The sequence below is a fragment of the Cololabis saira genome, chromosome 20, assembly GCF_033807715.1.
Source record: "Cololabis saira isolate AMF1-May2022 chromosome 20, fColSai1.1, whole genome shotgun sequence".
NCBI classification, from domain to species: domain Eukaryota; kingdom Metazoa; phylum Chordata; class Actinopteri; order Beloniformes; family Belonidae; genus Cololabis; species Cololabis saira.
The window spans coordinates 559,176-629,000 of NC_084606.1; the positions used below are offsets into that span (position 1 = coordinate 559,176).

The following is a 69,825-nucleotide window of genomic DNA, read 5'->3' on the forward strand; positions in this document are numbered from 1 at the left end:
GCTGCATTGGCTCCCCGTGCGCTTCAGGATCGATTTTAAGGTTCTTTTACTAGTTTTTAAGTGTCTTAATGGTCTTGGGCCTTCTTATTTGTCTGCACTACTTTTACCCTATCGACCCTCGCGGACCCTGAGGTCCTCCGGTGCCTTTTAACCATACCAAAAGTTAGAACCAGGACACACGGGGAGGCGGCATTCAGTTTTTATGGTCCCCGTTTGTGGAACAGCCTCCTGGAGAACCTCAGGGCCGCAGAGACTGTTGATGTTTTTAAAAAGAGGCTCAAGACCCATCTCTTTAATCAGGCTTTTAACTGACTCATTTAACTCTTTTACATTTCTTATGCTCACCCTTATTTTTATTGAATCTTACTGCTCTGTTTTATATTTAGTTTATCCTTTCTTATCGTATTTTATTTTTGTTTAATCTCAATGTTTTATCTAAATATTTCAGTTGTTATTTATGGTCTATTTTATACATTTTACTGTTTTATTATTTTAGTTTTTAATGTCTTACTTTCTAGACATACTTTTAGGATTTTATGTTTGTTTGTTTTATGTTTTTTATAAACTCCTTTAGTGTATTTTATCCTGCTTTCTTGTAGCTTTTATCTCCAGTGTTTCCTCATGGGGAGCCTCCATGCTGGGAGTGACTCTGGCCTGCAGGGGGGGTCGTCCTGGGGGTGGTTCTGGCCTGGATGGTTGTGGAGCTCTGCACCACGGCTTCACCGCTGTGGTGTGGACTCCTCTTTCCGTCCGGGCCGGGATGGTCTCTGTGGGCCCCCCCCCCTTGTAGCTGCGGGCTATGAGACCTCCTGGCGTGGACAGCTCCCTGTTACCGTTTCGTCACCTGGATCCTCTGTGCCTAGCCATGTCTACACCATGTGTCTGCGTGCGTGTCTGTGTGTGTAATTTAGGAATTTAGGTGAATTGCAGTGTGCTTTTGTCTGCGGGGAGGGGGGGGGGCATTAATAAGTTGTATGTTTATTTGTTTTTTCTTGTTTTTTTTTTTCTGTTAAGCACTTTGTGTTTCATTATTTGTAGGAAAAGTGCTATATAAATAAAGTTTGATTTGATTTGATTTGATATATATTTATTAGGCTCAGAAATACTTCTACTTTTTTATTTAAAAAAAAATGTTTGTGTGTATATATATATATATATATATATATATATATATATATATATATATATATATATATATATATATATATATATATATATATATATTCATTCATTCATTCATTATCTTACCCGCTTTATCCCTTGCGGGGTCACGGGGGTCTGCTGGAGCCTATCCCAGCTCATTTTAGGTGAAAGGCAGGGGTTACACCCTGGACAGGTCACCAGTCCATCGCAGGGCCACAAATAGACACACAAACCATGCTCACAATCACACTCACGCTCACACCTACGGGCAATTTAGAATCATCAATTAACCTAATATGCATGTTTTTGGACTGTTTCTCCGGGTACTCCGGCTTCCTCCCACAGTCCAAAAACATGCATATATATATATATATATAATATATACCGTATATATATATATATATATATATATATATATATATATATATATATATATATATATATATATATATATATATATAAATATATATATATATATATATATATATATATATATATATATATATATATATATATATATATATATATATATATATATATATATATATATATATATATATATTTATTTTATTATTACGCTCAAAACGAAATTATTACGCTCAGAAACGCCTACTGATCTGCATTTTGCCCAAATGATTTGGGATGTAACGCATAACTGAGCAAATCTGTAGGGGGGGCCGTGGCCAGGTGCAGCAGCAGAACTAAACGCTGCAGCAGCTCAGGTGAGCGGGGACGGGGTGCAGTGGTGCGCTACGGCCAGCAGAGGGAGACAGAGCTACAGGACGGTGTCTGCTTTAACCCAGAGGTGCAGTGACGCGCTGCGGCCAGCAGAGGGAGCCAGAGCCACAGGACGGTATTTGCTTTAACAAGAGGTGCAGGATATCCACAGTAGGTTGCAAAAGTATTCCCCCCCCTTGAACTTTGTGACCTTTTGCCACATTTCAGGCTTCAAACATAAAGATATAAAACTGTAATTTTTTGTGAAGAATCAACAACAAGTGGGACACAATCATGACGTGGAACAAAATGTATTGGAAATTTCAAACTTTTTTAACAAATAAAAAACTGAAAAAGTGGGCGTGCAAAATTATTCAGCCCCCTTACTTTCAGTGCAGCAAACTCTCTCCAGAAGTTCAGTGAGGATCTCTGAATGATCCAGTGTTGACCTAAATGACTAAAGATGATAAATGGAATCCACCAGTGTGTAATCACGTCTCCGTATAAATGCACCTGCACTGTGATCGTCTCAGAGGTCCGTCTGATGAACTCCCATAACTAATAGAGTCTCATAGTAACCAATCACGTGCAATAAAAAAAATAAAAAATAAAAAAATAAAAATCATCTAGCACCTTCCTTGATAACCATGTCTGCCTCCCTCTGCTGCACTTTTCACTTTGTATTTCTTTGTATAATTTGTATAATCTTTTTGTATTTTTTTGTATAATTGTCTTGTAAAATTGTAACTAGGTTATTTTCATTTTTATCTTTATTTTATTTTTTTATTTTTATACAGAACTGTCCCTTTTCTTTTCTTTTCTTTCTCTACCTCAAACTGCTGCACCTTAAATGTTTATTCTGTTTATTCTGTATCATAGAAATTCCACATTTGTTTTATTGTTTATTTTACTACCAAAGAGCGAAATTACCGGAGTCAAATTCCTTGTTGGAAAATGTTCGAACCTGGCCAATAAAGCTGATTCTGATTCTGATTCTGATTCTGATTAAAGCGCAGAGAGAATCATGAAGAACAAGGAACACACCAGGCAGGTCCGAGATACTGTTGTGGAGAAGTTTAAAGCTGGATTTGGATACAAAAAGATTTCCCAAGCTTTCAACATCCCAAGTATCAGACCAATGCAAATCTACCAAGACCTGGCCGTCCCTCTACACTTTCAGCTCATACAAGGAGAAGACTGATCAGAGATGCAGCCAAGAGGCCCATGATCACTCTGGATGAACCGCAGAGGTCAGGGGTCAGAGGTCAGAGGTCAGGGGTCACCTACAGCTGAGGCTGGCCATACCACAACAATCAGTCCTATACTGCACAATTTTGGCCTTTAGGAAAGAGTGGCAAGAAGAAAGCCATTTCTTAAAGATATCCATACACATTGTCATTTAAAGTTTGCCACAAGCCACCTGGGAGACACATCAAACATGTGGAAGAAAGTGCTCTGGTCAGATCAGACCAAAATCAAACTTTTTGGCAACAATGCAAGACTTTATGTTTGGCGTAAAAGCAACACAGCTCATCCCCCTCAACACACCATCCCCACTGTCAAACATGGTGGGGGCAGTATCATGGTTTGGCCCTGCTTTTCTTCAGCAGGGACAGGGAAGATGGTTAACATTGATGGGAAGATGGATGGAGCCAAATACAGGAGCATTCTGGAAGAAAACCTGATGGAGTCTGCAAAAGACCTGAGACTGGGACGGAGATTTGTCTTCCAACAAGACAATGATCCAAAACATAAAGCAAAATCTACAATGGAATGGTTCACAAAAAACATATCCAGGTGTTAGAATGGCCAAGTCAAAGTCCAGACCTGAATCCAATCGAGAATTTGTGTAAAGAACTGAAAACTGCTGTTCACAAACGCTCTCCATCCAACCTCACTGAGCTCCAGCTGTTTTGCAAGGAGGAATGGGGAAAAATTTCAGTCTCTCGATGTGCAAAACTGATAGAGACAAACCCCAAGCGACTTACAGCTGTAATCGCAGCAAAAGGTGGCGCTACAAAGTATTAACTAAAGGGGGCTGAATAATTTTGCACAAATTTTTCAGTTTTTTATTTGTTAAAAAAGTTTGAAATATCCAATACATTTCGTTCCACTTCATGATTGTGTCCCACTTGTTGTTGATTCTTCACAAAAAATTACAGTTTTATATCTTTATGTTTGAAGCCTGAAATGTGGCAAAAGGTCACAAAGTTCAAGGGGGCCAAATACTTTCGCAAGGCACTGTAGACTAATACTATATAATGTATTAATAAATTCCTCGGTCATTCTCTCATTATTCGGATTTAGAAGATCAATATTGAAATTGCCACGGTTAAACATGATTTTATGTCTTGTTTTTGTTAAATGTTCCTCTATCCAGTCTTTAAATGTGTCTATATTAGACCCTGGTGTTCTGTATATACAACTCACAATGACATTTTTTTTTCCATAGGTATTTCTATTGTAAGACATTCAAGTACATTATCTACTGCAGATGATATTTCTTCTACCACCTTATAATTATAAAAAAGGAAACTCCACCTCCACATAGCTGATGTGTCTCTGAAAACATTTAAATCAGGAATCAAGCTTTTTTCACCCTAAATAAAACGTTAAATTGTCCATCAGTGATGAGGACAGAAGTCCAAAAACAAAACATCACTGGGGTTCATATCAGAGAGTTGGTTCCTCCCAGTCACCCTTACAGGTCTCACTGTCATTGTCTACGTTTGCACACAAGTCCCCCAGCACAACAACGGAGAATTTATAATTGCAAGTAATGACATCAATTTCAACTGTCATTTCTGTTTTACTCGGGAATCCATAATTAACTATGACCCAAATAACTTACACAATGTTTCAGTGACAAGATGCAATTCTAAAGAACGGCATGTATGGAAGAAAAAACTGTCATTAAACCCATTCAGAGTACATACCTGGCTTGAGGCACCTGGTCCTACGTGAAGGAATGCCGCAGCAACAAGGATATAACTTCAAACAGTATATAGACATATTAAAAAAGTTTTTCTAGCAGCTGATCAAACATGGAAGGTTCTGCTTTGACAAGGTCCAGTCGGTGTGTCCTTAAATAATGTGGTGGCTTTGAATAGTGACCGGTTCTCAAGTGTGTCCTAAATAACTTGCACAACATTTCAGAAATTCTCAACGGATGACATTCTTTCAGAACCAGAGACTGGTTTTCAGCAGCTGACCTCTAAACTCTGCACATGAACATTAAAGCAGCTGTTTTTGACCTTATATTCTGAAAAACATCACTGGGGTTCATATCAGAGAGTTGGTTCCTCCCAGTCACACCCTTACAGGCCTAACTGTCATTGTCCACGTCTGCACATAAGTCCCCCAGCACAACAACGGAGTCCCCAAAAGGGCCAGTGTCAAGCCACCATCCAAAGACTCCAAAAGGTGTCGGTACTCTAAGGTACTGTTTGGTTCCTAATCACCATGATAGTTACGACAATTTAAAAAAAGTAATGACATTAATCTCAACTGTCATTTCTGTTTTACTCGTTAAACCATAATTAACTATGACCCAAGTAACTTACACAATTTTCCAGTGTCAAGATGCAATTCTAAAGAACGGCATGTACAGAATTCAAAAGCTGTCATTAAACCCATTAACAGTACATACCTGGCTTGAGGCACCTCCATCAAGCAGCACGCCGCTCCCCGAGGAGTGGGCCCCGCTGCCGTCAGGGCCCCCAGTGCAGAGCGGGAGATGGTACAAACAGTCATCCATTCACACTCACAAAAAAAAAACGTAATACCTGAGAATGAGTCCGCCAGCTGCCACGTCCATCCGAGTACCCCCCCACTGGGGGACAGCCACCCCTCGAACCCGGCCCTGCCCCCCCCAGCGCAGGCAGCCACCCCCCCACCCAGGCAGAGGCCAGCCCCCCGATGCGGAAGGTCCAGGCCCACATCCCAGCCCATCCCGGAATGGTCCGGAGAACCGCTCAAGCCATGTGGATAAATCTTCACATACCTCCAGCCACAAAACCATAAAGCATGCATATAATTATCAGGGGTGTTCTATGTGCACTGCAAGTTGATTTTAGAGGGTGCAAAACCCATCTGGAACATCCTTTGCCCTGTATAATGTGTTATGTAAAGACACTTGTATTATATAAGTGTTATTTTTAGATTCTTGGTCATATTGAAAGTATTTAAACATATTTGTGACCAAGAAATTTGATTAGTATTAAGAGATAAGTTAGCCTCCCATATTGAGATCGGAAGAGAGACTGAGTTATCTATTTTGGACATTAACCTGTAGAGTTTTGATCGTAGTTTTGGGGTGTTTAGATCAAGTAATTATTTTACCTTAATAGGAAGTTGCAGATCCAGTTGGTTGAGTTTATATTTTTTACTTATTATGGACTTGAATTGTTGGCATTCTAAAATGGTGTTACTGCTAATTCCATATTAATTCCAGTCTGCGCAGACTGAGGTCCTTTGGAGGGAGGGACGGCCTCCTGAGGACCTTTTATGACTCTGTGGTGGCGTCGGCCATTTTTTATGGGGTGGTCTGCTGGAGCAGCAGCATCACAGCAGCAGAGAGGAAGAGACTGGACCAGTTGGAGAAGAAAGCCGGCTCTGTCCTGGGCTGCAGTCTGGACCGGGTGGAGGTGGTGGGGGAGAGGAGGATGGTGGCTAAGCTGTCCTCCATCATGGACAATGTCTCCCACCCCCTTCATGAGACTGTCAGAGCCCTGGAGAGATCCATCAGTGACCGGCTTTGTCACCCGCGATGCACCACCGAGAGGCATCGCCCCCCCCCCCCCCCCCCTGCATGTGTGTGCTAAGTGTACTGCTGCAAACAAAGTAAGTTTCCCCACTGAAGGAGAAAATAAAGGTTTATCTTATCTTATCTTATCTTATCTTATCTTATCTTATCTTATCTTATCTTATAGATTCTTTATTCCTTGGTCTCTCCACTGAGTGAATTTTACTGTCTTTTTATCCTTTTTTAGAACGTATGGGTAGTTCCAGATGAGTGTGCGATCAGGTGGATGAAGTGAGATTTGGGTTATTTTAAGGAAGTCCCCACCAGGCTGTCAGAGAAGAGCTAATATTAATCATTTTAAAGCCTTTATGATACTTGGTGTTTTGACCGATAAATGGTAAATCTGAGATTTCCAAATCATTGCAAAGCACTTGTTCTGAATCCAGCCATTGACTATCTAGTGAGAGATTTTTGCACCATTTAAAAATATACTGTAACAACTTATGAACTAATGTTAACTGGGCCCCCTGGATCTGGACCTCCAGCCACCATGTACTAATGCCTAGAAGGAAGGCTTCATGTCCAGGCTACAGACAGCCAACTTATGGCCTCGGTCTGTCTTGCTGCAGTAACATTTTTAAAACCCAGTAAGAGGCTCTAAGATTTCCTGGATAAAACCCCCGCCATTTTTCTGAGTAGTGGGAGCCCGGTATCCTGACCAGGGTGGACTCCGCTGACATGCGGATCCCAGGTACTCTGACCATTGTGGACTCTGGGTTTCCTGGTGCTAAGTTCAGATGTACGTACCCTTGAGCCTGAACATGATTGTTTTGGACAATCAGTGATGAGGACAGAAGTCCAAAAACAGAACATCACTGGGGTTCATATCAGAGAGTTGGTTCCTCCCAGTCACATCCGTACACGTCTCACTGTCATCGTCCACGTTTGCACATAACTCCCCCAGCTCAGTCAAGATACATACCTGGCCTGAGGCACCTGCTCCCACGTGTAGGAATGCAGAGGCAACACGGATACAACTTAAAACCGTATATAGACATATTAAAAAAGCCTTTGTAGCAGCTAATCAAACATGGAAGGTCCTGCTTTGACAAGGTCCAGTTGGTGTGTCCTTAAATAATGTGGTGGTTTTGAATAATTACCGGCTCTCAAGTGTGTCCTAAATAACTTTTCAGAAATTCTCAACGGATGACAGTCTTTCAGAACCAGAAACTGATTTTCAGCAGCTGACCTCTAAACTCTGCACATGAACATTAAAGTAGCTGTTTTCAACCTTATATTCTGAACAATAACACAAATAATTCAATAGAATTTCTTCCTAATCACGACATCAAGTCAAGCTATAAGACTCTTTGAATGAATGAATGAATGAATGAATGAATGAATGAATGAATGAATGATTGTTTATTTCGTTCAGCAGCAACATCATAAAAAAAGAACAAACATGAACAAAACAGAAAAAATAAATTAAACTATGGCTGAACGAAAAGGGTTTGGCAGAAGCATAGCTTTTAGGCGCCAAACCCTTGTTTACTATTCAAAATTTGACAAACAAACAAAACATATTCTAGTAATACAGTACTTTATAGTACTACAACAATGTATATTAACATATATATCCAGAACTTTACCAAAATTACAATGTATATTAACATGGGCTATATATCCAAAACTTTACCAAAATTACACAAGAATACACTACTATGATTGTAAACATAATTATATAAATATATCTGCACATGCATACCTTCTTGCATGCATACATACATACATGCATACATACATACACACCCTACAGATATACCCGAATACACACCCACATACATACCCATGCATGCACATGTAGCCATAAACACAAGGATTATGTACCCAAATAATCCAAACTACTATTAACTGAACGAGAAAAAAAAATTAAGTAATAAACTATAACATTTTATACTTTTCAAAAGTGCACCATTTAAACTTTTTTTTCAACTGGACAACACTTTTACTATCTTTTATTTCGTCTGGTAAACTATTCCACATTTTTACTCCATAGACTGAAATACACATTGTTTTTAGCGTGGTACGAGCACTTGGTTGTTTAAATTTCCCCTTCCCTCTGAGGTTATACTTTCCGTCCCTTTCCGCAAACATTTTTTGAAGATTTCCTGGAAGTACGTTATTCCTTGCTTTGTACATGATTTGAGCAATTTTGCAGTCAACGATATCTTTGAATTTCATTGACCTGGATTTAAGGAACAGTGGGTTGGTGTGTTCATAGTACTCTACTTGGTGGACTATTCTGATAGCTCGCTTTTGCATAAGATATAACATTTGAGTGTTGCTTTTGTATGTACAACCCCAGACTTCTGCACAATAAGACAGATATGGCAACACAAGAGTACAGTACAGTGTGTATAATGACTTGTAGTTAAGTATTTGTTTTGTCCTATATAAAATTCCTATTGTTCTTGCAAGTTTCGATCTAATACAACTAACATGAGGTTTCCAGCTCAAATTATGGTCAATGATAACCCCTAAGAATTTATTCTCATAAACTCTCTCCAAACTTATATTATCAATCCTTACTTCCGTGGATCCTTCCAGCTGTTTATCTGATTTACCAAATATCATAAATTTAGTTTTTTTGATGTTCAATGATAATTTGTTTGTATCAAACCATAATTTGAGCTTTTCCAGTTCTACTGAGATAACCTCCAGTAGCTGCTGAAGGTTTCTCCCAGTACAAAAGGCATTTGTGTCATCAGCAAAAACAATATAATCTAATATGTTAGAGACATTACAAATATCATTTATATAAAGAATGAATAATTTTGGACCTAAAACAGAGCCTTGCGGTACACCACATGTGATGTCCGCAAGTGAAGATTTGATGTTACCCATCTGAACATACTGTTGTCTCTTTTCAATATAGCTTTTTAACCATTTCAGCCCAACTCCCCTGATCCCATATCTCTCCATTTTCTGTAATAAAATATCATGATCTATTGTATCAAAAGCTTTCTTGAGATCTATGAACACACCAACTGCATACTCCCTATTGTCTATTGCATTTGTTAATTTTTCAACCAATTCCATCAAAGCCATTGATGTTGAATGGTTTGCTCTAAAACCATACTGGCTCTCCATAAGCAACATGTGTTTTTCGACGAAGCTGTCCAACCGAGCAACAAAGATTTTCTCTAATATTTTTGAGAATTGGGAAAGCAATGATACAGGTCTGTAATTGGTGAAGAGATTTTTTTCACCAGACTTGTAAAGTGGGATAACTTTGGCTAACTTCATTTTTGTGGGAAAGCAGCCCGTTTTGAGAGAAAGATTAAAGATATATGTTAAAGGGTCTGCAATAGTATATATAACTTGTTTAACTAGGGTCATGTCAATTCCATTCCAATCTAATGAAGTTTTGTTCTTGAAATTACTAACAATGTCCATAATTTCGTTACTATCTGTGTCTCTGAGAAAAATTGTTGCTGGGGTTCTTTCATTGAAAAACTGGTCAATGCCCCCCCCTTGTGGAGGTTTTATATCCCTTGCCAGGTCTTTGATTTGATTTGATTTATTTTATTTTTGTACATGTAAAAAAAGAAACAACAAAACAAAGAATTTCATCCATTAAAACTTGCTATCTTGATTTACATGTGCCAAAAAAGGAGTAGGAAGAAGTGTAAACTTATTTAGTCCTACCCTCATTCACTGATCATTTAACCTGTATTTATAAACATGCACACACTGTACTCACACTGCTTATTATTATTATTATTATTATTATTATTATTATTATTATTACTACTACTACTACTACTACTACTATTATTATTATTATTATTATTATTATTATTATTATTATTATTATTATTATTATTATTATATACTATATATTTCTGAACATAAATATACACAGATCTACCCATTCACCCAATAGGGTTATATTCAGGCCCCTAAAGGCCGTCAAACCCCTTCCTCTTTGTACCACGTGAAAATCGTGTTTTTATTTGTATTTGTATTTATTTGTTTTTAAACTGGTTAATGTTTGGACATTGTTTTAATTCTGAATCCATTCTGTTCCATAGTTTAACTCCACTAACTGATATAGAAAATCTTTTCATAGTTGTTCGTGTTCTACGAGTTTTAACATTTAGAGAACCCCTTAAATTGTACCTCCCCTCTCTGTCATAAAACATTTCCTGCAAGTGAGATGGTAATAAGTTGTTCCTAGCTTTATACATGAATTGTGCAGTTTGGAGTTCTACTATGTCAAAGAATTAGATTATTTTAGAATTGAAGAATAATGAATTGGTGTGTTCACGAAAACCAGCCTTATGAATGATCCTTATGACTCTTTTCTGCAGTATGAATAGTGGTTGCAGTGAACTTTTATACGTATTTCCCCAAACCTCTAAACAGTAACTTAGATAAGCTAAAACTATGGAACAGAACAGAATGCGGAGTGATTTATTATCCAGGAATTGCTTTGCTCTGGCCAGAACTGAGACGCCTCTAGATATTTTGTTGTGGATGTTTAATATGAGATTTCCAGCAAATCTTGACGTCTATAATTACCCCAAGAAATGTAGTTTGTCCCAAAGTTGCTGTAAATTCTCACGAGAATAAAATATGTCTGTGTCATCGGCAAATAGTATGAAATTCAGTATTTGTGATACTTTTTTTTTCTTTTTTCTTTTTTATTGAAAGACAAGATGCAAACAGCACAATCCACCGCCAGGGGGAGACATACACTCATCGGCGGAAAATCAGGACACAATGAAACAATGAACTACAAAAATACATTGGAAAGAGACATAAACTTAGGGTCTTGATGGCCTTTGATTGGTGGAGAGACTAATGGTTCTAATCATTGTTTGACCTCATTTTCAAAAATACAAAAGAGAGGCTTTTGATTAGTATACCGGGATTTATGTATAAACCATTTTGTCAAAAGTATAATAAGATTAATAATATAAACTTGTTTTTTTTTTTACAGATGGATAGTCAATGAAGCCAAACAATACATGTTCAAAACAAAGGGAGAAATGTGGATCAACACAAACACTAATCAAATTACAGATATGGACCATAATGTTGTAGTGAAAGGGCAACTCCAAAATAAATGAAAAACATCTTCATTGATCCTTCACAGAAACAACAGTGTCTTTTTTGAAGCGTTGAAGAAAAACTTTACATGGGTAAACTGTGTGAATTATTTTAAAAGATACTTCTTTCATTTTATTTGTAATTTAGTATTTTGCAGGTAATGACCAAATCTTTTTCCAATCAAGATAGTTAACAAGGTTATTCCAATAAGAAACCACATATGGAATTGATACGACATCCTTCTGAAACAATGCACGTAAAAGACGATTATTATTACGTCTTGAGGAGAAACGAATCTCACCAATTTCAAGTTTAGTCGGATCAAAAGACAAATTTAAATTTAAGTTCTGTCCTGTCGTACTTTTAAATAACATAACGACTCCAGTAGGGATTGCGTTTATAATTATATTAAATTCCTTAACGGGGACAATAATATTGAATTTAAAAAAAAATTCTTGATATGTCAAGAGTAAGCCATTGGAATTAAACAGTTGACCAACCAAAAGAATGTTATTAGAGAACCAATGAGGGTAAAAAATTGATTTGTTTCTGTATATAATGTCTTTATTGTTCCATAAGTCGTATCTTTGTGGAGAAAAATTATGTTTATAAATTAATGACCATGAGAGAAGCATCTGTTTATGAAAGTCAGATAATTTTGTGGGGAGTTTTTCGATGTTATAGTTACAAAATAAAAGGAAATTTAGGCCTCCCAATCTAGAAAAAGTAAGATTTGGTATAAAGTTCCAAATTGAAAGTGGGTTCTTTAAGAATTGTTTAAGCCAATAATTTTGAAATTGTTATTCAAAGTAGAAAAGTCTAAAAAGTTAAGGCCACCCTTATCATATGAGTTCATTATTACTGATTTTTTGATATAGTTCAATTTCAATTCAATTCAATTTTATTTATATAGCGTCTAATACAACAGAGTTGTCTCTAGACGCTTTACAGAGACCCATACCCAGAACATGAGTGACATGACATAGTGAGTTTTGTTCCTCCAAATAAAATTAAAAAGCAATTTGTCAATATTGTTTAAGGTCTTTTTGTTTCCATCCAGGGATAAAGCAGCATATGTGAGGCGGGATATTCCCTCAGCTTTAGTGAGTAGAATTCTACCTCTTAGTGTTAGGTCTCACTGCAAACACTGGTTCAGTTTTATTCGTGTATTGTCAATAATTAAATCAATGTTCCAGTTGCACCTGCAGCCTTTCCATCTTTGGTGATTGAAATTCCAAGGTAAGTAATACAGTCCTTTACAGGTATATTACATACGGCAGGGATGTCACAGTGTTTGAGAGCAAAAAGTTTTTTTATTTTTTTATATTCAAGCAAAGACCGGAGGCATTAGAGAAGGTTTTAATCAAATCAATGGACAAAGGAATCTGAGAAAGGTTTTTAAAAAATAATGTCGTATCATCAGCCAGCTGGCTGATGATAACTTCATTGTCTGCGATTGAGATTCCTTTTAGTGACTAAGCCTTATATAGTCAGTGAGTAGTTGGGTACAAAGCAAAAAAAGATACGGAGATAACGGACATCCCTGCCGAACCCCACGTTTAAGAAAGAAACGAGGAGAAGTACCGGTATGCAACTTGATTGAACAGTTTCCATTAGTGTACATTGTTCTGATAGCACTGCTAAAATATGACCCAAAACCAAACTTTTCCAGGGCGTGATAAATGAATCTATGTTCTATTGTGTCGAAGGCCTTGTAGAAATCTACAAAAAGAATAAAACTTTCATCAGGGAACAAATCTGAGTAGTCAATTAAATCCAGAACTAATCTAATATTGTTGGAGATATGTCTGTTTTTCATGAACCCAGATTGCGTTTCATCGATTATGAAATCTAAGGCCGTTTTTATTCTTTTGGCAAATGTCAATGCAAATATTTTGTAATCATTATTTAGTAAGCAGATTGGACGCCAATTGTCAATAAGAAGTACATCTTTCTTTGGTTTGGGGATTAAAGTTATGAGGCCCTGGGTTAGGGTGGGAGGAAGAGATTCATTATTGATACATTCTGAGAAGACACCAAGGAGGAAGGGTGCAAGCTGTTTAGAGAAAGCTTTATAGAATTCTGAGGTGATACCATCAGTACCTGGAGATTTATTAAGTTTAAGGTGTTCTATAGCTGAGATAATTTCCTGTAATGATATGGGCTTGTCACATAAAACTTTTAGATCAAGGTCAATTGATTTAGTTTCTGTAAGAGATCTCAAAAAACTACCTGCAGATTCTTCGTCATATTTCCATTCATATAATTTGGTATAAAAGTCTGAACAGTAATTTGCTATTTTCCGAGGGTCGTCTGTAATGACTCCATTGATATTTAGTTTTTGTATCGTGTTATGTTTAGCATTACGTTTTTCAAGCTGAAAAAAATCTGCAGTGTTCTGCTCCCCCTCCTCCATCCATCTTCTCCTACTTCTAACAAAGGCCCCATCAGCTTTCAATTTGTAAATATCATCCAGTTTATTTTGAAGAAGCATCAATTGTTGTAAATCATTTTCTGATAAGTTATCAGGAGCTTTTTGTGATATTGAAGTTATTTCTGAAATTATATTTTCTTCTTCAGCTTTTTTAGCTTTGGTTAACGAACTCCCAGACGTTCTCAAAAATTTGGACAATTCGAATTTAAAAAGTTCCCAATTACAGCTGAATTTTTTTTCTGATAAAGATTTAAGCCAAAAATTATTAATTAAAGATTCCCCCCAGTCCCCCCAGTCCCCCCAGTCCCCCCAGTCCCTCCAGTCCCTCCAGTCCCTCCAGTCCCTCCAGTCCCCCCAGTCCCTCCAGTCCCTCCAGTCCCTCCAGTCCCTCCAGTCCCCCCAGTCCCTCCAGTCCCTCCAGTCCCCCCAGTCCCTCCAGTCCCCCCAGTCCCTCCAGTCCCTCCAGTCCCCCCAGTCCTCCAGGGGCTGAGGGTCATCAGAGAAGTGGCAGCACCTGTGCTCGATGAGCCTTTAAAAAGCGCTGGCTGCTCACTTCTCCCCTTTCTCTCATCCCTGATGCAGCATTTTGTTTGTGGTTTGGGTTTGCTTTAGCTCTACACCTTACACACACATACACCCACATTGTTTCCCGCATAGATACATGTTGATGTCTATGTGGAAGCGTGATCTGACGGGTTTTTTTCTTCCACCAAAGCGTCGTACACATAGATCTTCCAGCTGGACTGGGATTTATAAAGAGAACATTGCGTGCAAGTGTGCGTGCACACGGTTTTATAAATCAGGATTTTTTTTGTGCTCCCGCCATTTTCAGCTTTTGGGTTTACGTGCACTTTTAGTCTGAATCCTACACACTCTTTTATAAATGAGGCCCCAGTTCATTTACTCAATAATTTAATTGAAATTAATTTACAACCTTCAATATAAATGGTCACCTTCACTTTTTTAAGTTCAGCCAGATTATTTATTAGACTCCTCCTCCTCCTCCCCCTCCTCTTCCTCTTCCTCTTCCTCTTCCTCTTCCTCTTCCTCCTCCTCCTCCTCCTCCTCTTCCTCCTCCTCCTCCAGCTCTGACTCATTCCAGGATCAGTTCAGTTGCGTCTCAGTTGGATTTTCTTCAGACTGCAGAATCTTCATCTTCAACTCTTCTGACTGTTTTTAGAAACTGTAAGTTTGAACTTTTTCTTCAGGAACTTTCCTGTTAGTTTCTGCTCCGTCGTGGTTGGAGAAGGTTTTCACTGCAGACTTTGGTCATTCTTGTGTCTGAAGACAAATCTACATGATTGTTAGATGACGATATTATTATTGTATTAATTCTTTATCTGTTGGAGCCGTTTTGCATCAATGTGATTTATGTTTAAGAGGATTAATAACTTTTGTAAGATTCCTTTGGTTTTATATTTGTTCTAACCAGTGACTAGTCACAAAGCAGAATATTGCATTTCTATTGGCTGCTGTATGTAGAATAAATATACGGTAACTCAGTGAAAGTTTACAAGTCACTGGACCTTTGAGCTACACAGTCTTTAGACTAGCATACTTTATTTTATTCATGAACGTTAAGGATTTGGTTCTGTATTTAGTATGGTTTTTCAGTTTTTTTGCTGCGTGCAAAAACTTTTCTGGTCCAAAGCTGCTGCTGCTGCACAGATCAGAGACACAGTGATGATCAATGATGATTAGTTTTCTTCATCAATCAAACTGTGAGGTGTTTTTATTTCCTGGAATGAAGCTGTCGTCTCCAGCATTAAAGTCAGTTTGGTTCCTGGAAGAAGTTGTTCTTTGGTGCTTGTGTAACTACTGAAGACGGCGTATCTTCATCCAGAAGTCTTCCTGACTGAACTTCCAATAGCATCACTGTTGACACAGAAGCTCCCAGAGGTTCATGCAGACGGGGTTAAAAACAACAGGCTGATTAACTGAAACATTTTTACTGAGAGACGTAAAAGAAGTTTCTTCTCCAGGTCATAAGACTTCTTAATCAAGACACACCCAGCACTCTGGACTCTGAACTCTGTCAATCATCACACCTCATATCACATTTATTACTCGTTTGCACTGGATACAGCATGTTTATATCTCCTTATCTTTGCACATTGAACCTTTGTCTCTGCAGATAAACCTCTGAGCTTCGTCACATTTACAGTAACAAGATTTTCAAGTTTCTGCAGTAAAAACTCTGTTCACAGAATCACCTCGTTGTTGTTTCACACTTGTTCCAGCTAGTTAGAGCATGTTAGTCCTGGTGGAGGACAGGCTGATTACTTTGAGGCCCTTTCCAACATTTGGAGGATAAAGAAATAAAATTAATTAAAGCTGCAAGCAGCGATGAACGGCCCTCCACCCTTGTGCACGTTCAGGCTGCAGTGGAAGCTTGTATGACTTGATGTAGATTCTTCAGAACTGGACATTTAGTGGATGACACCACCCACGACTCTCTATGTGAAACCATTCAAAAGTTATGGCAGAAAATAGGGACTATCATATATCACCAATCAGAAGAAGGGGCGGGGCTAATTTGCACCAATTTTGTTCAAGGGCTCAAAACCAAGTCCGATGACACCACCCACAAGTCTTCATGTCAAACCATTCAATAGTTATGGCAGAAAGTAGGAACTATCAAATATGGACCAATCAGATGAAGGGGGGCGCGCCTTTTTGCGTCTAGTGTCGCCACAGTAACGCTTTTGACTGAGAAAAGTGATGCGTGTCGTCGCAGGATGGAGACGCACATTTTGATGTATAACACACCTGGGTGCACGTTACGGTTCGGCGAAGAAGCGGCCGAAGAAATGGCATAAATTGCGGCAAAATTACACAATTAATTCAAAATGGCCGACTTCCTGTCCAGTTTCGGCCATGGCGCCAAGAGACATTTCTTTAAGTTGCGACATGATACAGGTCTGTACGTGGATGTACGTCAAACCTTATTGTGGGGCTTGAGGCACGAGTTTTTCTAGGGGGCGCTGTTGAGCCATTAGGCCACGCCCATTAATGCAAACGATTAAATATCACATTTTGCACCAGGCCTGGCTTGGTGCAAAATTTGGTGACTCTTTGGGCAGATTTAGGGGGAAAAAAGGCCCTCCTTTCGTCAGAAGAATGGAAATTCCTACAGATACAATAGGGCCATCGCACTGTAAATGCTTGGGCCCTAATTATAGAGCCAAGTGACCTCTACTGCTCAGTAGAAGCAAAAAACACAAGAGCAACAAACCAGGATCAGCTGGTCTGTGTGCAGCACCAGTGATGTGTGTTTCCTCTGCAGATGAAGGTGTGTGTGTGAGCTGATGTGGACGTGAATTCAGCAGAATGGACCAGTGTGAGGACGGAGAGGACGGAGTCCCTCCCTCTAAAACCTCTCTGTGTGGGGAACATGAGAGTCGGAGCAAAGCTCAGAGGTGAGATGAGCATCTCTAACTGTCCCTGACTCTTCTGCATGTCAGAGCTCAAGACTCACATCATCAAACATCATTATTACAGGAATCAACCTGGACCTGGACCTGGAACTGGACCTGGACCTGGACCTGGACCTGGACCTGGACCTGGACCAGGACCCAGCTGTGTCTCCTTGAAGAGCGACAAGTCAAAAGACTTCATAATTCAATTTAGAGGAGACCAACATTCTGCTGGAAAGAGGTGAGTGTATCCAAACTCTGCCAATGATTTATGTTTAATATTTTTTTAATAGACTAAATATTTTTATCTGTATAACTTATTTCTCATTTAAATAGAATATCTACATTGAACTTTTGTCTTCTATCAGGGTCCATCAGAAAGGAGACTCTCTGGAACATGAACCCAGCTGTTTGTCCTTGAAGAGCGATGACTCAAAGGACTGGGTACTTGACTTTAAAGGAGACCAACGTTCTTCTTCAGGGAGGTGAGATGTATTTAAATGCATTAAATGTACTTAAATCAGTACGAGGAAATGTCCGCATGTTTCTTCCTGAGTAGATCCTGTAGTCCTGGACCCCTGTGGTCCTCCATCACCTGATGGTGATCTGAGCTTCCTCCTCATAGATCTCCATCTCCTGTCAGGAGATTTTTCCTCTGGTCGACACATCTGGAGGTCTCACCTTCCAGAGGACTTATCCTGATGATGGTCCAGAGTTCCTCTTACTGATCCTGATGATGATCCAGAGTTCCTCTTACTGGTCCTGATGATGGTCCAGAGTTCCCCTTACTGATCCTGATGATGGTTCAGAGTTCCTGATGATGGTCCAGAGTTCCTGATGATGGTCCAGAGTTCCTCTTACTGGTCCTGATGATGATCCAGAGTTCCTCTTACTGATCCTGGTGATGGTCCAGAGTTCCTCTTACTGATCCTGATGCTGGTTCAGAGTTCCTCTTACTGATGATGGTCCAGAGTTCCTCTTACTGATGATGATCCAGAGTTCCTCTTACTGATCCTGATGATGGTCCAGAGTTCCTCTTACTGATCCTGATGATGGTCCAGAGTTCCTCTTACTGATGATGGTCCAGAGTTCCTCTTACTGATCCTGATGATGATCCAGAGTTCCTCAGCTGCTTCATGTCTCCATCAGTTGTCCGTCTTCTTGATCTCTAACGTTTCTTGGAGCAGAACTGGATCTTGTGAACGTGTGAATGAGCAGAGCTCTCACTGAGGTCACATGTTCTCGTTGGATCAGCAGGACTAGTAAACCTTCACCACCTCCAGTCCTCTGGTGGACTGTCCTCATCCAAACAGGACTTCATGGACCTTCAGCTTCTGTTTGTCTCTGTGAGGACAGACATGATGTGAGCTAATTCTTCCTGGTTCCTCCACAGAGTGGACCAGCAGATCTCAGAGTCCCCCAGTGGTCCGTCTGTCCAGCAGCATCAGACCCAGCTGGACTCCATCTTTCAGGTCTGTCCATGAACAACAACTGTCTCCATCTGTTGTCCTGATGTCCATCTGCATGCTGGTCTCTGGAGACCAGTGGACTGTCAGTCTGTCCATCATGGACCTGATGTTTGTCTCCATGCTGGTCTCTGGAGACCAGTGGACTGTCAGTCTGTCCATCATGGGCCTGATGTTTGTCTCCATGCTGGTCTCATGAGACCAGTAGACTGTCAGTCTGTCCATCATGGACCTGATGTTTGTCTCCATGCTGGTCTCTGGAGACCAGTGGACTGTCAGTCTGTCCAACATGGACCTGATGTTTGTCTCGATGCTGGTCTCTGGAGACCAGTGGACTGTCAGTCTGTCCATCATGGGCCTGATGTTTGTCTCCATGCTGGTCTCATGAGACCAGTAGACTGTCAGTCTGTCCATCATGGACCTGATGTTTGTCTCCATGCTGGTCTCTGGAGACCAGTGGACTGTCAGTCTGTCCATCATGGACCTGATGTTTGTCTCCATGCTGGTCTCTGGAGATCAGTGGACTGTCAGTCTGTCCATCATGGACCTGATGTTTGTCTCCATGGTTTCAGTCTGGTTGTGTCCTTCATGTGGTCTTCTGTTCCAGCTGCTGGAGGACGACATCGTCATGTTTGTGAAGGACGAGCTGAAGAAGATCCAGAGGGGTCTGAGTCCAGATTACCCAGAATCCCTAGAGCATGTGTTGCTTGGTGAGGATGAAGAGCAGAGGAGCATCAGAGATGCGTTTGTGAAGATCACAGTGAACTTCCTGAGGAGAATGAAGCAGGAGGAGCTGGCTGAGCGTCTGCAGAGCAGTAAGAGGATTTCTATTCTATCTAAGCTGCTGGATAAATAACAACTAAACACAAAATTCCCTGGAAATTTTGAAGTGCCACGGGACTACTGCCGGATGACTGCGATTTTGATGATATTTCCTATATCAAACCATTCAAAGGTTATTGCAGAAAATAGGAACTATCACTTATCGACCAATCAGAAGAAGGGGCGGGGCTAATTTGTACCAATCATGCTCAAGGACTCAATACCGAGTCCAACGACACCAACCATGACTCTCTATGTCAAACCAGTCAAAAGTTATTGGACTAACACATATCGACCAATCGGAATAAGGGGCGGGGTTAATTTGCACCAATGCAGGCCAATGACTCAATACAGAGTCCAATGACACCACCCATGGCTCTCTATGGCAAACCATTCAAAAGTTATTGCCTTATAAGTTATAGCTGGTGGGGGTATTTACTGGTGGGGGGGTATACTGTATACTGGTGGGTATTTACTGGGGGGTATTTACTGTGTGGAGGGGTATTTAGTGTTTGGGGGGGTATTTACTGGGGGGTATTTAATGTGTGGAGGGTATTTACTGATGGGGGTTATTTACTGTGGGGGTATTTACTGGCGGGTTATTCATGGGTGGGGTATATTTACTGTGTGGGGGGTATTTACTGGTGGGGTATTTACTTGGGGTTTATTTACTGTGTGGAGGGGTACTTACTGGGTGCGTATTTACTGGGGGAGTATTTACTGGGGGGTATTTACTGTGTGGGGGGTATTTACTGGGGGGTATTTACTGGTGGGGGGTATTTACTGGGGGGTATTTACTGTGTGGGGGGTATTTACTGGGGTGTATTTACTGGTGGGGGTTATTTACTGTGGGGGTATTTACTGTGTGGGGGGTATTTACTGGGGGGGGGTATTTACTGGGGGGTATTTACTGGTGGGGGGGTATATACTGTGTGGGGGTTATTTACTGGGGGGGTATTTAGTGTTTGGGGGGGTATTTACTGGTGGGGGGTATTTACTGTGTGGGGGTTATTTACTGGGGGGGTATTTAGTGTTTGGGGGGGTATTTACTGGTGGGGGGGTATATACTGTGTGGGGGGTATTTACTGTGTGGGGGGTACTTACTGGGTGCGTATTTACTGGGGGAGTATTTACTGGGGGGGTATTTACTGGGGGGGTATTTACTGGGGGGGTATATTTACTGGGGGGGGGGTATTTACTGGGGGAGTATTTACTGTGGGGGTATTTACTGTGGGGGTATTTACTGGGGGGGTATATTTACTGGGGGGGTACTTACTGGGTGCGTATTTACTGGGGGGGTATTTACTGGGGGGGTATATTTACTGGGGGGGGTATTTACTGGGGGAGTATTTACTGGGGGGGTATTTACTGGGGGAGTATTTACTGGGGGGGTATATTTACGGGGGGGGGGTATTTACTGTGGGGGGGTATTGTGGTGGCAAAAATTGTTGTTTAAAAATTAAAATGAATGTCAGGAAACCTCAGCTGTCTTTCTGATGCTTTAATGAAAAGAGGAAAAATGTACATTCATGAATGGAGCCACACAGTCCAACAGTCAGTCCTGTGTGAGCTGAACGTGTTTAGAGACAAGCTATCTTATAGGTGAGAAGCTGGGAACTAGACAAAATATCACCCTGGCAACCATGGCAGGCTCTGTGTCAAAGGAGCATGACCTCTGTATAGAAATGTTCACTTGAAAACAGGCAACAGACATTGTTATACCAAAATGTCCCATTACAGTATTTACTGGGGGGGGTATTTACTGGGGGGGTATTTACTCTGGGGGGTATTTACTGGGGGGTATTTACAGTGGGAGTTATTTGTTGTGGGGGGTATTTACTGTTTATTTACTGTTCCCCCAGAACCCATCAGGCTGCAGGACTGGGGGTCGGCTAAGGTCAAAGGTCAGGGGTCAGATTTGAATCAGGTGACCAGTTCTGGCTGAATGAGTCAGCAGCTGAATTCTGGTTGCCCCGGCAACAAGAAACTCTCTTGAGAACCTTCCAGTTTGGCTGTGAGAAAAACCCAGAATTTGGCTTCTGACAAGCTCTCAAATCACTCCGATTTGTGAGAAAACCGTAGCTCCTTGCAGAAAAAAAAAACATCGTGAGAGACCCGGCAGATTCTGACAATCTTAATTTTACTCAGATATTCCTTAAAATGAGTGAGAACGCTCAGTGCGAAGACAGATTTAGATTTTTTTTAAGAAAACGTTTTGCTACATTACAGTGAATTGGGACTTTCTAAATAGGTTCAGAATTTCTCGAGTAATGTTGTGCGAGTGGTGAGACTCCAAAGTTCTCCCAATGCATTCCGGATGGTGCCAAATTGTCAATGGTCAATTGCTAATAAAAGTCATACCACTCGATTCGCGCTTAAGGCGCACGTTTCTACGTTTTTACTTTTTGTGTTTTCTCAAAGCTGCGGGACTAGGCGCAGCCAGAGGCACTAATAATAATGACTTAGTTTTATATAGCGCCCTTCAAGGCACCCAGAGCGCTTTACAGAGATCATTATTCATTCATACACTTTCTCTCCGGTGGTGATAGCTACGTTTTGTAGCCACAGCTGCCCAGCAGACCGACGGAAGCGTGGCTGCCATATTGCACCAAACGGCCCCTCCGACCACCACCAAACATTCATACACATTCACACACAGGGGCAAGGTGGGTAAGGTTTCATGCCCAAGGACACTACGACAGCAAACTGGGACGGAGCGGGATTCAAACCGCCAACGTTCCGATCATTGGATGACCCGCTCTACCACCTGAGCTACTTCCGCCCCAGAAAAAGCCCAGAATGCCTCAGGAGATGAATGTTCAGGACGTGGAATGAACTCTGAACATTCAGAGGTGTTTTGGTGTTAAAAGTGATTCTATTCAATATTGTACAGCTCATCATAATGTTAGAGTCGATCAGTGTTGATTCTTTATGAGAAAAAAGTTGAACTGTATAAAAACTAATTGCTTTCTTTTTTCCACTTTTATTAAGGTACTTTTGCTGAAGTTTGTAAAAAGCGGCTGAAGTCTAAGCTGAAGAAGAAGTCCCGGTGTGTGTTTGAGGGGATCATTAAAGCAGGAAACCCAACCCTTCTGGAACAGATCTACACGGAGCTCTACATCACAGAGGGAGGGACTGGAGAGGTCAACCATGAACATGAAGTCAGACAGATTGAAGCAGCTTCCAGGAAACCAGACAGAGCAGAAACAGCCATCAGACAGGAAGACATCTTTAAACTCCAACCTGGAAGAGATGAACCAATCAGAAAGGTGATGACGAAGGGGGTGGCCGGCATCGGGAAAACAGTCCTGACACAGAAGTTTAGTCTGGACTGGGCTGAAGGCAGAACCAACCAGGACATCCAGTTCCTGCTTCCATTCACCTTCAGACAGCTGAATGTGCTGAGAGAGGAGAAGTTCAGCTTGGTGGAACTAGTTCATCACTTCTTCAGTGAAACCAGAGAAATGTGCAACTTTGAAGAGTTCCAGGTCGTGTTCATCTTTGACGGTCTGGATGAGAGTCGACTTCCTCTGGACTTCCACAACAATGAGGACCTGACTGATGTTACAGAGTCCACCTCAGTGGACGTGCTGCTGACAAACCTCATCAGGGGGAACCTGCTTCCTTCTGCTCGTCTCTGGATCACCACACGACCCGCAGCAGCCAATCAGATCCCTCCTGACTGTGTTGACATGGTGACAGAGGTCAGAGGGTTCACTGACGCACAGAAGGAGGAATACTTCAGGAAGAGGTTCAGAGAAGAGGAGCAGACCAGGATCATCTCCCACATCAAGACATCACGGAGCCTCCACATCATGTGCCACATCCCAGTCTTCTGCTGGATCACTGCTACGGTCCTGGAGAAAGTCCTGGAGAAAGTCCTGGAAACCAGAGAGGGAGGGAAGCTGCCCAAGACCCTGACTGAGATGTACATCCACTTCCTGGTGGTCCAGGCCAAACTGAATAGGGTCAAGTATGACGGAGGAGCTGAGACAGATCAACACTGGAGTCCAGAGAGCAGGAAGATGGTGAAGTCTCTGGGAAAACTGGCTTTTGAGCAGCTGCAGAAAGGAAACCTGATCTTCTATGAACCAGACCTGAAAGAGTGTGGCATCGATGTCAGAGACGCTTCAGTGTACTCAGGAGTGTTCACCCAGATCTTTAGAGAGGAGAGCGGCCTGTACCAGGACCAGGTCTTCTGCTTCATCCATCTGAGTGTCCAGGAGTTTCTGGCTGCTCTTCATGTCCATCAGACCTTCATCAGCTCTGGAGTCAACCTGCTGGAGGAACAAAGAAACACCTTCTGGTTGTTTAAAACAAGAGCAGAGACTGACCTCTATCAGACAGCTGTGGACAAGGCCTTACAGAGTCCCAACGGACATCTGGACTTGTTCCTCCGCTTCCTCCTGGGTCTTTCACTGGAGACCAATCAGAACCTCCTACGAGGTTTGAGGACATCAAACCAAATAAGTTCACAGAACAATCAGGAAACTATCAAATACATCAAGGAGAAGATCAGTGGGGATCTGTCTGCAGAGAGAAGCATCAACCTGTTCCACTGTCTGAATGAACTGAACGATCGGTCTCTGGTGGAGGAGGTCCAAGAGTCCCTGAGGTCTGGACGTCTCTCCACAGATAAACTGTCTCCTGCTCAGTGGTCGGCTCTGGTCTTCATCTTACTGTCATCAGGAGATCTGGAGGTGTTTGACCTGAAGAAGTTCTCAGCTTCAGAGGAGGCTCTACGGAGGCTGCTGCCGGTGGTCAAAGCCTCCAAGAAAGTTCTGTAAGTACCAACAGACACATGTTGGACCTCTGGAGTGGAGGCTAGTTTCTGACTACGTCTGGTTTTATCTCCACATTTCATGTTTTCTTCACTTGTATAGGGTCTTTTTTCATCACAACCTCACATACCTAATAACACAACACAACCTAAATAATGGTTCTACATTAAAACGACGCAGAGCCTACGCCGTAGGGTGCGCAGGCCGCGTAACCTATGGTGTAGGCTCTGCGTTGATTTAACGCGGAAGTTTACGCTGGTTCTTTCATTTCCAGAGACTTTAATGACACATTGGACCTAAAAGACGAACAGAACAGTTGGAGACACAACTACATTTTCCTCCATAACAGTGAAATAACATGGTTGTTGTTCTTTTCTTCCGTCTGCAGACTGAGTGACTGTCACCTCTCAGAGGACATCTGTCCACTTCTGTCCTCAGTTCTCAGCTCTCAGTCCTCTAATCTGACAGAACTGGACCTGAGCAACAACGACCTGCAGGATTCTGGACTGGAGCATCTGTGTCCTGGACTGGAGAGTCCACACTGTCACCTGGAGTCTCTCAGGTCAGGATTCACTCAAGTCTTTTCCAGGTCCAGTGAACATGCTGCTAAACGTGTCTGCAGCAGGACACTTGAGCAGAGAACATGCAGCAGACCTGTGTTGTGTGTCTGCAGGCTGTCAGCCTGTCTGATCTCAGAGGAAGGAAGTTCTTCTCTGGTCTCAGCTCTGACCTCCAACCCCTCCCACCTGAGAGAGCTGGACCTGAGCTACAACCATCCAGGAGAGTCAGCAGGGAAGCTTCTGTCTAGACTGGAGGATCCCCGCTGGAGACTGGACACTCTCAGGTAGGACACTCTCAGGTAGGACACACTCAGGTAGGACACTCTCAGGTAGGACACTCTCAGGCAGGACACTCAGGTAGGACACTCTCAGGTAGGACACTCTCAGGTAGGACACTCTCAGGTAGGACACTCTCAGGTAGGACACTCTCAGGTAGGACACTCTCAGGTAGGACACACTAAGGTAGGACACTCTCAGGTAGGACACACTCAGGTAGGACACTTTTAGGTAGGACACTCTCAGGTAGGACACTCTCAGGTAGGACACTAAGGTAGGACACTCTCAGGTAGGACACTCTCAGGTAGGACACTCTCAGGCAGGACACTCAGGTAGGACACTCTCAGGTAGGACACTCTCAGGTAGGACACTCTCAGGTAGGACACTCTCAGGTAGGACACTCTCAGGTAGGACACTCTCAGGCAGGACACTCAGGTAGGACACTCTCAGGTAGGACTCTCTCATGTAGGACACTCTCAGGTAGGACTCTCTCAGGTAGGAATCTCTCAGGTAGGACACACTCAGGTAGGACACTCTCAGGTAGGACACTCTCAGGTAGGACACACTCAGGTAGGACACTCTCAGGTAGGACACCCTCAGGTAGGACACTCTCAGGTATAACACTCTCAGGTAGGACACTCTCAGGTAGGACACTCTCAGGTAGGACACTCTCAGGTATGACACTCTCAGGTAGGACACCCTCAGGTAGGACACTCTCAGGTATAACACTCTCAGGTAGGACACTCTCAGGTAGGACACTCAGGTAGGACTCTCTCAGGTAGGACACTCTCAGGTAGGACACTCTCAGGTAGGACACTCTCAGGCAGGGCACTCAGGTAGGACACTCTCAGGTAGGACACTCTCAGGTAGGACACTAGTGCTGCAGCTATCCAATATGTTAGTAATCGAGTATTCCCCTGAAAATTCCATTGATTAATCGAGTAATCTGATAAAACATATTTGTGTTTAGTTAAAGAGCAATTATAAATATACATTAAAGCTGCAAGCAGCGATGATCGGCCCTCCACCCTTGTGCACGTTCAGGCTGCAGTGGAAGCTTGTATTACTTGCATGTAGATTCTTCAGGCCTGGACATTTATGTCAAACCATTATGGCAGAAAGTAGGAACTATCAGATATTGACCAATCAGATGAACGGGTGGGCCTAATTTGCAGCAATAATGTTCAAAGACTCAAAACTTAGTCCGATGACGCCACCCACGACTCTTTATCAACCCAATCAATCAAACCATTCAAAAGTTATTGCAGAAAATCGGAACTATGAAATATTGACCAATCAGAAGAAGGGGCGGGGCTAATTCAGGCCAATGAAGCTGAAGGAGTCAAAACCGAGTCCGATGACACCACCCACGACTCTTTATATCAAACCATTCAAAAGTTATGGCAGAAAGTAGTAACTATCAAATATGGACCAATCAGATGAAGAGTTGCATGCTTTTTGGCATCTAGCGTCGCCAACGTCGGTAATGCTTTAGACTGAGAAAAGTAATATGTGTCGTTGCAGGATGGAGACGAACATTTTGATGTATAACACACCTGGGTGCACGTTATGGTTCGGGCCTTATAAAATGGCTTATTAAATGGCATAAATTGCACCAAAATTACACGATTAATTCAAAATGGCCGACTTCCTGTTCGGTTTCGGCCATGGCGCCAAGAGACTTTTCTTTAAGTTGCGACATGATACAGGTGTGCCGATTTTCGTGCATGTACGTCAAACCATATTGTGGGGCTTGAGGCACAAAGTTTTCTAGGGGGCGCTGTTGAGCCATTAGGCCACGCCCATTAATGCAAACCATTAAATATCACATTTTTCGCCAGGCCTGGCTTGGTGCAAAATTTGGTGACTTTTGGTCACGTTTAGGGGGGCAAAAAGGCCCTCATTTCGTCAGAAGAAGGAAAAAAAACCCGAGAACATTTCCTACAGATACAACCTTCGCACTGTCAGTGCTCGGGCGCTAATAGGAATGTCAGATGTTAATTGACTTTACTAAGACTAAATTATATAATACAGTAGGTTCATGGCTGTGCATTTAAAAACCCTGAACTTACACCAGTTGATCAAATTCACTGCCTTCACTCAAAAAACTAAGGGCCAAATCCACAAAGAATAGATTCCGCCCGCAAATAGCGCTGTGAATTGCGCCGCATTTGCGCCCGCAATTTGCCCCGCTTTAAGGTCCTATTCACAAAAGATTTTGCACTAAGGATATGCTGGCGCAAACACGCCCATAAAGTTTTGCAGCTGAGTAAAATTTTCCCTTGTCTGAGTAAGTGAGCGGAGCTGTTTCCAGTTTTCTCCATATTTCAGCACACAGATTGGTCCATAATGAAAACTGCAGAGAGCAGCCTCAACTTTCAAGTATTTGTACTTCTCTAGTATTTTGCATGTATGACATAAGCATGCGCGGATTAATGCACACTTCCCTAGGCTGCAGCCTAGGGGCCCCACGTGTGGAGGGGCCCTTGGATTGGTCAGACTATTTTTTTTTTAATGTAAATACATTTGTCGTTCTTCCATTACAATGCTGTCGCCTGTCAATCTAAAGGCTGATTTATGGTTCCGCGTTACACCAACGTAGAGGGGTACGCGGCGACGCACACCGTACGGCTCGTGTCGGCGCGTACCTTACGGCGTAGGCTCTGCGTCAATTTAACGTGGCCTCATCAAAGACTTCTGTTACATTGCTGCCACACACACACACACACACACACACACACACACACACACACACACACACACACACACACACACACACACCAACTGTTAAACACACACATTCTAGATTTATATGTTTATATGGTGGAATTGTTTGTAATAAAGCAGCCCCCTACTGTATGGATGAATCCTGAGCTCCGTCCTGTATTTTTATTTTTAAATCCGAGATAAGTCCACAACCCCACTTGTTCTGACTACAGTACTGTCTACAGCAGGGGTGCTCACACTTTTTCAGCATGAGAACTACTTATAAAATGATCAAGTCAAAATGATCTACCAGGGACGTAGCCAGAAATTTTGAATAGGGGCCTGAAGAAAAGTGGGCGGGCCAACTTTTGCCAGAGGAAAAATCAATATAATATCCACTAATGCCTAGCAGAAACAACCTTAAGGTTAATGATTCTATGACCCATTTAAGTGAAACAGCGCACCCTGCTGTCCTCAAGTGCACACTGACACAGTGGACTGACTACTACAGTACATCTTTATATTTCTATAGCGTAGCTATGCTTGTAATATTATTTAATACAAAATTGAGCATTTTTTATTTGCAAACACATTTCCCCCATTAAAAAAGACAACTGGTGTTTAATATTCCCCCTGGTACAGCTAATGTCAAAAGAACTGCAAAGGCAGAGGTAAAGATACAACACATTTATTGTCAAATATAACATTTGAATTTGATGAAAATGAGAACATCTCAAAATATAGGCCTAATGACAACATAGCCTACATATAAAAAAGTATAAATAAATCAATAATAAAAAAAAAATAGTGAGAAAAATCATGCAAGTTTTCTCAGGGCGGGCCGGGCCCTGGGCCAATCAAAAAAGTGGGCGGACCTAGGCCCGCCCTTGCCCTAATATGCCTACGTCGCTGCTACCACCTACTACAAAAAATGCAAAACATATATTTATTTATAAGTATATTGAGGATTCTTTATATCGCATGAGCCAATAATGCTCAACACAACACAACACAATTAACTATGTACATTTTTTGTCATTACCTGAGTTTACTCTGATGACTTGCACTGAATTGAATCAGCCAGGGATGCATAGTCCGGACGGTAACTGCTGACAGCCAGCCTCAAGCACACTTCCAAATGTTCATCAGTCATGGTGGAACGGTACTTGGACTTGATGATCTTCATGTGGGAAAAGGCTGACTCACATAAATAAGTGGAGCGGAATAATGCTGTCAAGGAGGTAGCACATTTCCTCATGTTGGGGTACTTTACTTCTGTGAGTAAGTTCCAGAACTGTCCATGAGCTCTGGACTTCAGCTCAATGTCAGCTTGTAGTGTCAAAATCTCATCTTCCACTCCAGAAGAGTTCAGGTGAAACAGTGTTGCAATTTTTGATGCAATTGAATCAACCTCAGCATCTTCCCGAAAAGGATAGCACATGAACGTAGCGACTGGCTTGAGCAAAGAAAAGTCTTGAAAGCATTTGTCAAACTCTGACCGACAATTGTCAATCTGCTCTGTGTAGCGTGCAGTGTCAATTTGCACACAGGCCTTCCCTTGCATCTCCAGCTCTGACGCCAGGTTCTGGAAGTTTGCCAAATCATGGCGCTGCAGCTTTGAGGAGAAATGTTGCATCTTTCGTTTGAAAGCATTAACCGAGCTGATCATATTGATCACAGTTGTGTCCTTTCCTTGCAGCTCTAAATTAAGGTCATTCGACATGTTGGTCAGATCGGTTAAAAATGCCAAGTCTAACAGCCACTGACCGTCATTTAGTTGCGTGTATTCTGCGTGTCCAGCTACACGGAAAAACTCCTTAGTCTCCGGACAGAGCTCCCGAAATCTTTGCAGGAATTTCCCTCGACTAAGCCATCTCACGTCAGTGTGTAGGAACAACTCAGAGTGGTCACAGTCAGCATTCTCCAGATGTGCACGGAATAGCCTTCTTTGAAGAGATCTGGCGCGAATAGAACAGGCTTCGTTGCAACATCCATGATCTCTCTCATGTTGAGCATTTTAGCGCATAACGCTTGTTGGATTATGCAATGGTAATTTAGGAAGTCCGGGAAAGCATCGTCCTGCCTGCACTTTGCAATAAATCCATTCAAGCGGCCAACCATTGCAGGTGCTCCATCCGTGGTGATTGTTTATTGTTTGTTTATTGTTTATTCGGATCCCCATTAGCTCTTGCCTTGGCAAGAGCTAGTCTTCCTGGGGTCCAGCAAGGACAAACATTCCAAAACATATTACTCTACAATCGTCCCTTAACCAAAAAACAATAATTAGAAATTAAGAAGCTAAAATAAAAATAAAATAATATAAAATAAACAGCAGTAGAACTCAATACAATTACTTTGTAAAACTAAACCAAAATCACAACATCACATCACAACACTTTGCCTCTGAACAGTTTTGTTCAGCATGTTTTAGTACAGTAGTTCAGTTGCATTAGACTCAAAACCTTGCAAAATAGTACACTACATCAGATGTTCCTTTAGCTTTCTTTTAAAGGTGATTTTTGTTTGTATACTAGTTATGCTGTTAGGCAATGCGTTCCATCCCATTATCGCTCTATAACTAATAGAATTTAAAAAAATATTTGTTCTTGGTTTGAAGGTAACAAGAATACCTCCACTGGCTTGTCTAGTCCTATGGCTATGCACATCTCTTACATATCCTACCTGGTCAAAGAAATACTGGGGTTTTTTGTCAATTAAAACATTTCTGAAAAAAGAGAGAATACGAGAGTGTAATCTATTCTCAACAGTAAGCCATGATAAATTGCTGTGCATATCGTCAACATGTGTCCGATTAGAGCACTGGAGAGCTAACCTGGCAGCTTTGTTCTGTGCTGTTTGCAATTTCTGTATGTCCTTCTTGGTAGCTGATGACCAAATGACTGGGCAGTACTCAAGGGGTGCTAAGACTAGAGTTTGGGTTACTAACTTCAGAGTATTTAATGTTATATATTTGGAACATTTCCTAGTTATTGCAATGCTCCTCCCCATTCTAGTCACTATAGCATCAATTTGCTTCGTCCAATTTAGTTTAGGTTCTAGTCAGAGCATGTGAGCGGAGTGGAGCGGCTAGAATTTCCGCTCCTCGATCACAAAGGTTGTTACCGCTCCGCTCCGCCCTCAAAGTCGCAAAATGCCGCTCCAGCCATAACCGCTCCGCGCTCCAGTAACACTGCAACCCGCTCCGCTCCGCGCAGCGCTCCACGCTCCGCTCCAAAAATGTTTGCATGCATATAAAATGCACATGTTTACCTGAAGCCTTAGATCTAACCAGAGGTGGATGAGAGAGAGAGAGAGAGAGAGACTCAGCAAAGTTACGTTCCTTGCAGCCAGTCACGGAGCCGAGAGGAACAATTACGCAGAGCCGACATAGTTTTAAAGTCCAAAAAATAGATATTTACTGACAAGAAAAAATAAGAAAATAATTTCACCTAATGGAATTATCTGGTTTAATACACTTTTGTTTATTAACCGTTCCCGAAACAATGTTTCATTCACTGTGTGTTCGGGTGTGTGTGTGTGTGTGTGAGACGTGTGGGTGCAGCGGAGGAGAGAGAGGGAGATGCAGGTGTGCGCGTGTGGAAGACCGGTAAACGTGTTCAGTTACTTTTCAGTGTGTCCTCCGTTAGTTTCAGTCGTCGGCCCTCACGCGTTTTGTTTGCTCTTATTACATGTTTGTAATAAATGTGCGAGGTTGCACGGACAGCATTTTTCCTCCGTCCTTTTTTCCCTTCACTTTCCCCGGACTCCTAACGCCGGTTACCAGCAACGAGCCAGAGACCGAATTAAAATACCAGCTCTCCCAACTACGGTTCAGAGATAGGACTGGAAAAGAAGAAAGGTAACAGGTAGTTTGTTGAGAGGTGGGATATGTTTGGACACGCATCGGGGCCGTGATATGAGGGGTAACGGAGCGAAACTGGAGCGGGATGACGCCCCGCTCCAGCCAATCATCCTAGAAAAAAAAATCCCGCTCTGCGCTCCTTTCAAAATTCGCCGCTCCGCTCCGCCGCTCGCTCACGCTCCGCTCCGCTCACATGCTCTGGTTCTAGTATAACTCCAAGTAGTTTGACCTCTTTTACCTGTTCCACTGGCATCCCGGCCAGTGATAGGTTAAATTGAGGATCACCATCCAACATATGTCTAGATCCAAACACCATGCATTTAGTTTTTCCAATGTTCAGTACTAATTTGTTCATAGCTACCCAATCAGCTACTTCTTTAATTTCAGCATTTAAAATATCATTTAACTCGGCTACTGTAGATGCCGTGCTGTACATTGTCGAGTCATCTGCATACATAACTACACTAGATCTATTTAGCATATATGGTAAATCATTAGTGAATATTGAGAAAAGGAGGGGACCCAAGGAGCTTCCTTGAGGAACCCCACACTTCAGCTCCTTACTATCAGACAAGCTTCCATTGAAATACACCCTCTGTTTTCTTTTTGACAGGTAACTCTCCATCCAGGCAAACCATGGTCGATAACATCAAACGCAGCGCTGTAATCTAACAATATTGCTCCTATAAGCCTTCTATCATCCATACTCTTTAGCCAATCATCAGTCATTTGTGCAAGTGCCGTACTTGTGGAGTGCCCTTGCCTATATGCATGTTGACAGCTAGTTATCAGGCCATTACTTGATAGATATTCTTGGATCTGGGCATATACAACTTTTTCAAAAATTTTACTCAGCACTGGAAGAAGACTTATGGGTCGACTATTTGGACCATTAAAGGTGGTTCTTTTGTTCTTGGGCAACGGAATAATCTTAGCTTCCTTCCAAATCTCTGGGCACACACCATACAACAGGCATTTATTGAATATGTGGCATAGTGGCTTGGAAATATATTTAGCTGCTATTCTGAGTAATTTGCAATCAAGATTGTCTGTACCCGGAGGTTTGTCATCACATAGATGTAACAACATTCTTTCTATATTTTCTTCCACAACATGCTGAAATCCAAACATGCACTCCTTTCCCCTCATGACACAGTCTTTAATGATGCTATTTGACCTATTGTTATCTGTTGTACACATGCCATTTCGTAACTTTTCAACCTTATTTATAAAATAATTATTAAAATAATTAGCAATCTCATATGGTTTTGTAATAAATGAACCTTCTGTCTCTATGAAAGAGGTCTGCATGTTCGGATTTCTTCCCATTATACTATTCAGTGTTCTCCACAGCTTTTTACCATCATTTTTAGCATCATTTATTTTAAGTTGGTAATATTCCCTCTTTTTATTATTGTTCAGTTTTGTCACAGAATTTCTCAGTTTACAGTAGTGTTGCCTATCAGATAGAGAGCCTGTTCTATCTGCATTTCTTTTAGCATCATTACGGTGAGCCATCAATCCTCTCAATTCATCATCCAACCATGGTGCACTGTTTGACCTGGCAGACCATTTTTTCATTGGAGCATGTTTATCAGCAATCTCCAGAAACATCTTCATAAATATACTCAGTGCTTTTTCTGGATTTTCCTCATTGCATACATCTGACCATTGCACATTCCTCACCTCTGCTTCAAATAATTCCTGATCAAACCTTTTATAGGACCTTCTGTAATTTATCTTAGATACAGCTTTAGGTATACTAGTTTTTCGCACAATTGCAACCATGTTATGATCACTGCACCCCAGTGTGACTGATACTGTTTTTGAACAATGTTTGGGCATGTTAGTATAAATATGATCAATACATGTTGTTGTTGTTACAGCAAACTTGTTTGTAGTTGTTCTGGTTGCTGATGTTACTACCTGAGACAGGTTACATATTGTAGCAGCAGACATAATTTTCTTCAACATGGGACATTTCTCGTTAAATGCATCTATGTTCAGATCTCCTAAAAAGTAAATTTCATTATTATTGTCAGCTGCCTTGTCCAACATTTCACATATTTCTTCCAGATACTTCACATTGGCACTAGGTGGCCTATAACAGCATCCAATTAATATAGGTTTGAGATGTGGTACCTGTATCTGTAACCATAAAGCTTCAATTCCATTCATCATTAAATCACATCGCTTTTTAGCTGGGATATTGTTTTTAATATAGATGGCAACTCCGCCACCATACTTGTCCCTGTCTCTTCTGAATACATTATATCCATGTATTGAAACTTCTGAATCATCAACTGATGAATCTAGATGTGTTTCTGATATAGCTAATACGTGAATGTTGTTTGATTCAGCCAGATTGCATAGTTCATGTACTTTGTACCTTAGACTGCACACATTTAGATGAGCAAGCAACAGTCCCTTCTTTGGCAAATTAATAGTATGTGACATTGGCGTTATAAGTTCACTTTTAAAAACATAACCGCATACCTGTCAAGTTCAGGTATGATAGACATCAATTTGTACACTGGGAGCTTAGTTTTCCTGATAAAGTTTTTAAACGACTGAAATATGTCCCCTCCTCGCGTCTGTTCTTTCATGGGCAGTACTGTTAATAGCTCTTCTTTTGCAGTCATATCACTAAACACCATACGAATGAAAATGCACATCTGGGCTGTGTCACTCACGTCCGTAGATTCGTCCAACTGCAGTGAGAAACACTCGCAATCTCTGATGTCCTTCCCAAGTTGCTGGGTTAAATCCTCAGCCATGGCTTCACAGCACCGTGTAACTGTACTACTTGAAAGCTGGAGAGCTTTGATCGAAGATAATATCTCTCCGTCTTGGAAGGACTTCTTGTTCTTGACGATGATGTGACTCACCCGGAACGATGCTTCGGTGGCGGCTTTCGCTTTTGAAGTGGGTTGCGTGAAAAATGACTGCTGTCCGGACAACTGGGATTTCAGTTCCTTCACTTTTCTCTTTCTCAACTCGCTTTTCGGCGGGAAGTCGGTGTCGTATTTTCCACAGTCCGAAAATGCCGCTCCACATTCCCCTTCTTTGGTATTGCAATGGTAGACTGGCAGATGAGGCAAACACACTTGGAAAATGTCATCGTGAAAAAAAAGTCCTCCCATTCCGTATGAAAGTGATAAGTTTTTTTCTTCTTACTTGGTCCAGCTACCTCACTCATTTTTATACCCTTTCTTAGGTTTGAGAGAAAAAACCGAAGGCTGAAAACTGGCCGTAATTCGTGGACAAGCTTGCTAGTGAGTTAGCACTTAGCGCAGTTGTTTGCTCATGCGCAGCGACCTATGACCTCAGACAAAATTCAGATGTCATCTGATTGGCTGCCCTGTATGTCAATCAAAAGACGGGATCGATGATAGGTTGACGTCAATTTTTTTAATGTCACGCGATCTACCAATAATCGACTGGTAGATCACGATCGACGTATTGAGATCCCCTGCTCTACAGTCATGTCTGACTGTAGTCGGAGTTGGCGCGCAGTTAGTACACGCTTCAAAAAGACGGTATTTGCTCCACTATTTTTGCGTGTGGCAAATAGCGCTGGCCTTTGTGAATTAGACGGTTTTTGCAATGAGGCTTATTTGCATAGAAAGGGGACAATTTTGCGCCGAATGTATGAATATTACCTAATTTACATGCATGCAAATGGCACAGGCGCACCATGAAACTATTTGCTTGGCAGCGCAGTTTGTGGAGCAATTCGCCCTTTGCGGGTGCTTTGTGAATTAGACGCTCTCTTTTTGTCTCATTTGCACCGGTTTAGCGGCCGCAAAAGCCGCGCAATCCTTTTGTGGATTTGGCCCTAAGGATCTTACCAAGAAATGTTCTTATTTCTAACTTATTTCTAACTTAAAAATGCCATTACACCTGATAATTATCATTTATTAATTATCAATTATTTAGCTATGTCTCAAATTAATTATTTAACGCATTACAAATAAACCCCCTCCATTAATTATATCAGGGTTTAATTATCCACAACCTCCTCACCTTCCTTACTGTGCTTAACACAGCTCACTAATAAACTTAATTAGGTAGTTACGTGCAAACATAACTCATGCACATTCATTTTTTAAAGTTTCACTTACTGTCACAACTGTAGCTCGGGCATCACTGAAAGCTCGTAAGCGATGTAAATGTCGGAATCCCCGCCTTCTGCTTTCTCTGGCGTTGGTGGTCGGTCAAAATGTCTGACTCTCACTGGAGGCGTGGCATTTTTTTAAATTTCCGGGCCTCACGCTGGAGGTAGGCCTGAGACGAGAGCCTGCACAGGGAGAGGCCTGACGCGAGAGGTCTGCAGCCAGACCCTTCTCGTTACTTCTGACACAACTGAAAGAGACTGGTTGAGGAAAAACATTCCTGCACGTACTTTAACAAGATGGAAAAGAAGGTATGCGCGTGTCAAACCCCTGTTTTTTTAGTCATCTTGTGCTTTTCCATGAAATTGTATTGTAAGATTATACTGTTTTTTAATGTGTATGTCTTATATATGTGGCACCTCGCGTAAGTCTTGTAGGTGTTTTCTATGATAATTATAAGACTTTAGTTTTCACTGATAGTTGTCCGGTTCATATAAGTTGATATTACGCATATCTACTAAGGATATTGTATGTAGAATTACTATTATATACTGTTCTTATAGGTCCCCAAATCATACAAGTTTCATATTGTACACTTTTACTAAGGATCTTATATCTGGTTTGACTGTCTTATGTCTAACTTACAAGTGTCAGATAAAAGAGACAAAAACTTTATAAAATGTATATACATCTTTTCCATATGGTTAAAAGGTTAGGTGTTTTTCCAACGTGTTTCAATTGAACTTTCATTTGTGTTAAGCAAATTTTAAGTTCTATTTGAGTTTTAAGTTAAAGTCTTGATAAGATTTTGTGTTTTGTGTTTAAAATATAATTCTGAGCCCTGCTGTATTGGAGCACATTAGCCACCAGCGCTACTTGATGTTTTATCCATCAATGACTACAGAGATAAAACTTAAAACTACACAGTTAACTTTATTACGTTTTTATTTTTCACCCTCATCTCTCCACAGCTCTGTGTTTTTACAGATTAAATGTGTTAGACACATCGACAGTCGTAATAATTAACAGAAACCCGGCCCTCCACAGGGCTAACGTCATGTTAGCAAGGTACCGTAACGTTAATCTCATTAATTAGTGCTACGTTAACTTAATTTTACCGTGTCTGGGTGACGGTCCTCCCTCTGGGAGTAACAGGGTGTTGGTGGAGAAGCTGCAGCGTTGAGGACGTACTGTTGTATCAGCTCTGTCTTACAGTGAAACAGCAACAGTGTTGCCTTGGTGTCCAGCTGGAAATCACCCACACTTTTGACATTTTCTGCCTTTTCTTTTGGTTTAAACCAAACATATCCTCCTCTTTCTTCTTCCTTTACGTGCGCGGCGTCAGCGTGTTGTGTTGCATTAAACGTAGTCCGGGGGAAATACCTGCTTTGAGCTGCAAAATTAAACGATTCCTCGAGGCAGAAAAAATTCCTCCATCATGTTTTGTAATAAAATTACTCAAATTATTCGAGGAATTGTTTCAGCCCTAGTCTCGTTTTGGACAACGAAAATGAAGACACATTTTAGCAGAGTTTTTATTTTGTAATCTACATTTTAGTCTGGTTTTTATTCCTCTACGATTTTGCATTATATATTTAACTATCGTTATCGTCACATGACCAGCATTTTCGTCTCGTTTCGTTTTCCTGCGGTGATAAAGATTCGTTGACGACGAGATTTAATCATAATTTATCCCAGGGTACGTTTTTGTTTTGTTTTTGTTTTTTGTTTTTTTTTTATTTTGGATCCCCATTAGCGGACGCAAAACGCCAACTAGTCTTCCTGGGGTCCATGAAAATTCAAATACATTCATATAAAAGCACAATTATACATATATACTTCCTATAGTACTTTACCTTTTAAATGTATGAATACATAACTAAATACATAAGTAATTACAATTACATCACTCCATTAACCCCCCCCACATCCCACCCACATCATTACACCAGCAACATCACTGTAGTGGTAATCATCACAACCTGCAACTACATTGACACAATAAATCACGAAATGTATATCACAAAATGTATATCAAACATATATATTAACCATTGTTTGTGTCTGTACCCAAAAATAACCTTTTTAGTTGCTTTTTGAAACTGTCTCTGCTTGTTGCTTTAGTTATGGTAAATGGCAACCTGTTCCACTGTGAGATGGCCCTGTACATACAAGTTATTTTCATTGCATTTGATCTTGGTAATGGAATAGAAATATGACCCCAGCTAACTTGTCTTGTCCTGTGCTCATGTCTGTTTTTGGAAAAGGTTATTTTTGAGTACAGGCAGTTTGGTTGTTTCGACACAGTTATATTCCTGAATAAAGTTAGTAAATTGTTTGTTAATCTGTCCTCTACTTTCATCCAAGCAAGATCACTATGCATTTGGTCAACAGCCTTTCTCAAAGAACACCCGAGTGCAAGGCGAGCTGCTCTGTTCTGCACTATCTGAAGTTTGTTTATATTTTTTTTCGCTGCACTTGACCAGATAGCTGAGCAGTAGTCAAGGTGTGATAATACCAAAGTTTGAATAACCTGTTGGAGTGTAAGTGGTGTTAATAAAGAGGAGTATCTTCTAATCATAGATATACCTTTCCCCATTTTGCCTGTTAACTTGTCTATGTGATTCTGCCATGACAGATGTTCATCAAGAAGTATTCCAAGAAGTTTAGCTTCAGTGACCTGTTCTATACACCTGCCGTTCATGGATATTTTTAATTAGTTTTGGCTTTTTAAAGCATGGTTTGAGCCAAAAACAATGCATTTAGTTTTTACTACATTTAAAATCAATTTGTTTTCGGTTACCCATGCCAAAATTGATTTCAGGTCATTTTCCAGCAACACATTCAGCTCATCCATCTTGTTTGATGACATATAGACTGTAGAGTCATCAGCAAACATGGCTATACTAGCTTTACTCAGGACAAGTGGCATATCATTGGTAAAAATAGAATAGAGCAATGGACCCAAACAACTTCCCTGTGGGACTCCACACAGTACTGCCCTTACTGCAGAACAACTACCATTAAAGTAGACAGTTTGTGTTCTATTTGATAGATAGCTCCGCATCCAATTAAGAGTCCCCTTATTAAAACCATAAGCAGCCAGTTTCCTTAAGAGCATTTTGTGATCAATCAAGTCAAATGCCGCACTAAAATCGAGAAGAACAGCACCCACAATCCTTTTGCTGTCTATCTCACTCATCCACTGATCGGTCATCTGCATTAAGGCAGTACTCGTGGAGTGATCTTTTTTGTAAGCATGTTGAAACTCAGAGTTTAGTTTGTTAATAGAGAAATAAGATGAAATCTGGTCAAACACAATTCTCTCCATGAGCTTCTTAGCACTGGAAGAATGCTGATAGGACGGCTATTAGCGCCTGAAAACATGTCCTTCTTGTTTTTGGGTAGTGGTATAACTTTTGCAGCTTTCCATGCCCGTGGACAGACACCTTTCAGTAAACTTAGATTGAATATGTGGCATATGGGCAGTGCAATAGAGCCAGAAACCATACCCAAGAGTTTCCCATCCAGGTTATCTAATCCTGATGGTTTTTCAACATTTATACTACTGAGAGATGTTTTTACTTTATCCACCTGTATAGTTTGAAAGACAAACTCACAATCCTTATTTCTCATGATTTTGTTGTTAATCAATTGAATTGAAAAGTTGTTATGCAATGATGTCGTCTCGTTTTTTAAATTCTCTATTTTCCTAACAAAAAAGTCATTAAAGTAGTTAGCAATATGGAGAGGCTTAGTTATGAATGAACCCTCTGCTTCTACAAAGGAGGGAGTGTTGTCCCCTGATCTTCGCATTAGCTCATTTAATGTTTTCCACAGTTTCTTTCCATAATTTTTACTTTCACTTATCCTCTTTTGATAAAACATGTTTTTCTTTTTCCTATTTGTTCTTGTTACTTGGTTTCTTATTGCACAATATGACTTCCAATCATCTACATTACCTGATTTAATTGACACAGATTTCATTTCATCCCTCTGGGTCATCAATGCTTTCAGTTCATCATCAATCCAAGCTGCTTTTTTATTCCTTACAGTGAATTTCCTAATGGGAGCATGTTTATCAGCTACTTCTAAAAACATATTTGTAAAGAGTTCAAGTGCTTCATCAACATCATCAATTGTACATACATTTTTCCATTGCAGCTTATTAATGTCCCTAATAAAATCATTCTCACAAAAAGATTTAAAAGACCTTTTGACAAGAATTTTAGGTCCAGCTTTTGGCACCTTCACTTTCCTGGCAACAGCCACCAAATTGTGGTCACTGAAACCAACTGGCACTGATACAGCTTTAGAGCACTTTTCTTTTGCATTGGTGAAAATGTGGTCAATACAAGTTGCTGATTTCTGTCCTGCACAATTAATAAACACCCTGGTAGGTACTGTCATCATCTGAGATAAATGACACACCTTTGCAATATCATTCAGTTTCCGTTTCAATGAACACTTTGCCAAGAGCCAGTCTATATTTAAATCCCCTAATAAATACATCTCTTTATCACAGTCTGTGACTTTTTGCAACATGTAACATATATCCTCCAAGTACTGAACATTTGCACTAGGTGGTCTATAGCAACACCCTATAAGAAATGGTTTGGTGTGAGGTAAGTGTATTTGAATCCAAAGAGCCTCAATAGCTGAATTTAAAAGATCTTCTCTTATCTTAACAGGTATATGGTTCTGGATGTATATTATTATATTATTGCCACGCCACCACCATAGCTGTTTCTATCATTTCTGAAAACATTATATCGTGAAACAGCAATTTCACTTACATCTACTGATTGATCTAAGTGAGTTTCTGAAATAGCAAGTATGTGTAGATTTTCATCTTCTAATAAGGAAGGATGACACCTCATGAACTTTATGTTTAAGACTGCATATATTAAGATGAGCTATCCTTAAACCTTTCTTTGGTAGTTTGAGAGACATAGTGAACAATTTATCTCATCATCATTTTGAGTCACAAAAATCTAACCATTCAATTATTGTACAGTTTAATTAGCCCCAATCCTCCCCTCCCTCCTTGGCTTCACAATGAGGCGATCATAACTTATAATAGCATAGTCCCCTCTAGCTCTGGCCTCCCTCATTGCTGGCAGCAGTTCAGCTTCCTGCACAGTTGATCTGAGAAGTCTTCGTTTATATTCACTGAAGTGTTCCTGAGCGTAGCCCTTGCCCTGGACATGATGAGTTGTTTGTCTTTAAAGCGTAAGAGCTTAACCACAACTGGCCTTGGCTTCTCAGGATCACCCCTAAATGTTCCATTCCTGTGTGCGCGCTCTATCTCCACAGCATCTGGGTCCAGTTTTAGTTTTGAGGTGAACAGCTCCTTGACCTTGGTCTCAGTCTCAGCCCAGGTCTCATCTGCTTTGTCGGTCTTGATGCCTTCAATGACGAGATTATTTCTTCGGGTTTGATTCTCCAGATAGTCCAGTTTCTCAGAATAGTCATTAAAATCCACTGTCTTCTTTGACTTGATCTCCAGGACCTGTCTTGCGAGATCCTTAGCCTCAGCTGAGTGCTTTTTCTGGTCAGTCTTTAGTTCATCAATGTCTTTTTGAGAATATTTCAGACTAATCTTAAGCTCTTGAATTTCAGCCATCAGAATGTCACATCTCTTATTTGATGACTCAAGGATCAGTTGAGTAAAAGTATTAAAAGAGGCTTCTTGTCTTTTCAGCACGTCTTCATAAAAGTGTTTCTGTTGTTCTAACATGTCTTTGAGTGTCTCCATTGTCACAAAGTCATTATCTTCAACCTGAGTCTTGTTTGTATTCCTGCGACTCATCTTCAGGTATCTTTAAATGTCCACTAAAAGTAGCAATCCGTCAACGCCAGCTGACGTCACTGGTGACGGCGAGAAGGGCGGCCAATCACAGTGCTCAGCGGTAAAAAACAAACCAGAATCCGGAAGAGTTCCAGAGGACGACCGATTCCACTGTTAACTTTCTAAGTGAAGTTTTGTCAGGAAATACAGAGATACACCTCCGATTTCTGCCACAGAATCGGATATCTCGATAGCTACTTAATCACACACACTCGACAACACGCATACACGCTCAAACGCAATCCAGCGAGTAGTTGCAGCGCACCCGAGCCTCACCATTGGTTAGTCTGACAGTCAGTTATGGGGCCACGATCAGCAGGTAAAGCTACCGGAGACCGCCTCAGCACACAACCGTCAACCCGCTAGACCGACCACATAAAAGATAATTTGTTTCTTACCTCTCGGTGAAGTCAGTCGCTCGCAAGCAGAGGAGCGGCCGGCCCGGCGAGTCTGCACAGAGCTCCGAGCCGGCAGCACAGCAAGAAAAGTTGACACTTCCCTCCGAACCACCAGCACGAAGTCTATTACGTGCGACTCGAGCCGGGGGCGAGATCAAACCGGAATGCAGTACAGATCGCTGGCTTTTACTCCCAAAAAACACACAGCCAAGGCTTCCCACACAGGTTGGCACCAGACGTCCCAGCGTCTACTGTCTCACCGTAGTTTTTATTTTGTAATCTACTTTTTAGTCTGGTTTTTATTCCTGTACAATATTACATTATATATTTAATTATTGTTATCGTCACATGACCACAATACGGAAGAGTATCAGGGCTAGACAGGAGAAAAATAGAAATAATATTTTAGAGGAGGAAGATTTTCTTTTCATTATGCACTTTGAGGAAAAAGTGGAAATGTAGAGAAATATGTTGAAATGTCAAAATGAATGTTGAAGTACAATTTCGAGAAAGAAGTGTAAATGTTGAGAAAAAGCTGTGACATCTCTGCTTCCTCTGAGAGAGACTGAGCTGGTCTGTTTATGTAATAATGTTTATGTTTATGTTCATGTTCTGGATCTCTGAAAAGCGTCTAGAGACAAACATCTGTTGTATTAGACGCTATAGAAATAAAGTTGAATTGAATTGACCCTCCTCCTCCTTCCAGGGTGGAGCCTGCTGGACAACGATGGCTGACACCAGGTCTGAGGAAGTGTACGTGTGTTTTTATTCAACCATCTTCACTCCTTCATGAGTCCATCAGTGATCAATAAGTGATCAATAATAACTGCAGCTGCTTGTTTGTTCTCTCCATCAGATTCCTGTCGACTCACCGTCGACACAAACACAGTCCACAACGACATCAAACTGTCTGACAACAACAGGAAGATGATGTTTGTGGGGGATCAGTCATATCCTGATCATCCAGACAGGTTTGATTACTATCGTCAGCTGCTGTGTAGAGAAGTTCTGACGGGTCGCTGTTACTGGGAGGTCCAGTGGAGCGGACGTGTTTCTGTATCAGTGAGTTACAGAAGAATCAGCAGGAAAGGAACCTCTGGTGACTGTAGGTTTGGAGGAAACAATCATTCCTGGAGGCTGGACTGTTCTCCAGGTTATCAGTACCGTGTCCTTCACAATAACAGAGTAACATTCATCACCTCCTCATCTCCATGTCCAGACTCTGGCAGAGCAGCAGTTTACGTGGACGTTCCTGCTGGAACTCTGTCCTTCTATGAAGTCTCTGACAGACTGATCCACCTCCACACCTTCAACACCAGCTTCTCTGAACCTCTCTGTGCTGGATTTGGATTCTGGTCCGGTTCTGGTTCCTCAGTGTCTCTGTGTCCAGTTTAGTCTCCAGAGTCTCCGCTCAGAGAAACCGTCTCTGTTGGATCCTGGACTTGGACTCTGGTTCTGGTTCCTCAGAGTCTCCATGATGAAGATGATGATGGTGATGATGATGATGATGATGACGATGATGATGATGATGAAGATGATGATGATGATGATGATGATGATGATGATGATGATGATCGTTTGTTTAGTTTTTTTGGTTCGGTTGGTTTGGTTTTGTGTTTTTATTTGATATTCTTCACCTGTAAATACTATTATTTACTGGAATGTTGACGTTTGATCATAAATTAGATTTTCATCTCATTATTCTTGTTTTATTCTTGATTCTGACTCTGTCTCGGGGCGGTTTAGAAATGTAAATTCCTCATTCACTGGACCCACAACTTTCACACGCTCATCCATTTCCACTTCTCCGCTACTATTATTACCTGAACTAATTAAAACAAAATCTAAGTACAATTCGATTATGACACTTGATTCCAAATGTAGTTTTTCAACAAATTGTAGTATTTTCTCCTAAAACGTGGTTTAGCGGTTAATAAAGCATCCAGTTATCAAATGTTCATAAACAGACATAACTGTGCTGGCGTCTGATTTATAAACATCATCATTTCATCTGGAATAACCAGAGTATTAAATATCAGAAATGAATCTTGGATTAAAAACAACATTCTTTCCGTGTCATGGGTTATTGAAAGCTCCTTCTTCCACATGGGGAGGTTTTAACAACATTTATTCCAATTAAAGCTGCAAGCAGCGATGAACGGGCCCTCGCACTCACGTCCACCGCCCCCCATAAGCATATCAGAAATGACACCACCCACGACTCTCTATGTCAAACCATTCAAAAGTTATGGCAGAAAATCGGGACAACCAATCAGAAGAAGGGGCGGGGCTAATTAAGGCCAACGAAGCTTAAGGACTCATTACAGAGTCCCATGACACCACCCACGACTTCCTATGTCAAACAATTAAAATGTTATAGCAGAAAAAATGGACAACCAATCAGAAGAAGGGGCGGGGCTAATTAAGGCCAACGAAGCTTAAGGACTCATTACAGAGTTCCATGACACCACCCACGACTTCCTATGTCAAACCATTCAAAAGTTATGGCAGATAAAAGTATTCTAGGGGGCGCTGTTGAGCCGTTAGGCCACGCCCATTAATGCAAACCATGAAATATCAAATGTATCGCCAAGTCTGGCTTGCATGTAAAATTTGGTGACTTTTGGAGAACTATCAAATATGGACCAATCACATGAAGGGGGGGCGCGCCTTTTGGCGTCTAGCGTCGCCACGGTAACACTTTTGAAAGAGAAAAGTAATGCGTGGTGTCACAGGATGTAGACGCACATTTTGATGTATAACACATCTGGGGGCACGTTACGGTTCGGGCTGAATTAACTGCCGAAGGAATGGCATAAATTTCGCCAAAATGACACAATGTATTCAAAATGGCCGACATCCTGTTCGGTTTCGGCCATGGCTCCAAGAGACTTTTCTTTAAGTGGTGAAATGATACAGGTGTGTAGCGATTTTCGTGCATGTACGTCAAACCGTATTGTGGGGCTTGAGGCACAAAGTTTTCTAGGGGGCGCTATTGAGCCATTTTGCCACGCCCATTAATGCAAACCATGAAATATCAAATTTATCGCCAGGCCTGGCTTGCATGCCAAATTTGGTGCCTTTTGGGGAACTATCAAATATGGACCAATCAGATGAAGGGGGGGTGCGCTTGTTGGCGTCTAGCGTCGCCACGGTAACACTTTTGAAAGAGAAAAGTAATGCGTGTAGTCGCAGGATGGAGACGCACATTTTGATGTATAACACACCTGGGTTCACGATACGGTTCGGGCTGAATTAACTCTCGAAGGAATGGCTCATATTGCTCCAAAATTACGCGATTAATTCAGAATGTTCAAAATGGCCGACTTCCTGTTCGGTTGCGGCCATGGCTCCAAGAGACTTTTCTTTAAGTGGTGAAATGATACAGGTGTGTAGCGATTTTCGTGCATGTACGTCAAACCGTATTGTGGGGCTTGAGGCACAAAGTTTTCTAGGGGGCGCTGTTGAGCCATTTTGCCACGCCCATTAATGCAAACCATGAAATATCAAATTTATCGCCAGGCCTGGCTTGCATGCCAAATTTGGTGCCTTTTGGGGAACTATCAAATATGGACCCATCAGATGAAGGGGGGGTGCGCTTGTTGGCGTCTAGCGTCGCCACGGTAACACTTTTGAAAGAGAAAAGTAATGCGTGTAGTCGCAGGATGGAGACGCACATTTTGATGTATAACACATCTGGGTTCACGATACGGTTCGGGCTGAATTAACTCTCGAAGGAATGGCTCATATTGCTCCAAAATTACGCGATTAATTCAGAATGATCAAAATGGCCGACTTCCTGTTCGGTTGCGGCCATGGCGCCAAGAGACTTTTCTTTAAGTTGCGACATGATACAGGTGTGTACCGATTTTCGTTCATGTACGTCAAAGCATATTATGGGGCTTGAGGCGCAAAGTTTTTTCTGTCTGAACCAATCAGATGAAGGGTGGGCGCGCCTTTTGGCGTCTAGCGTCGCCACGGTAACGCTTTTGAAAGAGAAAAGTAATGCGTGGTGTCGGAGGATGGAGACGCACATTTTGATGTATAACACACCTGGGTGCACGTTACGGTTCGGGCTGAATTAACTTTGGAAGGAATGGCATAAATTTCGCCCAAATGACACGACTAATTCAAAATGGCCGACTTCCTGTTCGGTTTCGGGCATGACGCCAAGAGACTTTTCTTTCAGTTGCGACATGATACAGGTGTGTACCGATTTTCGTGCATGTACGTCAAACCGTATCGCGGGGCTTGAGGCACAAAGTTTTCAAGGGGGCGCTGTTGAGCCATTTTGCCACGCCCATTAATGCAAACCATTAAATATCAAATTTTTCGCCAGGCCTGACTTGGGTGCAAAATTTGGTGAGTTTTTGGGCATGTTTAGGGGGGCAAAAAGGCCCTCCTTTCGTCAGAAGAAAAAGAAAGAAAGAAAGAAAGAAAGAAAAAATTCCTACAGATACAATAGGGCCTTCGCACTGCAAGTGCTCGGGCCCTAATAACGGCCAAAGAACACGGCTGCGGCTGTGACGTCACCAAGTCCGTCCAATCAGCAGCAGATGTCGCTGTTTGACTGAACCACGTGATCCGAAGCAGCGAGTCCGTGGAACGGATGGATGTTTGGTTTCGACATGTTTCTAAACTTTGTTCTAAACATGACAGATGTGGTTCTGACACTGCAAACTTATGAATAATTATCAGCAGAGATTCTACAGCAGAGCTACAACCAGGGACTTTCTGATGGAAATAAACAGTTAGGAGCAATGAACACACACGCACCAGCTATTTATGTTCAATCAATGTTTAGGCTACTAAAACTCAGTTTACAGAGTAAACATACATGTTTAAAATATCGGAATATCATTCATATAATAGTTTAAACATGTAATCATTCAAATTGTGTTATTATATTAGTCATATTTATATGATTACTTTATAATTATTCTCCTTTATATTATAACATATTGAACATAAAAGTGACATTTATTTGCCAAACAAAATAGGTCCAGTTTTCCTACAAATATCATCCAGAAGTGCAGCTTGCTGAGCCCGAACAGAGAACCAGATGTTGTGGAGAAAAACACACGGAGGACAGAGATGAAACAAAGATGTGAGTGAAACAGTGGAATTAAAGAAGACAGTGAAAAGACCTCCGAGTTACATGAATATACAGTTAAATGACCCGACTGAAGACTTCACTAGACAACAGGGCGTCACAGAGTGGGAGAGAACTTCAGACCATTAATAACTTAGTTACACGGTCACTAATCCTAAAACAACACAAAGTCAGAGCAGTTCAGCACCACGGATAGCGACAGCATCATTTTGACACTCGCTTGAACTATTTCAGCTCAGTTTCTGCATCTGCATTTTTCCAGATAAAATATTTATTTGTTTAATGACTGATGCAGGAGTCTCCAGTAGTTTGCTGAGGTGTCAAGTAACGAAGTACAAACACTTTGTTACCTAACTTAAACCAGCACTATGTAACTTTTCCACCTTAATCTAATATTTCATCATCATCATTGTGATGGTACATCAACTTCCAACAGGTTTAATGAACCTCTGTCATGGTCTGAGGGGTCTGTATCGCCTTCACTGGCACTATGTAACTTTGAGGAGCATGGTAGGAACCCTGCCACACTAAAAAACTACACATTTTTACGGCTTTGACTGCTTTACGGCACATACGTCACTTCCCCCTCCTTCCCCATTCGTAGTCCAGATGAAAATGGGCGGGGCGTGGAGCGCAGAGCTCAGGAGAACTGGTGGTGAGCTGAATGAGGAGCTGGTATCATGGCTGAAGCAGCAAAATATCAGAAGAAAATAAAAGTTTTAACGGAGCGGAGGAGGCGAAAAAAAAGAAAGCGGGAGAGTAACAAGCTAAATGCCCGGTGGAGAATAAACATTCACTCGCTACAAGCCCTTGTAGCCGTCGACATGGACGAGATGGTTGGAGGATGTAAAGACGTTCATCACCTCCAGGTATGCACTTTTATCAACACCTATGTCAGTGTGTTTTACAAAAACAATTATCCTGAAACTACTACAGCTGCTGTAAGTGTTGCTACTGTAGCAAATGTCAATATCTATGTAAACCATGTGACTCTGCAGGTCTGTATATACAGCAGTACTGGAGTTGTAAAATAAAATCAGGGGGGATGGTGGATTTTATCATATGGGGACAGATAATTTGTGCTGATTATAAATAATATAATATATTACAAATAATAGCAGTGACCAAAACACCTGCAGAAATACTGCAGGAATGACATAGCAGCAGTTAAATGCAGCCTTCTGTAAGCTTTAAATATCCACTGGGCTTACATCAAATACATCAAAACACAAGAATAAAAAACACTTTTCTGAACTTATCAATATGACTCTGTCCTTCACAGGATAAGTAACATGGATCACTGCAAAAACTCACAATCTTAACAAGAATATTTGTCTTGTTTCTAGTTAAAATGTCTCATTTTAGTAAAAAAAATCTCATTACACTTAAAACAAGACTCATCACTGGAAAAAACAACAATTTGCACCTGTTTCAAGTAGATTTTCACTTAAAATAAGTAGAAAAATCTGCCAGTGGAACAAGATGTTTTTTGCTTGTAATAAGAAGATAAATCTTGTCCCACTGGCATATTTTTCTACTTATTTCAAGTGAAAATGAACTTGAAACAGATGAAAATGGTCAAATAAGTAATTTTTCTGGTGTTATTTTTCTGGTGATGACTCTAAATGTTGAAATAGCAGTAAAACCACATTCATTGATGAAATGACGGAATGGAAAGGAGGAATGGCAGTTTTACAGGGGGGATGATTTTGGCCGTTTTTATTTCAGGGGGGATGCCATCCCCCCTCATCCCCCCTCAACTCCAGTACTGATATACAGATACTTATACACTGATGGTAAAATCAACACATTTGTAGATACAGTAAAATATAGGCAGAAAAAATGAAATATAAAGGCAAAGTATACACTCCCAGATAAAAAGAATACAATATAAACACCATATAAGCATATAAAATAAATCTACTTTGTTTGAATTATATTAAAATAATAACAAGGGTAGTAAAATAAACCTTATATGGTGTTTATAATGTGTCGTTTTATCTTGTGAGTGTATAAATATATACATTTCTCTAATTTTTCTATATATTAATTGCTTTTACTGTCTGCGTAATTACAGTGACTTCAACAACGGAAAAAATTCAAACTTGTGATCAACAAAATATGTTGATTGATTTATAGGTCAGTAATTATCAGAAAGACATAATGTTTTTGTATCTTTATTCTCACACTCTGCAGGACTACATCAGATCTGGAAAACTTCCAGAATCACATCCTCATGCAGGGAAGGTTCTCCTACACTCCAGCAGTGAATCATCAGGGAAGGTTCTCCTACTCCAGCAGTGAATCATCAGGGAAGGTTCTCCTACTCCAGCAGTGAATCATCAGGGAAGGTTCTCCTACTCCAGCAGTGAATCATCAGGGAAGGTTCTCCTACTCCAGCAGTGAATCATCAGGGAAGGTTCTCCTACTCCAGCAGTGAATCATCAGGGAAGGTTCTCCTACTCCAGCAGTGAATCATCAGGGAAGGTTTTCCTACTCCAGCAGTGAATCACCAGGGAAGGTTCTCCTACTCCAGCAGTGAATCACCAGGGAAGGTTCTCCTACTCCAGCAGTGAATCATCAGGGAAGGTTCTCCTACTCCAGCAGTGAATCATCAGGGAAGGTTCTCCTACTCCAGCAGTGAATCATCAGGGAAGGTTCTCCTACTCCAGCAGTGAATCTCACGCGGACTCTCCCAGCACGAAACATGGATGGACACAAGATGCTACTGCTACTATAGTCATTGTATTTATTTACAGTAACTTCTTACACTGTTTCATAGTTCAGTTTTTATTATCAGTTCATTATTTTTACTGGTAACACTTTACAATAAGGGTCCCTTAATTAATGTTAGTTAATGTATTATTAAGCATTAATTAACAGTTTAATAATAGTTAAATAACCATTATTATGTATTACTTAACATTAATTAGCATATTAGTTAATGCATTAATAAAGTTAGTTAATGCATTATTAAGCATTAATTAACAGTGTAATAATAGTTAAATAACCATTATTATGTATTACTTAACATTAATTAGCATATTAGTTAATGCATTAATAAACAGTTAATTAATGCCTACTGCTCAGAGTTAATTAATACATTAGTAAGCATTAATAAACGTTACATGATGTAATTATTTATCCTTATGTATGCATTACTTAGTATAAAGTAATACATTAGTTAATACATAAGTAAAACGTTAATAATGTCCCTAGTAATCATTTACTAATGGTGTTTATTTGGAGTGAATATGCATTAAGTAACAGCTACCTAATACATCTACTAATCATTCACTAATGGTGTACATGTTTACTGGATGGGCATTATTAAACAACTATTTAGAGTCTTAAGTAATCATTTCCTAATGGTGCTGTGTATGTTATCAGGTAGCTTACCTGACCTTATGAACGGTAACCTGACATAAACCTTAATAAATGTATAGGAGTGGCTCATAACCATTACTTAACCATTAGTAAATGCTTGCTGGACCCTTATTGTAAAGTGTAACACATGTATCCCTTAGGTAACACATTATTAATGCTTAACTGCCTCATAAGCATTACTTAACCATAATTAACCATTAGTAAAGGCTTGCTGGACCCTTATTGTAAAGTGTAACACATTTATCCCTTAGGTAACACATTATTAATGCTTAACTGCCTCATAAGCATTACTTAACCATAATTAACCATTAGTAAAGGCTTGCTGGACCCTTATTGTAAAGTGTAACACATTTATCCCTTAGGTAACACATTATTAATGCTTAACTGCCTCATAAGCATTACTTAACCATAATTAACCATTAGTAAAGGCTTGCTGGACCCTTATTGTAAAGTGTAACACATTTATCCCTTAGGTAACACATTATTAATGCTTATTATGCTTATGGTTAATTATTAATTAATAATTAACCATTAGTAAATTAAGCAATCACATATAAAGAAGTTTACACTTTTTATTTAAAACAAAATAAAACAGATAACAGATAACATTTGTTATATGTATACATCTTATACATATATATATATACATATATATATATATATATATATATATATATATATATATATATACATATATATATATATATATATATATATATATATATATATATATATATATATATATAGCTTTGAACAAACATTATTTAGTAACATAATACAATAACACAGTATGATAGGCTGGCATCATTTTATCATCCTTCATTTTATGTATTGTAGCAGAAATGACTTCAGTGGCCTTTATAACCTGCTTGCATCTTTTAGCAAAGTCTGCCACCGTCTCCCCCTTCTCCACATGATCATATTCTTCTGGAGCAGCTATTGCGAGCTCGGCAATCGCTGCAGTCCTCACAATAGTAAGTCTGTCTACTCCATACTTCTCGAAGGATTTGGCCATATTCTTCCCCGTCTGGAAAATGGCAAGGACTTCCTTGTACCGCTTCACCACATCACCTGGTCCTCCAACTAATATAAACACACAAGAACAAGAAGGAATGTATCATTTGAATCATGAGATTGATGAGAAGAAAAAAACAAATAATTGTATTTTACTGTTATATGTATATATACATATATAGGTGTGTATGTGTGTGTGTGTGTGTGTGTGTGTGTGTGTGTGTGTGTGTGTGTGTGTGTGTGTGTGTGTGTGTGTGTGTATGTGTATATGTATGTATGTATATATATATGTGCATATGTATATGTGTATATGTGTATGTGTATATATGTGTATGTATGTGTATATGTATGTATATGTTGTGTATGGGTATGTTTTTTTTTAAATATATTTTGTATATTATTATGTGTATATAGAAGTGTATATATATGTATATATATATATATATTTTATATATATATATATATATATATATATATATATATATATATATATATATATATATATATATATATTTTTTTTTATATATATATATATATATATATATATATATATATATATATATATATATATATATATATATATATATATATATATATATTATGGCATGCCGTTCAGGAAATTAATATTTGAATATATTGAATGAACCTTGAATATATTGAATGAACCTTGAATATATTGAATGAAACCCCGAATATATTGAATGAACCTTGAATATATTGAATGAAACTCTGAATATATTGAATGAACCTTGAATATATTGAATGAAACTCTGAATATATTGAATGAACCTTGAATATATTGAATGAACGAACCTTGAATATATTGAATGAACGAACCTTGAATATATTGAATGAACGAACCTTGAATATATTGAATGAACAAACCTTGAATATATGGAATGAATGAACCTTGAATATATGGAATGAACTTTGAATATATCATCAGGGAAGGTAACAATAAACGTTTCACGTTTATGTACTATTAATCACGTGATACGTGTGTTGTGGCTGGAGTCGGGCCGAGCTGAGTCATGTGCTCCGGTGTTCTGCCATATTTTGCTGCTTTGCCAAAAAATGCTACCCAATGGTTTTCTACCTTTGTAGAGCTACAATTTTATTGTGTTTTACTCCCTAAACCACGTCCTTTTCCCCAAGAGGTCCTTGTCTCTTGCCAGGCCGTCATTATAAATAAGAATGTGTTATTAATGACCTGCCTGGTTAAATAAAGGTGAATAGACGAATGAATATCAAATAAAGCGATAGAATTGTTTTTTTTTCTCTCTTTATCGTATAATTTTCACAAAGTGTAATGCAATTCATGTCATGGGTAATGTATTTTGAAGGATCAAATACTCGACATCCCATATTATCCTTTTTACATCGTGCAAGAAATGATTGGCGTCGCAATCAAACTTTGAAAATCGACTGTGCGCATGCGCAGAACCACAAAGTAGCATTTTCTGGCAGGGAGCAAGGAATGGCAGAACACCGGTTGTGAACTGGCATCACCACGACCCAAAACATGGATAAAGTTACTCCACTGTTGAGCTTTCTACGAAATCGCGGTGTACCAGAAGAGTTCCTCTCACGCATGGAACAAGAACATGTAAGTGTATAAAACTTCTTGTGAAAACTTTATTTCACTGCTGTCAAGGCTCAGTCATGCAGAGCTATAACCTAGTTAACTTAGTCAGCCAGCCAGGGTTACCGGGAAACACCGGTACTATGCACAGTTTTGCATCCCTGCCCTGAATTACCATGTGATTTCTATCAAACTTTGATTTTAAAGAGTCATTACTGAGTGTTAAAGGGTTGAGTTGCCGCGCGGTGACGCAATTCTAGCAGGGATGCAAAACTCGGCATAACACCGGTGCAGTTACAACAATTACCAGGAGAAAGAGATGCTGGTTCTTCAGGTCCTCTGTATGGACCGAACTGAACCTACATTCAACCAGAATGACCCAATTTATACAAGAAACCACATCTACTAACATTACAAAACAATCAACAGTTATTGGGCTACTTATAAACTGTTTATCCCATACATACAGCCCAACATCTCCCAAGTAATCTGTCAACTATTTAGCACTTTTAAAACAGTATTACAAAGTGCACAGATTTAAGCTTCAGGCCCCAGTATAGTTGTTAAAGGGAGCCAAGTGTGTGTGTGTGTGTGTGTGTGTGTGTGTGTGTGTGTGTGTGTGTGTGTGTGTGTGTGTGTGTGTGTGTGTGTGTGTGTGTGTGTGTGTGTACATAAGAGAGCATATCTGCATGTATCATATTGACTCAGAACAGGAAGCATTACATTAATCTTTGTTCTTGATGGTATTTTCTTCTACAGGAAGAGGTACAGCATATGCGCATTTATGGAATACCCACATTATCCACAACAGCAGAAATGCAGTAGCTCCAAGTGGACGTCCAATTCTTATGTACACCATCCCTCGTCTATTTGGAGGACAAGATCACCTGAAAGAGGTGTCTCGGGAAGCAGTGGGCTTGTAAACAAGAATGCCAACAAAGAGGACCTTACCCTTGTGATGAAACTGTATTCAGCTTGTGTTGTCTTATAATGGCAGAGAAATTCTTACAGCCTTCCTGAGAACATACATTCGTGCGTGCGTTCGTGCGTTTTTGCGTGCGTTCGTTTTGCGTGCGTTTTTCGTGCGTTTTTGCGTGCGTTTTTTCGTGCGTTTTTGCGTGCGTTCGTTTTGCGTGCGTTTTTTCGTGCGTTTTTGCGTGCGTTTTTTTGTGCGTTCGTGCGTTTTTGCGTGCGTTTTTTCGTGCGATTTTTCGGGCGTTTTTTCGTACGATTTTTCATACGTTTTTTCGTACGATTTTTCACACATTTTCTTGCGTTTTTTGTGTGTTTTTTCGTGCGTTTTTTCTTCTGTTTTTGCGTTTTTTCGTGTGTTTTTGCGTTTTTTCTTGCGTTTTTGCGTTTTTCATGCGTTTTTGCATTTTTTCGTAGGATTTTTCGTACGATTTTTCGGGCGTTTTTTCGTACGTATTTTCGTACGATTTTTCATACTTTTTTTCGTAAGTTTTTTCACGCGTTTTCGTGCATTTTCGCATTTTTTTGTACGTTTTCCTCCAGTCCCTCCAGTCCCCCCAGTCCAGTCCCCCCAGTCCCCCCAGTCCCCCCAGTCCCTCCAGTCCCCCCAGTCCCCCCAGTCCCCCCAGTCCCTCCAGTCCCCCCAGTCCCCCCAGTCCCCCCAGTCCCTCCAGTCCCTCCAGTCCCCCCAGTCCCCCCAGTCCCTCCAGTCCCCCCAGTCCCCCCAGTCCCCCCAGTCCCCCCAGTCCCTCCAGTCCCTCCAGTCCCTCCAGTCCCCCCAGTCCCCCCAGTCCCTCCAGTCCCCCCAGTCCCCCCAGTCCCTCCAGTCCCCCCAGTCCCCCCAGTCCCCCCAGTCCCTCCAGTCCCCCCAGTCCCCCCAGTCCCTCCAGTCCCTCCAGTCCCCCCAGTCCCTCCAGTCCCCCCAGTCCCCCCAGTCCCCCCAGTCCCCCCAGTCCCTCCAGTCCCTCCAGTCCCCCCAGTCCCCCCAGTCCCTCCAGTCCCTCCAGTCCCTCCAGTCCCTCCAGTCCCTCCAGTCCAGTCCCCCCAGTCCCCCCAGTCCAGTCCCCCCAGTCCCTCCAGTCCCTCCAGTCCCTCCAGTCCCCCCAGTCCAGTCCCCCCAGTCCCTCCAGTCCCTCCAGTCCCTCCAGTCCCCCCAGTCCCTCCAGTCCCTCCAGTCCCCCCAGTCCCCCCAGTCCCCCCAGTCCCTCCAGTCCCTCCAGTCCCTCCAGTCCCTCCAGTCCCTCCAGTCCCCCCAGTCCCTCCAGTCCCTCCAGTCCCCCCAGTCCCTCCAGTCCCTCCAGTCCCTCCAGTCCCCCCAGTCCCTCCAGTCCAGTCCCTCCAGTCCCCCCAGTCCCCCCAGTCCCTCCAGTCCCCCCAGTCCAGTCCCTCCAGTCCCTCCAGTCCCTCCAGTCCCTCCAGTCCCTCCAGTCCCTCCAGTCCCCCCAGTCCCTCCAGTCCCTCCAGTCCCTCCAGTCCCCCCAGTCCCCCCAGTCCCCCCAGTCCAGTCCCCCCAGTCCCCCCAGTCCCCCCAGTCCCTCCAGTCCCTCCAGTCCCCCCAGTCCCCCCAGTCCCTCCAGTCCCCCCAGTCCCCCCAGTCCCCCCAGTCCCCCCAGTCCCTCCAGTCCCTCCAGTCCCTCCAGTCCCCCCAGTCCCCCCAGTCCCTCCAGTCCCCCCAGTCCCCCCAGTCCCTCCAGTCCCCCCAGTCCCCCCAGTCCCCCCAGTCCCTCCAGTCCCCCCAGTCCCCCCAGTCCCTCCAGTCCCTCCAGTCCCCCCAGTCCCTCCAGTCCCCCCAGTCCCCCCAGTCCCCCCAGTCCCCCCAGTCCCTCCAGTCCCTCCAGTCCCCCCAGTCCCCCCAGTCCCTCCAGTCCCTCCAGTCCCTCCAGTCCCTCCAGTCCCTCCAGTCCAGTCCCCCCAGTCCCCCCAGTCCAGTCCCCCCAGTCCCTCCAGTCCCTCCAGTCCCTCCAGTCCCCCCAGTCCAGTCCCCCCAGTCCCTCCAGTCCCTCCAGTCCCTCCAGTCCCCCCAGTCCCTCCAGTCCCTCCAGTCCCCCCAGTCCCCCCAGTCCCCCCAGTCCCTCCAGTCCAGTCCCTCCAGTCCCTCCAGTCCCTCCAGTCCCTCCAGTCCCTCCAGTCCCCCCAGTCCAGTCCCCCCAGTCCCTCCAGTCCCTCCAGTCCCCCCAGTCCCTCCAGTCCCTCCAGTCCCTCCAGTCCCCCCAGTCCCTCCAGTCCAGTCCCTCCAGTCCCCCCAGTCCCCCCAGTCCCTCCAGTCCCCCCAGTCCAGTCCCTCCAGTCCCTCCAGTCCCTCCAGTCCCTCCAGTCCCTCCAGTCCCTCCAGTCCCCCCAGTCCCCCCAGTCCCTCCAGTCCCTCCAGTCCCTCCAGTCCCCCCAGTCCCCCCAGTCCAGTCCCTCCAGTCCCTCCAGTCCCCCCAGTCCAGTCCCCCCAGTCCCTCCAGTCCCTCCAGTCCCTCCAGTCCCTCCAGTCCCTCCAGTCCCTCCAGTCCCTCCAGTCCCCCCAGTCCAGTCCCCCCAGTCCCTCCAGTCCCTCCAGTCCCCCCAGTCCCCCCAGTCCCTCCAGTCCCTCCAGTCCCCCCAGTCCCCCCAGTCCCTCCAGTCCCTCCAGTCCCTCCAGTCCCTCCAGTCCCTCCAGTCCCTCCAGTCCAGTCCCTCCAGTCCCTCCAGTCCAGTCCCTCCAGTCCCTCCAGTCCAGTCCCCCCAGTCCCTCCAGTCCCTCCAGTCCCCCCAGTCCCCCCAGTCCCTCCAGTCCCTCCAGTCCCTCCAGTCCAGTCCCTCCAGTCCCTCCAGTCCAGTCCCTCCAGTCCCTCCAGTCCCTCCAGTCCCTCCAGTCCCTCCAGTCCCTCCAGTCCCTCCAGTCCCTCCAGTCCAGTCCCCCCAGTCCCTCCAGTCCCTCCAGTCCCCCCAGTCCCCCCAGTCCCTCCAGTCCCTCCAGTCCCTCCAGTCCAGTCCCTCCAGTCCCTCCAGTCCAGTCCCTCCAGTCCCCCCAGTCCCTCCAGTCCCTCCAGTCCCTCCAGTCCCTCCAGTCCCCCCAGTCCCCCCAGTCCCTCCAGTCCCCCCAGTCCCTCCAGTCCAGTCCCTCCAGTCCCTCCAGTCCCTCCAGTCCCTCCAGTCCCCCCAGTCCCCCCAGTCCCTCCAGTCCCCCCAGTCCCTCCAGTCCCTCCAGTCCCCCAGTCCCTCCAGTCCCCCCAGTCCCTCCAGTCCCCCCAGTCCCCCCAGTCCCTCCAGTCCCCCCAGTCCCTCCAGTCCCTCCAGTCCCTCCAGTCCCCCCAGTCCCTCCAGTCCCCCCAGTCCCTCCAGTCCCTCCAGTCCCCCCAGTCCCTCCAGTCCCCCCAGTCCCTCCAGTCCCTCCAGTCCCCCCAGTCCCTCCAGTCCCCCCAGTCCCCCCAGTCCCCCCAGTCCCTCCAGTCCCTCCAGTCCCTCCAGTCCCTCCAGTCCCTCCAGTCCCCCCAGTCCCCCCAGTCCCCCCAGTCCCTCCAGTCCCTCCAGTCCCTCCAGTCCCTCCAGTCCCTCCAGTCCCTCCAGTCCCTCCAGTCCCTCCAGTCCCCCCAGTCCCCCCAGTCCCTCCAGTCCCTCCAGTCCCTCCAGTCCAGTCCCTCCAGTCCCTCCAGTCCCTCCAGTCCAGTCCCTCCAGTCCCTCCAGTCCCCCCAGTCCAGTCCCTCCAGTCCCTCCAGTCCCTCCAGTCCCTCCAGTCCCTCCAGTCCCCCCAGTCCCTCCAGTCCCTCCAGTCCCTCCAGTCCCTCCAGTCCAGTCCCTCCAGTCCAGTCCCTCCAGTCCCTCCAGTCCCTCCAGTCCAGTCCCTCCAGTCCCTCCAGTCCCTCCAGTCCCTCCAGTCCCCCCAGTCCCTCCAGTCCCCCCAGTCCCTCCATTCCCTCCAGTCCCCCCAGTCCCTCCAGTCCCTCCAGTCCCCCCAGTCCAGTCCCCCCAGTCCCTCCAGTCCCCCCAGTCCCTCCAGTCCCTCCAGTCCCTCCAGTCCCCCCAGTCCCTCCAGTCCCCCCAGTCCCTCCATTCCCTCCAGTCCCTCCAGTCCCTCCAGTCCCTCCAGTCCCTCCAGTCCCCCCAGTCCAGTCCCCCCAGTCCCTCCAGTCCCCCCAGTCCCTCCAGTCCCTCCAGTCCCTCCAGTCCCCCCAGTCCCTCCAGTCCCCCCAGTCCCCCCAGTCCCCCCAGTCCCCCCAGTCCCTCCAGTCCCTCCAGTCCAGTCCCCCCAGTCCCCCCAGTCCCCCCAGTCCCCCCAGTCCCCCCAGTCCCCCCAGTCCCTCCAGTCCCCCCAGTCCCTCCAGTCCAGTCCCCCCAGTCCCTCCAGTCCCCCCAGTCCCTCCAGTCCAGTCCCCCCAGTCCCCCCAGTCCCCCCAGTCCCTCCAGTCCAGTCCCCCCAGTCCCTCCAGTCCCCCCAGTCCAGTCCCCCCAGTCCCTCCAGTCCCTCCAGTCCCTCCAGTCCAGTCCCTCCAGTCCCTCCAGTCCCTCCAGTCCCTCCAGTCCCTCCAGTCCAGTCCCCCCAGTCCCTCCAGTCCCCCCAGTCCAGTCCCCCCAGTCCCTCCAGTCCCCCCAGTCCCCCCAGTCCCCCCAGTCCCTCCAGTCCCCCCAGTCCCTCCAGTCCAGTCCCCCCAGTCCCCCCAGTCCCCCCAGTCCCCCCAGTCCCCCCAGTCCCCCCAGTCCCTCCAGTCCCTCCAGTCCAGTCCCCCCAGTCCCCCCAGTCCCTCCAGTCCCTCCAGTCCAGTCCCCCCAGTCCCTCCAGTCCAGTCCCCCCAGTCCCCCCAGTCCCCCCAGTCCCCCCAGTCCCCCCAGTCCCTCCAGTCCAGTCCCCCCAGTCCCTCCAGTCCCTCCAGTCCAGTCCCTCCAGTCCCCCCAGTCCCTCCAGTCCCTCCAGTCCCTCCAGTCCCTCCAGTCCAGTCCCTCCAGTCCCTCCAGTCCCCCCAGTCCAGTCCCCCCAGTCCCTCCAGTCCCCCCAGTCCCCCCAGTCCCCCCAGTCCAGTCCCCCCAGTCCCTCCAGTCCCTCCAGTCCCCCCAGTCCCCCCAGTCCCCCCAGTCCAGTCCCCCCAGTCCCCCCAGTCCCCCCAGTCCCTCCAGTCCCTCCAGTCCCTCCAGTCCCCCCAGTCCCCCCAGTCCCCCCAGTCCCTCCAGTCCCTCCAGTCCCTCCAGTCCCCCCAGTCCAGTCCCCCCAGTCCCCCCAGTCCCTCCAGTCCCCCCAGTCCCCCCAGTCCCTCCAGTCCCCCCAGTCCCTCCAGTCCCTCCAGTCCCTCCAGTCCCTCCAGTCCCTCCAGTCCCCCCAGTCCAGTCCCCCCAGTCCCCCCAGTCCCTCCAGTCCCCCCAGTCCCCCCAGTCCCTCCAGTCCCCCCAGTCCCTCCAGTCCCCCCAGTCCCTCCAGTCCCTCCAGTCCCCCCAGTCCCCCCAGTCCCTCCAGTCCCCCCAGTCCCCCCAGTCCCTCCAGTCCCCCCAGTCCCTCCAGTCCCCCCAGTCCCTCCAGTCCCTCCAGTCCCTCCAGTCCCTCCAGTCCCTCCAGTCCCCCCAGTCCCCCCAGTCCCTCCAGTCCCCCCAGTCCCCCCAGTCCCTCCAGTCCCTCCAGTCCCCCCAGTCCCTCCAGTCCCCCCAGTCCCCCCAGTCCCTCCAGTCCCCCCAGTCCCTCCAGTCCCTCCAGTCCCCCCAGTCCCTCCAGTCCCCCCAGTCCCTCCAGTCCAGTCCCCCCAGTCCCCCCAGTCCCCCCAGTCCCCCCAGTCCCCCCAGTCCCTCCAGTCCAGTCCCCCCAGTCCCTCCAGTCCCCCCAGTCCAGTCCCTCCAGTCCCCCCAGTCCCTCCAGTCCCCCCAGTCCCTCCAGTCCCCCCAGTCCAGTCCCCCCAGTCCCTCCAGTCCCCCCAGTCCCCCCAGTCCCCCCAGTCCAGTCCCCCCAGTCCCTCCAGTCCCTCCAGTCCCCCCAGTCCCTCCAGTCCCCCCAGTCCCTCCAGTCCAGTCCCCCCAGTCCCTCCAGTCCCTCCAGTCCAGTCCCTCCAGTCCCCCCAGTCCAGTCCCTCCAGTCCCCCCAGTCCCTCCAGTCCCCCCAGTCCCTCCAGTCCCCCCAGTCCAGTCCCCCCAGTCCCTCCAGTCCCCCCAGTCCCCCCAGTCCCCCCAGTCCAGTCCCCCCAGTCCCTCCAGTCCCTCCAGTCCCCCCAGTCCCCCCAGTCCCCCCAGTCCAGTCCCCCCAGTCCCCCCAGTCCCCCCAGTCCCTCCAGTCCCTCCAGTCCCTCCAGTCCCCCCAGTCCCCCCAGTCCCCCCAGTCCCTCCAGTCCCTCCAGTCCCCCCAGTCCAGTCCCCCCAGTCCCCCCAGTCCCTCCAGTCCCCCCAGTCCCCCCAGTCCCTCCAGTCCCCCCAGTCCCTCCAGTCCCTCCAGTCCCCCCAGTCCCTCCAGTCCCCCCAGTCCCCCCAGTCCCTCCAGTCCCTCCAGTCCCCCCAGTCCCTCCAGTCCCCCCAGTCCCCCCAGTCCCTCCAGTCCCCCCAGTCCCTCCAGTCCCTCCAGTCCCCCCAGTCCCCCCAGTCCCTCCAGTGAAGTCAAGTCAAGCTTGTGAACTTTGACTTTAACATACTGTACCATTGTATTATTTTAGTTTTCTGTCCTTATCTGGTTTGTGTTTTTGCTTCTTGTCTTTATTCTGTTTATTCTGTTTTGCATGTTGGATGGATGCGCGTTTTGGAGAGCGCAGCAGCTGCGCTCTCCAAAACGCGCATCCATCTCTCCTTGCACAGCATCGATGACACTGTAAAATAGCCTCTTGAACTCGGTCTTTTCGTCTATGTCACTCTGTGCTTGCCCAATGGTTTCTTCAACTGCAAATTCACGGAGGTTCTTGTTAACTGTGCGTCTTCTCTTGCTTGGACCGGGGCCGGTCACTGGCACAGCCTCGCTGGCCGTGACTGGAGGAGCGCAGAGATCCCATAGTGCAGCAAATTCATTTTCTGTGCGCAGTGTCTTCACACAGTCAGAAGCGCTATTCACAAGTATCACTGCAGTGAACAAGTCCATATCTTCGCCAGCGAAAAACTAGACCGCAGATTCATTCATTCATTCGAATTGCGCGGTAACGGTTATTAACGTAGGCTACGTCAAGTAGGCCTACGTAATCTGACGTTTTGGCCGTTGCAGTGTAAATTTCCCAATCAAACATAAACACACCATTCTTATATTATATTTCTAATATTTTAGTGATAAAGAGAGCAACATTAGTATTTTTAACTAAAATGGGCCCCCTATGGCCCCCTATGGCCCGCCCATAGCGACGGGTGTGCCGCCAGGTCATAAACCCCGCCCCCAGGTCATAAACATATAGAGCAACAAGTATGTATAATTATGGAATAGTCTTTTGATTGACAGAATGAATGTAAGGTAATGCTACACAGCAAAAAAACCAGGGTTTACGGCTGTGTATACCCCCGGTATTTCAGGTGCTAGCACGGGAATTTATGTAAGGTAAACCAGCCGAAAACTAAAAATTTCCCCGGTCCGGAAACACCCGTATTGTACTGGGACCTCCTGCTGTGTTTGGAGTAGCCAGCTCAGCAGGGTGCCATGCTGGCTATTGTCACACAAAGGTGTGACATTCCAGACTTGAGGGGGGCGGGGGGGGGGAACTTCACCCCCCCAACCTCCCCCAACCCTCACCCCCCCAACCCTCACCCCCCCAACCCTCACCCCCCAACCTCCCCCAACCCTCACCCCCCCAACCCTCACCCCCCCAACCCTCACCCCCCAACCTCCCCCAACCCTCACCCCCCCTACCCTCACCCCCCAACCTCCCCCAACCCTCACCCCCCCAACCCTCACCCCCCAACCTCCCCCAACCCCCACCCCCCCTACCCTCACTCCCCAACACCCCCCAAGCCCCACCCCCCCAACCTCCCCCAAGCACAGCAACCTCTACTGGTGCAAAAGAAAATTGCACCCGAGAGGATTACTGCAAGCTACCTGCAGTTTACCAGGCTACAAATACATGCACATTTCAGAAATCAAATAAGCAACCACCTCAGTACAAGTAAATGTATTTATTGCAGAAAATTAAAACACAGTATTCCAAAAAGTTCAGTGTGTGTCCACATGAAAAAAACAAAAAAGGCACTTTTAAAAGCAAATCTCCGACAAAGAGATCAAAACTTCGTCCAGTCAGTGAGCACTTCTCTCTCTTGCAGTTTTTTTTTTTACAGTTTGATCTGAATGGCCCCTGCTCCTCTACCAAACAGGTCAACTTAAGAGTTTAACAGAGCTAAAAACGAGCCATTGTCTCCCAGTGGCGCCACCCGTTGCGTGGCACCGCTCTGCCCCAGTGACTGTCGCTGCACATGTAGGTATAGGGCTGAACTCTGTGTCTTTGGGGTGGAGGTGAAACTATCCACACCGCCCGTCCATCTACGACGCCATCTTCTTCTTCTGACATCAGGTCATCAGGTCACATTTCAGCGGGAGTCTGTACACATCTAGCCCTGGAGGCCAGCAACTGCAAAATATAGAGTAGCAATTAAAATGTGTATAATTTTTACCAATATTCAATTAACACTAAATTAAAAACATCTCAGTTCCATATACTGTAACTCACCTTCCCAAATATTGCTGTAACTTACCCTTGTTTTCCGTTGTCTAGTCTTCATTGCATTGTTTAATTTCTTTTTCTGGGGAGCATTTTCTGGCTGATCGAGACGATGGCTCCTTTTCAAAGACTCAAAATAAGTCTTGCAAGCAGCTAAAGCACAAGCAAAAATACAATTAGAATTTAATTAGTTTCAATATCTATTCAAAGCAATTCTAAAAGAACAAGGATGGATGTGCCTTTCTTTTTACCTGTTATCACGTCGCTGTCTGTGTCAGGAAAAGCAATGCCGACCTGCTCCAACATGTATGTCGTAACTGCAAGGTTATGTGGAGAATTGATACTGTTGGGAAAGAGAGGAGCCATGTTAGTTGATTAAAAACAAACTCAAACCCCAAAGCAACCTTTTATTTATTTTTGTGTGGAGAAAATAGATCTAGATCACACGTGACTACACTGAGCACACGTGACACGTTACTAAGAATACTATAGAAATATTGATTTAATATAAATACCATGTCATAGCTATCTGTTTCTGGTTATTTTCATATAAAAGTACGTTTTTCAATGTTTATAATTATTCACAAGTATGCAGTGTCATAACTACATCTCTGACGTTGATAAAAAACCAAACTGTTTGAAAATCTGTTGAGAATTGAGCAAGTTAAGGTTGTTTAAGCAGTACATGCACCATTAAACACAATGTTAGAGTGAGCGAGCTCTCCTGTGGTAAGATGGCCGCCGTGTGACGACGTCGCTCTGCATTGGCAGCAGCGCGGACGAGTCATCTAGCCTTTAATAAAGTCCATAGACATATATAAAGTTTATATATGTCTATGGTCCGACCCATCACTACTAAATCAGTTTGGTTTTTCAACAATTTCTTTCCTAATGCCGTTTATTCATTTATTTTTTATTTTGCTGTGGTAAATTACAGTGATTACAAACAAAAAACATATATTTACCTTTGTTTTGGATCCAGCTTCATAGCGTTGTTTTCAGAATTGTGTAAACGTCTTACAGCCTCCTGTATAGATTAATAATACAAAGTTAGTGTGATTCTAAAAGTATTTAAGCATTATTACCTCATGTGGACATGCAGTTAAATGTAAAAGGAATTGTGCACAGTCCTTAGTCATAAGCAAACTTACTTACAGCAACACGTGTGTTCTTTGCTCTTTTAATCCGTTTTGCGGGTGTGGAATCGGAGCTGAAAGTTTCAACACGATCAGAGCTTAAGTTCTTCACTTCCTCGTCCAGTAGCTCAAATCTGCCGTCGATGTCCTGTAGTCTGCGCTCTATCTTTTCAAATCTGCTGTCTACTTTTTCTTCGAATTTCGATATTTGTCGCGACAAAGAATTTAAAGCATTAACAACAACAGATACACCTGAACCGGGACTTTCTCATGGGGAAGAAGATGGAGTTGACCGTCCTTGTCGCTCTACTGCAGGTCTGGTCGGAGTAACATCTGCTTCAGGTTGATTTGGATAAAAGCACAAGGACCGTTTATGCGACATGTTTTACAACAATGCAGCAGTATCTCCTCAAAAGCAAAAAAAGTTCTACCGGGCGGGAGCAAAACAAACAGTAACTGACTAGGACAAACTTTAAAGACCCCCGCAACTCTCAACGCTGTGAGACAGGAACCAATCACATTGCTGAATCAATTCTTAGCCACGCCCCCGCAATTGGGCATAAACAGGTTGGGGGAGTTTGAATGGTAACTCACAGAAGTGTTGATGGCCGTTTGATGGCTCTCGATGGCTGCATTTTTTGAACAAAGGCCTAAAGGTCCCCTGCTGTTCCTCTACCCGTGGCAAAAAAGTGGGGTCAGTAAACTCCCGATTACAGCCCAGAAATGGCCGTATTTCACAGTAAACTTCTTTCACCAGTAAATTCCCAATAACATCTACATACACCCAGCAAACACGAACATTACCGGTTAAATGCTATGTCAGCATATTCCCATAAACTCATCTTTTCGTGCTGTGCTAAATAGCGTCACAGATTAGCATCAGGTAAGCCAAGACAGAGACGTTCTATAAACCGAGACAGCCCACTCCGGTTGTGTTTCCTGTATCTGTGTCACGTGACTGCCACGCCCCTTTAGGAGACCGGAAGTAGGTCCTGAGTATTGAGTCCTATGGGAAAAGTGAACGTGAGCACAGATTATTACCAATTCCTTCGCCCCATAGTAACCTAAGTAAATACGGGACCCATTTTTCAAAAGCCACCAACCTTCTGAACATTCTGACACCAAAATGGAAATTTTCAGACTGGCAGATTAGGAGAAAATGAACTTTGTTTGAGACCTGTCTCTGTCTGAGCAACACACTCTCGCCAGATTTGGCTCTCATCGTTTTCCCAACGGATAAAATGAAGTTTAAAACTAAAATAAAACTTGCTTCTTTGCTTAATAATACTGTTATTTTTATTATTTAAGTATTTTTGGAAGAAAGTTGTACTGTATCTAGTGTTGTATGTTCCAAAACGATGTGGGGAGAGGGGCGGCCACGCCCACTTAGGAGACCGGAAGTGTATACCGTTTCAAACCATTGCAACTGTGTGGATGTGAACAGGTCACACTTGAAAATGAGTCTTCGGACTCAAGTGTTTTATCTGTATAAATAAAGGATAAATAAAAATAAAAATCTTGTATTAGTTTACAGCGCAGTCTTGCCTCATCCAAGATGGCGGCGACGGTGACGTATCGCAGCAGCGGGCATGGTCGCCATGGCGACACCGTGCCGTCTCCATGGCGACGCCTCACTCCCGCTGAGGGAAACGCGGCGGAAACCTTTCAACACAAACTTCTTTCCTGAAAGTGATTAACTGCAGTATTTTCAGCTTTGGGCTGGACTTCACTCCGCCAGCGCAGGTTTGTAAAAGCAGATCCCTCATTAACATTAAAAAGTGTTTTAAAACAACACTTTTGGTGCTTGTAATTAACTTCAATGTCGTTTTTGTGAAACGTCGTCGTTAAAGTCGGTTGTGATTGATCTCCGGTTCGGCAAACCAACATGTTTTAGAGCCATATTGGACCAAAAACACAAAAAACTAATATGTCTGGAGCCGCAAAAAATGAAAAGTCTTCAGTATAAGAATTAGAATGACCTGCTGGTAGAAACGAACAATTTAAATGACATATTTTGGTCAACTAACATGACTAAGCATAAATTACATAGAAACACCAGCAAAAATATATTACAAAAATGAAATAAATAAGGATTGAATCCAGATTTAAAGTAATTAAACTTTCATATTATTTAGTTTTTACACGTTTTAAGGATTTAAAGTAATTAAACCTTCATATTGTTTAGTTTTTATACGTTTTAAGGATTTAAAGTAATTAAACCTTCATATTGTTTAGTTTTTACACATTTTAAAGATTAGTTTTTTAAAAAATGTTTTAATTTATTTTTTCCATTGTAGTTTTCAATTTGTTAATATGTGAAATATTCAAGTTTAATCCACTTTTTTTTGTAATTTTTTCATCAGAATTTAAATGACATATTTGGGTCAACGTGTAACAAACATGACTCAGCATATATTACACAGAAACACCAGCAACAATATTAAAACAAAACATTTAAATAAAAAAGTATTTAATCCGGATTTAAAGTAATTAAACCTTCATATTGTTTAGTTTTTATACGTTTCAAGGATTTAAAGTAATTAAACAATGTAAAATATTGTTTAGTTTTTACACATTTTAAATGTTTTTTTTAAATGTTTTAATTTATTTTTTTCATTGTAGTTTTCAATTTGTTAATACATGAATTATTCAAGTTTAATCCACTTTTTTTGTAATTTCTTTTCATTTAGTCAGAATTTAAATTACATATTTGAGTCAACGTGTAACAAACATGACTCAGCATATATTACATAGAAACACCAGCAACAATATTAAAACAAAAAAATAAAATAAAAAAGGATTTCATCCGGATTTAAAGTAATTAAACCTTCATATGGTTTAGTTTTTATACGTTTAAGGATTTAAAGTAATTAAACCTTAATATTGTTTAGTTTTTATACATTTTAAGGATTAGTTTTTTTTTAAAAACGTTTTAATTTATTTTTTTCATTGTAGTTTTCAATTTGTTAATATTTGAATTATTCAAGTTTAATCCACTTTTTTTGTAATTTTATTCATTTAATCAGAATTTAAATTACATATTTGAGTCAACGTGTAACAAACATGACTCAGCATATATTACATAGAAACACCAGCAACAATATTAAAACAGAAAATTAAAATAAAAAAGGATTTAATCTGGATTTAAAGTAATTAAAACTTCATTTTGTTTAGTTTTTATACGTTTAAGGATTTAAAGTAATTAAACCTTCATATTGTTTAGTTTTTACACATTTTTAAGATTAGTTTTTTTTAAATGTTTTAACGTATTTTTTTAATTGTAGTTTTCAATTTGTTAATATGTGAATTATTCAGGTTTAATCCACTTTTTTTGTAATTTTATTCATTTAATCAGAATTTAAATGACATATTTGGGTCAACGTGTAACAAACATGACTCAGCATATATTACATAGAAACACCAGCAACAATATTAAAACAGAAAAGTAAAATAAAAAAGGATTTCATCCGGATTTAAAGTAATTAAACCTTAATATGGTTTAGTTTTTACCTATTTTAAGGATTAGATTTTTTTTGTTTTTTGAATCCTCTTTTTCTCCTCAGTTATTTTTCTCTTTTTCTCCTGCCGGCGCCCCCTGCTGGTGGAAACGTGTCTATGACGCAAAACTTTGTTAAGAGAAATTTTGAAATGTAATATTTATTCTACACATTTTTACAGCATTGGAAAACGTTCTGAATGTTTGTGTCATGTTTGTCCTCCTGCAGAAACCACAATAAAACAAAAATATATTTCCCTCCCCCATTTACTTCCATTTTCAAACATTTTTGAAAAAGCTCCAGGAGCCACTACAGGGGTGGGGGAAATGGAAAAAAGAAGAAAAAAAAGATAAAAGAAAAGAAAAAAGGGAATAAAAGGAAAAAAAGAAGAAAAAAGCATAAAAAGGAACAAAAGGAAAAAAAGGAAAAAAGAAGAAAAAAAGGAAGAAAAAAGAAAAAGAGAAAAAAGGAAAAATAAGAAAAAAAGGGGGAAAAAGAAAAAAGGAAGAAAAAAGAAAAAAAGAAGAAAAAAAGGATAAAAAAAAGGAAGAAAAAAAAGGTCAAACATTTTTGAAAAAGCTCCAGGAGCCACCAGGGGGCGCTAAAGAGCCACGGGTTGAGAACCCGAACTAGAAGGATGACTAGGTTCATTTCAGAAATCTTTTTTTATTTACTCTTTACTCTTTAGATCATTCAGATCATTCAGGTTTCAGCAGTTTTATTTCCATATAGTGTCTAACTATCAGAACAGTTGAGAAAATAGCGCTTATTTTCATTTAAACAGATGAAATAAAGGGTCTACTAATCACAATAGTGTCCCATGTTTGATTCACCACACAGGGATTGTCAACCGGTGGTCCGCGCCCTCTGGTGGTCGAGGTGGTACTGCAGGTGGTCCGTGAAATTGTAAATGGAAAACAATGATAATTTAAAATATATATATTTATTCTTTAGACTCAATTTAAGTAAGTAAGTAAGTAAGTAAGTAAATTTTATTTATAGAGCGCTTTTTGTAGATACAATCACAAAGTGCTTTACATCAGGGATAAAATGCAGTAGAATATAAAACACATAATAGCATAACAACAGGTAATTTCACAGATGCCCAGGGAAACATCATCATCAGGGGAAAGCCTGTCTAAAGAGATATGTTTTAAGTTCTCTCTTAAAACTGTCAGTGGACTCAAAGCTGCGTAAGGTCAGTGGAAGTGCATTCCAGAGGCGAGGGGCGCTGGCCTGGAAAGAGCAGTCACCTCGCGTTTTAAAACGGGTGCGGGGGACCATCAAGAGTTTTTGATCTGATGACCTTAATGAACGTGAGGGAGAGTAAGGTCTCAGCAGTTCAGCAATGTACACGGGAGCTTGATTATTTAGGGCTCTAAAAGTAAGTACTAAAATCTTAAAATGAATCCTAAAATTAACTGGTAGCCAATGTAAAGAGTATAAAATCGGGGTGATATGATCCCTTTTCCTTGTTCCAGTTACGATCCTTGCTGCCGCGTTCTGCACAGTCTGAAGGCGATTTACAGCCTTTTTGTTAAAACACATAAAAAGAGAGTTGCAATAATCAATGCGAGATGACACAAAGGCATGAATTATCATTTCAATTTCAGTTTTTGAGATCATAGACCTCAGTTTAGCGATATTCCGGAGATGATAAAAGCAATTCTTCACCAACTGTTTACAGTGGTGGTCCAGGGACATGTCCTTGTCAAAAACAACTCCTAGGTTACGTACGCTAGGTTGGACAGAGGGACCTAAATGACCTAAATGCTGTTTTATGAGGGGAATAGCAGTATCTGGGGCAATAATCAGTGTTTCCGTTTTAGCGGAGTTCAGTTGAAGGAGATTGTTATTTAGCCATTTTTTGATGGCAGTCAAGCAGGCTATTAAGTTATCTAATTTGTGTAGCTCTGTCTGCTTGAAAGAGCAGTAGAGCTGAATATCATCAGCATATAGATGATAAGAAACATCACTGAAATCACTGATAATCTGTCCAATAGGGGTCATGTAAAGTAAAAAGAGTAAAGGGCCAAGGACTGATCCCTGTGGGACCCCACAGGCTAGCTCTGTCGGGTCAGATAGGAACTCATTGACATGGACCAAAAAACTCCTGTCAGTCAAGTAGGACCGGAACCAATTTAAGACGGTACCAGAAATCC

General features: G+C 42.9%; 3 protein-coding genes and 1 long non-coding RNA gene across 4 annotated transcripts; all 4 read left to right on the forward strand.

Annotated features, from left to right (window-relative positions):
- Window positions 1-15,260: 15,260 nt before the first annotated feature.
- LOC133420930 (uncharacterized) lies at window positions 15,261-17,775 on the forward strand. Its single transcript, XR_009770652.1, has 3 exons — window positions 15,261-15,338; window positions 17,440-17,572; window positions 17,655-17,775. It is a non-coding gene; the product is annotated as an uncharacterized LOC133420930 (long non-coding RNA).
- Window positions 17,776-18,593: 818 nt separating this feature from the next.
- LOC133420890 (NACHT, LRR and PYD domains-containing protein 3-like) lies at window positions 18,594-24,938 on the forward strand. The gene is made up of 5 exons (XM_061710773.1): window positions 18,594-18,720; window positions 18,963-19,041; window positions 19,643-19,850; window positions 22,849-23,199; window positions 24,913-24,938. The coding sequence occupies exons 1-5, from the start codon at window positions 18,677-18,679 to the stop codon at window positions 24,936-24,938; spliced, it is 708 nt and encodes a 235-aa protein (XP_061566757.1). The 5' UTR covers window positions 18,594-18,676.
- A 190-nt stretch (window positions 24,939-25,128) lies between these two features.
- LOC133420927 (neoverrucotoxin subunit alpha-like) lies at window positions 25,129-44,228 on the forward strand. The gene is made up of 4 exons (XM_061710809.1): window positions 25,129-25,200; window positions 25,312-25,482; window positions 43,113-43,159; window positions 43,263-44,228. The coding sequence occupies exon 4, from the start codon at window positions 43,334-43,336 to the stop codon at window positions 43,799-43,801; it is 468 nt and encodes a 155-aa protein (XP_061566793.1). The 5' UTR covers window positions 25,129-25,200; window positions 25,312-25,482; window positions 43,113-43,159; window positions 43,263-43,333; the 3' UTR covers window positions 43,802-44,228.
- A 4,115-nt stretch (window positions 44,229-48,343) lies between these two features.
- On the forward strand, window positions 48,344-56,350 carry LOC133420892 (uncharacterized; the record flags this gene model as incomplete). Its single annotated transcript, XM_061710774.1, has 5 exons — window positions 48,344-48,388; window positions 55,057-55,138; window positions 55,194-55,512; window positions 55,573-55,806; window positions 55,948-56,350. Coding segments are annotated over exons 1-5 (1,083 nt in total), but the record flags the coding sequence as incomplete, so codon positions are not given.
- Between the last annotated feature and the right edge of the window lie 13,475 nt (window positions 56,351-69,825).

Excerpts from the sequence above, each read along its gene's own strand:
- LOC133420927 (XM_061710809.1), top strand. The coding sequence starts at position 43,334 with ATGATGTTTGTGGGGGATCAGTCATATCCTGATCATCCAGACAGGTTT.
- LOC133420890 (XM_061710773.1), top strand. The coding sequence starts at position 18,677 with ATGATGATCCAGAGTTCCTCAGCTGCTTCATGTCTCCATCAGTT. Across the intron at positions 19,851-22,848 it reads GGCTGAGCGTCTGCAGAGCA|GTACTTTTGCTGAAGTTTGT; the intron begins GTAAGAGGATTT and ends ACTTTTATTAAG. Across the intron at positions 23,200-24,912 it reads TAGTCTGGACTGGGCTGAAG|AGACTTTAATGACACATTGG; the intron begins GCAGAACCAACC and ends TTTCATTTCCAG.